Source organism: Theropithecus gelada, chromosome 10 (genome assembly GCF_003255815.1).
Source record: "Theropithecus gelada isolate Dixy chromosome 10, Tgel_1.0, whole genome shotgun sequence".
Lineage (NCBI taxonomy): Eukaryota > Metazoa > Chordata > Mammalia > Primates > Cercopithecidae > Theropithecus > Theropithecus gelada.
In genome coordinates this window covers 8,364,952-8,433,214 of record NC_037678.1, presented here as the reverse complement: position 1 = coordinate 8,433,214, position 68,263 = coordinate 8,364,952, and the positions used below count along the sequence as shown (strand labels likewise).

At 48.5% G+C, this 68,263-nt stretch overlaps 5 protein-coding genes across 8 annotated transcripts in view; 2 read left to right on the top strand and 3 right to left on the bottom strand.

Moving 5' to 3' along the window:
• Nucleotides 1-3,357, top strand: part of SMDT1 (single-pass membrane protein with aspartate rich tail 1) — a 3,684-nt gene extending 327 nt beyond the window's left edge. Inside the window, exons 2-3 of one of the 2 annotated variants that reach the window (XM_025398413.1) lie at nucleotides 1,906-2,046; nucleotides 3,108-3,357. In XM_025398413.1, coding sequence (XP_025254198.1) covers nucleotides 1,906-2,043 — 138 coding nt within the window. In that variant the 3' untranslated portion in view covers nucleotides 2,044-2,046; nucleotides 3,108-3,357. The remainder of the gene's footprint in view (nucleotides 1-1,905; nucleotides 2,047-3,107) is intronic. The other variant, XM_025398415.1, reaches the window with a different exon arrangement.
• Nucleotides 3,358-5,226: 1,869 nt separating this feature from the next.
• On the bottom strand, nucleotides 5,227-14,954 carry NDUFA6 (NADH:ubiquinone oxidoreductase subunit A6). The gene is made up of 3 exons (XM_025398412.1): nucleotides 13,989-14,954; nucleotides 6,766-6,881; nucleotides 5,227-6,023 (listed from the first exon to the last, which is right to left on the bottom strand). Exons 1-3 carry the CDS (start codon nucleotides 14,323-14,325, stop codon nucleotides 5,892-5,894), a joined length of 585 nt encoding a protein of 194 aa, XP_025254197.1. The 5' UTR covers nucleotides 14,326-14,954; the 3' UTR covers nucleotides 5,227-5,891.
• A 27,118-nt stretch (nucleotides 14,955-42,072) lies between these two features.
• Nucleotides 42,073-45,102, top strand: LOC112632626. Of its 2 annotated transcripts, XM_025398411.1 has the most exons (3): nucleotides 42,073-42,853; nucleotides 43,247-43,289; nucleotides 43,639-45,102. In XM_025398411.1, exons 1-3 carry the CDS (start codon nucleotides 42,804-42,806, stop codon nucleotides 44,149-44,151), a joined length of 606 nt encoding a protein of 201 aa, XP_025254196.1. In that variant the 5' UTR covers nucleotides 42,073-42,803; the 3' UTR covers nucleotides 44,152-45,102. The 2 variants fall into 2 exon arrangements, 1 of the variants encoding a protein (XP_025254196.1); XR_003121422.1 differs by lacking the exon at nucleotides 43,247-43,289 and having other exon boundaries at nucleotides 42,073-42,931; nucleotides 43,639-43,793.
• A 131-nt stretch (nucleotides 45,103-45,233) lies between these two features.
• On the bottom strand, nucleotides 45,234-50,088 carry LOC112632623 (cytochrome P450 2D17). Of its 2 annotated transcripts, XM_025398408.1 has the most exons (9): nucleotides 49,265-50,088; nucleotides 48,384-48,555; nucleotides 47,759-47,911; nucleotides 47,510-47,670; nucleotides 46,905-47,081; nucleotides 46,573-46,714; nucleotides 46,185-46,372; nucleotides 45,591-45,732; nucleotides 45,234-45,487 (listed from the first exon to the last, which is right to left on the bottom strand). In XM_025398408.1, the coding sequence occupies exons 1-9, from the start codon at nucleotides 49,442-49,444 to the stop codon at nucleotides 45,309-45,311; spliced, it is 1,494 nt and encodes a 497-aa protein (XP_025254193.1). In that variant the 5' UTR covers nucleotides 49,445-50,088; the 3' UTR covers nucleotides 45,234-45,308. The 2 variants fall into 2 exon arrangements, with proteins under 2 accessions (XP_025254193.1, XP_025254194.1); XM_025398409.1 differs by lacking the exon at nucleotides 47,759-47,911.
• An 11,399-nt stretch (nucleotides 50,089-61,487) lies between these two features.
• On the bottom strand, nucleotides 61,488-66,706 carry LOC112632624 (cytochrome P450 2D17-like). The gene is given in 9 exon segments (XM_025398410.1): nucleotides 61,488-61,666; nucleotides 61,770-61,911; nucleotides 62,367-62,554; nucleotides 62,759-62,900; nucleotides 63,091-63,267; nucleotides 63,714-63,874; nucleotides 63,963-64,115; nucleotides 64,656-64,827; nucleotides 66,443-66,706. Coding segments are annotated over 9 exon segments (1,494 nt in total). The 5' UTR covers nucleotides 66,623-66,706.
• Between the last annotated feature and the right edge of the window lie 1,557 nt (nucleotides 66,707-68,263).

Below are 68,263 nucleotides of genomic sequence, written 5' to 3'. Positions count from 1 at the left end.
GAGTGCGTGAGGGCGGCGCTGATTGACGGGAGCCAAGGCCAATCATAACGACTACCTTAGACTGGAAGGCGGACCAAGAATAAATACGCTAATGAGTTGCTAATTTTGACAGGTGTGTAGAAAATGGTAGGTAGACAGAAGATGGGGGGAAAACGCTGAGGAAGATGGCCTTTCACATTAGCTTGTCCTGAGAGGTGGGGTGCTCTGCACCTCTGGAGTCAGAAGACTAGGCCGTGTGCTTCTAGCTTAGACTAGTCCTGTAATCTCTGCCTTGCCTGTCTCCTAGTTTATGGGATGAAATATGAATTGTGAAAGGATTCCGTAAATAAAGGGTACGTGGGACGGGCCTCATCTTTTTATGAGTTGTCACCTAGTATTCATGTGATTTACAGTCCTGATAGATGTGCAGGGAATTATTAAAATCACGGTTTTTCAAATGAACAATCGGGCTAGAGCGGTGAAGTTAGTATCCAAGGCCATCGCTGAGGCCGCAGCATCCGAGTTTCTTCCTGGTACCGTCCCCATCAGGTTCTATCTTTTTCCAACACTGAACGCTGTCACATGCTTGAGTTTTTCTAGGGAAAACGGAAACAGTCCCTTATATCCAACAAAAGTTTGCTTTAGCACTGCAGGGCTGTGTGGTGTGGGAGTTAAAAAAAACATTCTCTTAAAGCTAGTCTGGCCTATGCTAACTCACACAGTTGACTGCAGGTCCATGTTGGGAAAGACCTGCCTTATCAAAACAGTTGCAAAAAACTTTTTTTTAAATTCTAGGAATACGAGAGAAACGTTGCTGAGATTTTACTGACATTCTCCCAATCCATCTAAATAGTCTTTGAGTGTAAATACATGCCTACTTTCAAATACATCTGTTTGAGGCATCAGGGAACGTGTTACTTAATGAACTGTATAGAATATCCCTTCAGTGTACATCTTTCTGTCATCGGTTTTCGTGTATTTCGTGTTCAGGTAGAGCTCACCGTAGTCTGGCCCTCCTAGTACTGGTGCACCTGTCTGCCTGTAGGGATTTAAAGTAATTAGCAGGCTGTGTCCTAACTTTAGATGTCTAGGGTGCCTTAGACTTTTCTTTCCAGTGGACTTTTCATCCACTTTGATGGCCATAACAGTCACCTTATCCCTTTTTCTTTTTTGTTTTGAGATGGAGTCTCACTCTGTCACCCAGGCTGGAGTACAGTGGCACAGTCTCGGCTCACTGCAACCTCCGCCTCCCAGGTTCAAGTGATTCTTCTGCCTCAGTCTTCTGAGTAGCTGGGACTACAGGCATGTACCACCACACCCGGCTAATTTTTTGTATTTTTAGTAGAGATGGGGTTTCACCATGTTGGCCAGGCTGGTTTCGAACTCCTGACCTCGTGATCTGCTTGCCTTGGCCTCCCAAAGTATGGGATTACAGATATGAGCCACTGCGCCTGGCCTTTTTTCTTTTTTTAAGACAGCCTCACTCTGTTGCCGAGGCTGGAGTGCAATGGTGCAATCTTGGCTCACTGCAACCCCTGTCTCCTGGGTTCAAGCAATTCTCCTGCCTCAGCCTCCCAAGTAGCTGGGATTACAGGCATGCGCCACCATGCTGGGCCAATTTTTTGTATTTTTTGTAGAGACGGGGTTTCACCATGTTGGCTAGGCTGGTCTCAAGCTCCTGACCTCAGGTGGTCCACCCACCTTGGCTTCCCAAAGTGCTGGGATTACAGGTGTGAGCCACCCCACCTGGCCCTCTCCTTTTCTAATTACTTTTCTTGCCCTGAATTTTTCCAAGGATTTAAAAATCAGGTTGCTTATGATGGGTCTGAGGTCCACAGGAGGGTATGTCCGTGAGAGGGCCAGGTCTTCTTTGGTCCTGCCAGAGTGGGCTCTGGAGCTCACAGCTGCCACTCTGACCCTCTGCAGATGTCCTTTGGCCTTCTCCGTGTGTTCTCCATTGTGATCCCCTTTCTCTATGTCGGGACACTCATTAGCAAGAACTTTGCTGCTCTACTTGAGGAACATGACATTTTTGTTCCAGAGGATGACGATGATGATGACTAACAGGTAAGACTTGCTTTACCCTAGATGGACGAGGAAGCAGGGTGGAGCATCTGTCTGTGATGCAGTCTGGCCTGGTAGCAGCATTTGGACAATGAGGGCAGAAGCTTTAATGAATTGACCCACTTGGTGGCTAATGTTTTTTGTTTGTTTTTTGAGACGGAGTTTCGCTCTTGTTACACAGGCTGGAGTGCAATGGCATGATCTCAACTCACTGCAACCTCTGCCTTCCAGGTTCAAGCGATTCTCCTGCCTCAGCCTACTGAGTAGCTTGGATTACAGGCATGTGCCACCATGCCTGGCTAATTTTGTATTTTTAGTAGAGACAGGATTTCTCCATGTTAGTCAGGTTGGTCTCAAACTCCCGACCTCAGGTGATCCACCCACCTTGGCCTCCCAGAGTGCTGCGATTACAGGCGTGAGTCACTGTGCCCAGCTGACTTCATGTGCTCTAATATGTGCTTCATGGCATTACTGTCAGAGATGAGGACACTCCTGACTCCTTAGCCTGGCATTCAAGGCTTGCCATAATCTGGTCACACCTCTTATTCCAGTCTCATCTTCCATATTTCCAGTCACACACCGATTCCCAGTATTCACCATTTCTTGAGTTTTCACACTCATACCCACCCCCAAACATTGGCTCATTGTTCCTCCCACATGGAAGGCTGTTTCTGAGAGCTCTGGGTCTTAATTCCACCCCATTCTACAGTGTCTTTGAAGTCTTCCTTCCTCCCTTCATTTGAAAGTTGACTACTCTTTCCTCTGAGCAACCAGTACCTCCAGTACCTCTCTTCAAATACTCGGTATTATGTGTCTAAACACCCTCAAACCAAAATTTTACTAGACTCTGAGCTTCTTGCTGGCAGGGGACATTTTTTATACATTTGGGCCCCGAGTGCCTGGCCCGTGGTGAATGCCCAGTTAACATATGCATAAACAATCAAACGTGCTCAAAGCTGCCTTTCTCCTGCCATGTTTGATAGAAGCACTTTGTGGAATTCTTTCAGTCTGCGGATGGAAGGCTACTCTGTTGCCCAGTTCACTGCTGCTTTCCTTTCTTCCAGGCATTACAGAAAGGAGGAAGCAGTAACTGAAGAAATGGTGATGCTCTCAGCTTCTCTGCCTTCCCTATCAGCAGAAGGGCTCAGGGAAGGCCCTCAGCCTCCCAGTCTGGTGAAGCTTCCTGTATGGTCCATGACCATATCCTACCCCAGGCTCTGGCAGGCTCCCTGAGATGTGCTGTCCACTAAGCACTGCACAAACAAGCAATCAAATTATGAATAAACATAATAAATATCAGCTGTGTGTGACTGAGTGATTGCTGCAGTTTCTCAGTATGCCTAGGCTCTAGTTGGTGCGGTTGTCTCTGCTGTCCTTTATTCATGAGAGAAACATAGGCCCAGGCTATCCAGGCTGCAGTGGAGCCCGGTGAACTATTCTGGGGGCCTGGGAACGATTTTCATTGTTTACAGAAGCCCAACAGAAACTGCGCATTTTCCCTTAAGAAAGCTACACGGCCTAACTAAAGCCTCACGCCATTCTGTGTTCAGTGCCAGTCATTTTAGTAGTACGCTCTGCTTGTTAGCATACTACTTAAATATAACTAGAATGATTCAAAACTTGGGTTCTGTGATATGAGGATATATATAGGTTTTCATCTATTTCCTGGCTTATAACTCCCAAAGCCCTTGTTTCAGGCTTTTGTTACAATGTTGGGCACTTCGGGCCTCAGAAAACAACAGTCTCTTTCTCAGACCTTCTCCTGACCTCCTTTCACCTGCTGCTTTTTCTCCCCAAGGCAGGCCATAGAAACTAAAAGTATAATCTTCCTTTGCCTGTCTTCCAGTTGGCCATAAAAAGAATTCTCTGACCTACCTTGTCTGATTTTAGGTCATGAGACCCCCGTTTCAGAAGGGATTCTTTCCCTTACCTGGGAGGAAGAAATGTGGACAGGCCTTGTTGGACTTCCCCACTCCATCTGTATTAGATTATGCCTCTTTTGTCTACTCCCATTTTTGCACCGTTGTCCATGCTTCAATCATCCCTATCCAATGAGGTCTCCATAAAAGGCCCAAGAAGACACGTTCAGAGAGCTTTCGGAGAATAGAACACTTGGCTTTGGAAAGTGGCATGCCCGGAGAGAACTTGGAAGCTCCATGCCCCTTCTTCTATACCTCACCCTATGCATCTCTTCATCTGTGTCTTTTGTGATATCCTTTACAATAAACCAGTAAATGGACCTAAGTGTTCCCGAGTTCTGCAAGCTGCTCCAGCAAATTAAAAAGAAGGGGTCATGGGAACTCCAACTTGAAGCTCAGAAGTGCTGGAGGCTTGGACTTGTGAATGTTGTCTAATGGGGGTGGGAGCAGTCTTGTGGGACTGAGCCCCAAACCTGTGGAATCTGATGCTATCTCCAGGTAGATAGTGTTGGAAGAGAATTGGAGGACAGCCAGCTGGTGTCTGCTGCAGAACTGACTGCTTGCTTAGTGTGGGGAGAAACCCTCATACGTTTGATCACAGAAGTCTTATGTGTTTATTGTTACTGAGTGAGAGAACACAAAAACATTTTTGAGTTTTTTCCTCAGGTTCCTAAGGTGAAAATATAAAGGGATCCTTGGTGCCGTAAGTTTTGGGGCCATGCACAATGGCTGAGGCCTGTAGTCCCAACACTTTGGGAGGCTGAGGCAGGAGGATCACTTGAGCCCAAAGTTCAAGACCAGCCTGGGCGCAGTGGCTCACGCCAGCACTTTGGGAGGCCAAGGCGGGTGGATTGCTTGAGGTCAAGAGTTTGAGAGCAGCCTGGCCAACATGGTGAAACTCCGTCTCTTCTAAAAATATAAAACTAGCTGGATGTGGTGGTCCACGCCTGTAATCCCAGCTACTTGGGGGCTGAGGCAGGGAGAATCACTTGAACCGGGAAGCGGAGGGTGCAGTGAGCCAAGATCACGCCACTGCACTCCAGCCTGGGCAACAACAGCGAGACTCCATCTCAAAAAAAAAAAGAAAGAAAGAAAAAGAAAAAAAGACCAGCCTGGGCAATGGAGAGACCCCATCCCTACAAAAAAAAAAAAAAAAAAAAAGTATGGGACTCCTCAGTGATGATACCTATAGATTCCAAACCCCCTTCTCTATCATTTGGATTGCCCTGGGAAGGACGAGAGAAGACCACCATCCAAACAGAGATCAGTTCTTGAACCGGGGTTGATGTTTATTTTCCTGCCACTGAGAGGTACACTAGAGTTTGCAAAGACAGTAGGAATATTTCTGTTCTCTGTGTGTATATTGAATAGCTGTGCACCTAGCAGGGTGCCTGAGTAGGAAGTTAATTTCATTTTAAGGGCTAGAGCTTGTTACAAGTAGTGGAGCCAAGCCTTTGCACATCCATTTTCTTCAGAACCCAAGGAAAACTAGCCCATTTTGACAGCTCTACTTTTGCGCCTGTTAGTGCTGCTCTGATCCCTCTCTGACAGCAAGAGCTGGCTAATTTTGGATAATCTGTGCCCTGACACAAAGGTGTCTAATCATGGGGACTGTAGAAACTACTACATTAACAAGTTATCCAGCCTCATGCCCAGTGTCACAGTTTTTGAACAGATGGCCTCCTTCCTTCCTGTTTACTGACATGCAAGGCTCTGAGAAAAATAATTCAATCCAATTTACAGCAAACACCACATTTCAAGAAAAGGGAAAGAACAGGTGGTGTGTATACCAAAGCCCCACTTGCTCAGGCAAAAACAGGCTTCAGAAAATTGGTTCATCAATGGAATTCTATCACAAAGTGACCATCGTATAGCGAGTTTATTTGTGCTCTAAAATAATATCAACATGCACCTTTCCACTGAGTGACTTCATGGGTCATGGCCAACATAGAACTTGGATAGGAAATCCTTTGGCCTTGGCGCTTCTGTTTCATGGAAGAACCGCATAACATGTGTCTGCTGCTTCCATACTTTAATTGTTTCTTCCAGTTCCATCTTTCCCTGAACAGCGAGGAGAGAGGTCGTCAGTCACAGTGGTCAAGTTGAAGGCATGTGACACTGAAGGCCAGGATTCTATTCTCTGCTCAGCATGGACTTGTTGAATGACCTTGGGCAAGTAACTACTCTGTCTGGGCAAAGTTTCTATGTCTGGACAATGAGATGGTTGGGGTAAATGATTTCTGAGACCTTTAGAGATTCTTTAACTCTGTGGTTAACTGGTACCAAGAGGAGAAACATAGGTTAACAGGCTCTTATCCCATGACCACCTAACCTGACTGGCTTATGTTTCTGCTTATCATTTCTCCTGTTACTGACTGGTCTATGCTGAAGCTCCCATTGATGCTGATGTGACTGGCCAGGGGGACAGAATCAGCCCCAGGATTTGACCCCATTTATACAGGACTCATAACCAGCCTAACTGCCTCTTCCAGCTGTAAACTGGCATTCAGATGAAGTGGTAACTTCTAGGGATGAGGTTTAAGAAGAATTCAAACTTTCTTCCCTATATCTTTTTTTTTTTTTGGTTATAAAATGCTAGTCCCAGTGGATGTTGCCTTGATGAATCTTATCTATTTATCCAGATGATAACCTCCAAGTTCAAGTATTTCTCTGAAATACAGCAATAATCACTGCTGAACCAGTAGCTGCTTTCTAAACTTGGAGACAAAATGTTCATTTGGAAAGACTGAGAAGTAGTGAACAAGTTGGTGATCTTTTAAATTGGTCAGGGAGGGTCAGTTACCTTAATGACCAGAAGATCAACCACCCTGGGGTCTGTGACGTGGGCATTCTTCATAAACATTTCTCGGACTTTATCCCGTCCCATTTTCACAGTGATGTCCAGCTGGAATTGGTGTACTAGAGAGAAAAATATGACTCAGGGTAGAAATTGTATGGTTAAAACATGTTTTTAAAACCTAGAGTCAAAGGATACTCATTGAACACATACAGGTCGCCCATTCATTCCTTCACCAAAAATTAGCCTGACCCTAGGCTAGGTGCCTGAGGATGAGACGTGTGATTCATGGCATTTGCTCTCAAGGAACTTATTTTCTTTGGGGAAAAAGACCACTGAATTTGAAGAGGCAGTAAAGCATTGTTCAAGAGTTTGGACAACCTGGGTTCAAATCCCAACTTTTGTTAGGTATATGATCCTGTGTAAGTTAACTTTCTTGTGCCTGAGTGTATTTTTTTAAAAATTATCTTTTTAGCCGGGTGCGGTGGCTCACGCGTGTAATCCCCAGCACTTTGGGAGGCTGAGGAGGGTGGATCACCTGAGGTCAGGAGTTTAAGACCAGCCTGGCCAACATGGCGAAACCCCATCTCTACTAAAATTACAAACATTAGCCGGGCATGGTGGTGGGCGCCTGTAATCCCAGCTACTCGGGAGGCTGAGGCAGGAGAATCACTTCAACCCAGGAGGTGGAGGTTGCAGTGAGCTGAGATGGTGCCACTGCACTCCAGCCTGGGTGAAAAAGTGAGACTGTGTCTCAAAAAAAAAAAAAATTATTTTTTTGGAGACAGGGTCTTGCTCTGTGTGATCATAGCTACTTGCACCCTTGAACTCCTGGGCCCCCGTGATCCTCCTGCCTCTCAGCCCGGCAAGTTGCTGGGATTACATGCGTGAGCCATTGTCCTGGCTGAGTGTATTTATTTATCAATAAAATGAAGACAATAACAGCACAAATAACTCCAGGGCTCTTGTGGAGATTTCATGAGACAATGCAAAATGCTCACAATAGTGCCTCACATGGAATAAGCTCTCAATAGACATTAGCATTATTTTTATATGGAACAATCGGCAAAAGAAAACAGGATTGAAATTAATGTAAAAGGATGTGGCCTAGGCTGTTAAGTACTACACAAACTTTGAGTTGAGGGAGACTGCTAGGGGTTTATGCAGGTTAGGGAGGCTTCAATCCAACAAGCAATTAATACCATCTTAGGTTACTTAGAGGAAGCAAAGTTTAAGATGTAGCTCCACTTGTCTAGGTGTTAAATTCTGACTGGAGGGACAGCCAGCTATGAATATAAACATAAAATCATAATATTCAACAATCTCTGATTAAGCTCCTAAAATAGTGACAAAGATTCAGTAACCTGGAACTTCAGATGAGACATACGGATATCCTTTGAAAATTAGGTTTTAGTTACATGCATTACCACCCCCTGGGACGCTCAGCCATCAGTGGATTTGTTTTTTTTTTTTTTTTTTTTTGAGACGGAGTCTCGCTCTGCCGCCCAGGCTGGAGTGCAGTGGCCGGATCTCAGCTCACTGCAAGCTCCGCCTCTCGGGTTCACGCCATTCTCCTGCCTCAGCCTCCCGCGTAGTTGGGACTACAGGCGCCCGCCACCTCGCCCGGCTAGTTTTTTGTATTTTTTAGTAGAGACGAGGTTTCACCGTGTTCGCCAGGAAGGTCTCGATCTCCTGACCTCGTGATCCGCCCGTCTCGGCCTCCCAAAGTGCTGGGATTACAGGCTTGAGCCACCGCGCCCGGCGGATTTGTTGATGACAAGGTCATGAACAGGGTCTTGCGTGGTAGGTGGGATACACATAGGGTGACAGAGGCACACTAGGCTGTGGGAACAGCAAAATCAAGGCTCCCAGGCTAGAATGAGCACTGTAGTGAAGGAAACCAGTGTATTCCTTAGGAATACGTTGTCTTGTGGCCATTCCTGTGACATGTTCACCCTGGCCTACAGAACTATCATAACCAGCTCTGAAAACGATGAAGGCCATTTTCTAATTGAATTAGCAATAAAGTTTGAACCTTATTTATTTATTTATTTATTTTTTGTAGAAACAGGGTCTCACTATGTTTCCCAGGCTGGTCTGGAACTCCTGGCTTCCAGCAATCCTTGACCTCCCAAAAGGTGTTGGGATTATGGGCATGAGCCACTGCACCTCACCTGAATCTTTTTACTCCTAACTTAGTGACAGTGACAGAAAAATAAAGCCTCTGCTGAGGGACATATCAGGCCATGCTGCAAAGCAAACAAAGTTTCTGATCCAACCAAGGAAAAAGCAACAGCAGAAATCTACTAGGAGAACTGGCATCCCAGCTTGATAGGTCAATGTTAACACCACAGAGGACAGAGGATCATTCACTAGAAGTAAGTGTCCAGGGTGTGCTGGAGCAGGCTCTCATGGAGAGCCAGCTTTACATATCTCTTCCCAAATCCGTCCACACTGACTTCACTTAAAAATCAATCATAGTGGGAGTATTTATACCATGGAAAATGGCAAACACTATAAATTTGAGTTCTACCTCCCACAGAGCTGTTCACCAAGGTATATTAGGAATTCCAGTAAAGAGCAGACAAAGGGACAATAAGAAGACAGATGCAAAAATAAATGCAAACTAATATGGAACCTGGAATTTTATTATTATTTTTTTAAGACAGGGTCTTGCTCTGTCACCCAGGCTGGAGTGCAATGGCATGATCATGGCTCACTGCAGCCGTGACCTCCTGGCTCAAGCAATTCTCCCACCTCAGCCTCCCAAGTAGCTGAGACTACACGCACGCACCATCACGCCCATACTTTTTTAGTTTTTTGTGGAGACGGGGGTCTCACTACATTGCCTAAGCTAGTCTTGAACTCCTGGGCTTAAGCGATCCTTCTGCCTCTGCCTCCCAAAGTGCTGGGATTACAAGTGTAAGCTACCACACCTGACCAAACCTGTCCTTGGTACACGTGTGCCTAGAATCCAGGGTTTGTTTTTTTTTTTTTACAATCCAGTGCTCTTTTAAGGAAGAGACTATGAGGAATCTTCCCCTACTATCAGTGCTTATCTTTCCTGCATTTTTTATTTTAGATTCCTGACCAACTTTGGGAACAAAAAAACAAGATTTCTCTGGGCATACTTAGGGGAGCTTGTGCCCATCAGCTCCCATTCCTCATGATCTCCTGAACTACTACACAGCAGGGCACTGGGTGATGAATCTTCTCATCAGCAAAATGTTCACATGCATAAATGCAACATTTTACTTACAGTTTCAGGAGGTTACAGATCCTTGAGTGCCCATCCTCAGATTAAGAACCCTTGTCTCTAGAAAGACAAATTCCATATAGGTCTGTCCCAGGCTCCCTCCTCCCATCCCAACACTCTGAATGCACCCCCCAACCAGCGAGAAAGGCTGCAGAAAAGCAAATGGAAATAGCCTAGCCGTAGACTGAATCGTTCCTTGGTCTAAATCTGTGGCAAACCAGCAATGATTTTGCCCCCCAGAACATTTGGTAGTGTCTGGAAGCATTTTTGGTTGTCACACCCATGGGGTGGGTGCTACTGGCATCTTGTGGGTAGAGGCCAGGGATGCTGCTAAACATCCTATGATGCAGGGGACAGCCCTGCACAGCAATCGTCCAGCCCACATGCCACTGTTGAGAAACCCTGATGTAAATCAGTTCCAATTGTTCTTTCTCAACTCACAAATTCCTGGCTTATTCTTTGAATCCTGAATACTTCTATTTCAATTTGAAAAAATCTGAGAGGCTCAAAAGGAAGTACCCCTTTTGGGTGAAGGTGACTTTTCCACAGTCTGTGTGCTTTTCTGAAGTTATTGTTAAGGCTTTCTTGAGTCCAGAAGGCTCTGACAGATTCGGAAGGACAATCCGATACTGCTCTCAGTTATTTGCTCCAATTCATTTTGGTTGCATTCATACAAGGCACAAGGCCTGTATTCTTAGATGGGAAGGCAGCATAGTATAATGGAAAATAATGTGGGATTAGGGGTCAAATAAGCTGGGTAAGGTCTCCAGATCATTATAAATTATGATCTTGCCTGGGGTACAGCCTCCTTAGCCTGTCATCTCATCTAAAAAAAAAATAGGAAAGAAAATAAACTCTAACCTAATTCTTTTACAGGATTATAGTGAAAAATCAAGTGACACCTTGTAAAGCATGATCCAAATGCTGGCTGTTAAAACTGTCACACTTTTTCCCCCATACCTCTATAATACCTTGGGTTTAATTATCTGGTTAAATGCCTATAATAGACTAGACCATAAGACTAGACCATCAGACCCTTGAAGGCAGGGTTGTGTTTTATTCATTTTTGTATCTCTCTAGGCATCTAATACTGACTCTGAAGTACAACAGATACTTAATGAAATGGAAATTAAATGAATGAACTGTTTTTATAGAAAGTCTCCTGTTATCTTACGGCCAGCAAACAGCATGTCATATTTTTTCCAAGGAAGGATTCAAAGGCAGTTCTATCCCTGTGCTCCCATGCAAAACTGGGCCCTGGGAGATTCAGGGAAAACTGCAGTAGAAGCTAAGAGCCGGGTATTAGGGGTTTACAGGTAGGCTCTTCTACTTCCTAACGATGTCATCTGAGACAAATTTATGTGCCTCAGTTTTCTCATCTACAAGGCAGGGAAACTATTAGAGCCCACCCTAAAATAAGGCATAGTGCTGAGTCATATGTAAGCATTTCAATAAACGTTAGTTATCAGCCAGTCACAGTGGCTCATGCCTGTAATCCCAGCACTTTGGCAGGCTGAGGCCAGCGGATCACCTGAGGTCAGAAGTTCGAGACAGCCTGGCCAACATGGTGAAACCTCATCTCTACTGAAAATACAAAAGTTAGCCAGGTGTGGTGGCGCGCACCTATAATCCCAGCTATTTGGGAGGCCGAGGCATGGGGAATCACTTGAACCCGGGAGGCGGAGGTTGCAGTGAGCCGAGATCGCGTCATTGCACTCCAGCCTGGGAGACAGAGCGAGACTGTCTCAAAAAAAAAAAAAAAAAAAAAAAAGGTGAGTTATCAATACTATTTTTTTCATTAAATACTTAAAATTTTACTTTTGTTTATTAATGCTCAGGCGGTTCTAAGTTATTGACACTATTTTCCCCTTCCTTGATTTGATTCTTCAGCTGGAGTCCTGATGATGGATACCATAAAACCCGTGTGGCACAGGTCTGAGTAACTGGCCAGCTGTAGATCACTGATCTTCCCCATAGGGATGCACACTCCTTGACCCCTTCTTTTCTCTCCTCTTCCCTTGATCTTTAGGCTCCTGTAACCCTCTGCCTTCTTTTCCTCCTCTCAAGACCCTTCTGACTTTAGGACTTTCTTCCCAAAACAGAATTTGAGGGAAGGTCTTGGGAGGGGATGGTTTAGAAAGAGCTGGATTCTCAGAGTCAGGATACCTGGGTTCTGTCTTCTACTTGGCCACTGATTTACCCTTCACAAGCCACCCTTTTTCAATGTGGTCCTCCTTCCCCCAGCACCTTCCTCCTGCAACCAGAGAGGGTTCTGGGTACTCCTAGAAGTATTCTGCCAGGTAAACATTATGTTTTCAAACTTCTGAATTTGAATGCACCACCCCAAAACACACACACATACACATACACACTGCTACTGTCACTCCCCACACACATCTTTTATCTGCCTGCCCCTGAAGGCATCTGAATTTGCAGTCCCTGAACCAGCAGATCACTCAAGTTTCTCCTTCTCTAGTAAGGCGTGGGTTTAAGTTCTGGTCAGTAGCAATTTTTCCAAAAGTCAGCTTGAGGACAGGGACTCTGTGGAGCAGAGACGGTTCTCATATGTCAAAGAACCGGGTTCTGCTTGGAAGGTGCTGCTAAGGTAAGCCCTATAAATAACAAAAATAACAACAAAAACAATGGCAGCAGCTAATATTTAATGAGTTAAATATGCACCAAGCCCTGTTCTAAGCACTCTAGATATTTTAACTTAATACAGTAACTTTCTGAAGAAGGAATTATCATTCCCATTTTAAAGATGAAGAAACAGGAACAGATGAAATACCTGGCCCAAAGTCACATAGCTAGTTGAGGGCAGCGCCTGGATAAAAGTCCATGCTCCTAACCACCACATTCTACCGCCTCTTCACACACACACAAGCAGGGACTCGACAGCCCTGAGGAGTGGCACCATGCTCCAGCTCACTCAAAAACACCTCTTTCTCACACTTCGGGAGGCCAAGACGGGCGGATCACGAGGTCAGGACATCGAGACCATCCTGGCTAACACGGTGAAACCCCGTCTCTACTAAAAATACAAAAACATATGCCGGGCGTGGTGGCGGGTGCCTGTAATCCCAGCTACTCGGGAGACTGAGGCAGGAGAATGGCGAGAACCCAGGAGGCGGGGCTTGCAGTGAGCCGAGATGGCACCACTGCGCTCCAGCCTGAGCAACAGAGCGAGACTTCGTCTCAAAACAAAAACAAAAAAAAAAACACCTCTTTCTCCGACTAGCATTACACGCCATGTGAAAACACCGAGTCAGGTCGGGCGCAGTGGCTCACGCCTGTAATCCCAGTACTTTGGGAGGCCAAGGCCAGCGGATCACTTGAGGTCAGGAGTTGGAGACCAGCCTGGCCAACATGGTGAAATCCCGTCTCTACTAAAGATACAAAAATTAGCCAGGCGTGCTAGCGAACCCCTGTAGTCCCAGCTACTCGGGAGGCTGAGGTAGGAGAATCGCTTGAACGCAGGAGGCAGAGGTTGCAGTGAGCCGAGATCGTGCCACTCCACTCCAGGCTGGGCTACACAGCGAGACTCTGTCACAAACAAAACAAAAAATCCAACGGGCATCTAAATTACACTCTGCAACTCTAGACTTTGGGTTCCAGGTACACCAGTGGCTCGGCCTGGGCCCTGGGCACATCACTTCGCCTCTCGGTGCCTCCGCTGCCTCACCCACAAAGTGAGTGTGTCACAGACAGTTCTCGTCCTCCTGCCAATTGCGGGGGACAAAACAGACCAAAGCTCCGAGGGCACCGTACGAATGCTGGGGACGGCCGGTCTGACCACGGCGCCGCCGCCGGATCCGGCTCATGGTAGGCTCCGGTGACGCTCTTCCCCTGAAGCACCCGCAATCGCCTCTGCCCAAATTGGTGACCTCAGCTCGGCCCAAGAGAAACCCCGGCTGGGCCGGCTACGACCTTGAGCGGCGGCCTCCGGGTCCCCACGTAAGCCGCTACCTCTCACCAGTGTTCGGCACCTCCCGATACCAGGCGCGGTAGAGCTCGCGCACCCTCCGCTTGGCCTCGTTCATGTCCCGACTGAAAATGGGCTTCACAAAGGTGCTGGCAGTAGAGGCAGCTTGGCGGACGCCGCTCGCCGCCATCTTGCCAAAGTATCCACTCCACAACCCCACCTCTTTGCAAGCCGCGCGTGCGACCCGCGGGCGAATGTCTTTTCTCATTGGCTGAGGGGGAATGCCCCGCCTGTAGGCTGGGTGGGCGGGAGGATGACTGTAAGGCTCTCCGATTGGCTGGGAAGCCTCTCTCCGGCTGAGCGAACGGTGGGGGCTGCGCATGCTCATCTACAGAAGCGCCGCTTGGCCTTTGGACTAACCTATCTGTCGCGCTAACGGGCCGGCGTCGCCGCTAGGGGACGCTCGGGCAGCAGGGTGGTCGCTGGGTCGTGAGCTGGCGCCGAGGACGCCGAGCGACTGCTGGGCTTCCGTCAGCGTCCTGCTATCCGGCTGCCCGCCGCGCTCCCTGGTAGTGTCCGTGGATGCGCAGGCCTTGAAAAACCTCCTCGCGGCGGGCCCCCGAGGTAACTGCTGAGGCAGATAATGGCGCCTGGACTGCGGTGGCGCTTGCCCTGCCGCCTGGCGGCTTTCTGCAGGGCCAGGGTATACTTTTTTTTCTGTAAACCAACTCTTCCTTAGCGCAGGAGAGGTGTCAAAGCGCCGGCGCGTCTCCAGAGCCCCGGGAGGAAGGCTGCAACGGCAGCCCCATCGTAGACAGGGACATTCGCATCCCGAGCCCTGGATCTCTGAAAAGCAGACCAGAATTTGGAAGCTGGAAGGAACCTTAGATCGTCCATTCTGGGTGTCTCTCTTCGCTGGCGTTTTCCCACGAGAGGAACCTACAAGTGTCAAGGAAAAAAGGACAGCTAACCACAGAGCAGGCCACGGGCAAGATATCTCAGTGTTCTCCGCTCTCAGGTCAGTTAGGTACCGTCGGCATCCCCATTTTACAGATGAGGAAACGCAGGTGGGCCAGAGTCTAGGTCACGTGACAGATCGCCCCCCACCTGCCTGACTCCTGCCTAAGAGTCTCGGTCTTTTTCTGAAGGTGCAGTTGACAGGAGCCTGTGAGTACTGGGGAAGGGCCAGGGGCCAGGACTGAGCTTACCCCTGCATCTAGTCCAAACTTTCCCATTTAGAAGGTTTAAAAGACCAGATATACTTTTTTCTTCCTTATTATCTTCTAAAATGTATATGTATATTCAAGTGAGCTATAAAAAAGGAAGCACGTAGGCCGGGCGCGGTGGCTCAAGCCTGTAATCCCAGCACTTTGGGAGGCCGAGATGGGCGGATCACGAGGTCAGGAGATCGAGACCACCCTGGCTAACACGGTGAAACCCCGTCTCTACTAAAAAATACAAAAAACTAGCCGGGCGAGGTGGCGGGCGCCTGTAGTCCCAGCTACTCGGGAGGCTGAGACAGGAGAATGGCGGGAACCCGGGAGGCGGAGCTTGCAGTGAGCTGAGATCCGGCCACAGCACTCCAGCCTGGGCAACAGAGCCAGACTCCGTCTCAAAAAAAAAAAAAAAAAAAAAGGAAGCACGTAACATACATAAATTATAAAGCATAATAATAAAATGGAAGCTTTTGAACCTCAGTACTGACTTAAGAAGTTGTAACACACTTAAGGTTTATATGAAGTGTCCTTAGATGTCCTTAGTAGCCACTGTTCTCTAGTTTTCTAGGTACATTAACTTAACTAGGCCCCACAACACACCAGTGAGATAGTGTTGATATATCCTTTTTTTTTTTTGAGACAGAGTGAGACTCACCTAGGCTGGACTGCAATGGTGCAGTTAGAATCACACAGGTAGATATCATGGTATAGGTGCTGTGAGAGTCAGAAAACCGACTGTGGCACCAGCTGCCTGGGCTTCAACCCCAATGCTGTAAAGTAACTTAGTCTCTTTGTGCCTCAGTTTTCTCATCTATAAAATGAGTATATCATTTTATAGATGAGGTGGGTGGTGGCTCACACCTGTAATCCCAGCACTTTGGGAGGCCAAGACAGGTGTATCACCTGAGGTCAGGAGTTCGAGACCACCCTGGCCAACATGGTGAAACCCTGTCGCTACTAAAAATACAAAAATTAGCTGGCGTGGTGGTGGGCACCTGTAATCTCAGCTAGTCAGGAGGCTGAGGCAGAATTGCTTGAGCCTGGGAGGCGGAGGTTGCGGTGAGCCAAGATTGCGCCACTGGACTCTAGTCTGGGCGACACAGTGAGACCCTTTCTCAAAAAAAAAAAAAAAAAAAAAAAAAAACAACCTCTAAACAACTCACAAACCGGGAGAAAAATTTTGCAAATCACATGTTCCATAAGGGACTTGTATCTAGCATACATAAAATTCTTACAACTCAATAATGAAAAGACAAATAGCCAAATTTAGAAATGGGCAAGGGTGGCAACACAAGTGCTGGTGGGGATGTGAAGCAACAGGAACTCTCCTTACTGGTAGGAATGCAAAATGATACAGCAACTTTGGAAGACAGTTTGGCTTTCTTACAAAACTAAACATACTCCTATCAGAAGATCCAGCCATTGCACTTCTTAGTGTTTACCCAAATGAGCTGAAAACTTATGTCCACACAGAAACCTGCACATGGATGTTTAGAGCAGCTTTATTTGTAATTGCCAAAACTTGAAAGCAACCTAGATGTCCTTTAGCAGGTGAATGGATAAATAAACTGTGGTATATCCAGACAATGAACTGTATTGAGCACTAGAAAGAAATGAGCTATTAAGCCGTGAAAAGGCGTGGAGAAACCTTAAATGCATATTACTAAGTGAAAGAAGCCAATCTGAAAAAGCTACATACTGTATGATTCCAACTATATTACATCCTGGAAAATGTAAAACTATGGAAACAGTAAAAAGATGGCAGGGGCTGGGAGTGGGGAGAAATGCACAGAGGTGGTGCACAGAGAATGTTTAGGGTCGTGAAATTACTCTGGACGATATAAGGGTGGATACATGTTATTACAAATTTGTCAAACCCTACAGGATGTACAATACCAAGAGTGAAACCGAATGTAAACTATGGGATATGGGTGATACTGGTGTGTCAGTATCTAAGTCAATTAAACCTCTTTTTTTTCCTCTCTCTCTCTTTTTTTTTTTTTGAGGTGGAGTCTTGCTCTGTTGCCCAGGCTGGAGGGTGATGGCACGATCTCAGCTCACTGTAACCTCTGCCTCCTGGGTTCAAGTGATTCTCCTGCTTCAGCCTTCCGAGTAGGTGGGATTATAGGCGCACGCCACCATGCCTGGCTAATTTTTGTATTTTTAGTAGAAGCAAGGTTTCATCATGTTGGTCAGGCTGGTCTCAAACTCCTGACCTCAAGTGATCCACCCACATCAGCCTCCCAATGTGTGGGATTACAGTCATGAGCCACCATGCCCAGCCTAAACCTCTTTTCTCTACGAATCACCCAGCCTCAGGTATTTCTTTATAGCAATGCAAGAAGGGCCTAATACATGTGGTATATCCATGTAATGGATACTGTTCAGCAATGTTGAACCCTGAAAATACACTAAGCGAAAAAAGCTAAACACAAATAGCACATATCATATTATTCTCTTTATATAAAGGATTCAGAAGAGACAAATCTGTAGAGACAGAAGATGAGTGGTTATCAGATGCTGAGAGTGAAAATGGGGACTGAATGTGAAAGGCACAAGGTTTCCTTTTTTCTTGGGCAGGGGGCAGTGGACAGAGGAGTCTCACTGTGTCACCCAGGCTGGAGTGCAGTGGTGCGATCTCGGCTCACTGCAGCCTCCGTCTCCTGGGTTCAAGCGATTCTCTTGCCTCAGCCTCCCAAGTAGCTAGGATTACAGGCGTGCACCATCACACCTGGCTAATTTTTGTATTTTTAGTAGAGACAGGTTTTTGCCATGTTGGCCAGACTGTTTTCGAACTCCTAACCTGTGATCCGCCCATCTCGGCCTACCAAAGTGCTGGGATTACAAGGGTGAGCCACCCTGCCCGGCCTTAAGGTTTCTTTTAAGACTGATGGCAATACTCTAAAATTAGTTTGTGATGACAGTGTACAACTTTTAAAATATACTAAAATTCATTTAGTTTTACACTTAAAATGGGTGAAGGAGATATTTTATAGTATGTAAATTACATCACAGTAAAGCCACTGAGGGGCGAAAATGGCCTTGATCATTTTTTAAATGTGTAGAGTTCAGTGTAATTTAGTGAATGGTGCCTTTTTGCTATCATACCTTAAAAAGGGGAAAAAACCTTATTTATTCTTATTAACAGGAGTGATTTTAGAAAATTGGGAAAGAACAGAACAGTTCTGAAAATAAATATCCTCCATAGTGATAGAGGCAATGTAGTATATAGTAAAAAGAATTTGAACTTTAGAGTCAGACCCTGACATCAGCTACAAGCTGTATGTCAAGTTACCTTTACTCCATGAACTTTGGTTTCTGCATGTATAAAATGGGGATAAGGATGATTACCACACAGTAGGATTAAATGAGACAACGTATATAGTAAGAAGTGCCTAGAAGAGTGTCAGGTGGACACAGGTGTTTGATAAATGTTAGTTTTCTTTTCCTTTGTCTACTAATCAGATTATGAGAATTCTGTTAACTTTCTTTAATCTCAGCCTTCACACCTTTCAGAGTAGACCTTAGTGACTAAGAGCCACTGAAGGGCAGCAGCCTTGTTCAGGGGGATGGTTGGAGAACATCCAGCAGATTGTCTTCAAACTGTGTTTGCATCTTAAGCCTCTTATTTTTTACTTACATTGTAATTATGGATTAATACAAATGGAGATTTCTTTTTTTGTTTTGAGACAGAGTCTGACTCTGTCGCCCAGGCTGGAGTGCAGTGGCGCAATCTTGGCTCACTGCAAGCTCCGCCTCCTGGGTTCACGCCATTATCCTGGCTCAGCCTCCCGAGTAGCTGGTGCTATGAGTAGCTGGGACTATAGGCGCCTGCCACCACGCCCGGCTAATTTTTTTTTTTTTAATTTTTACTAGAGACGGGGTTTCACCGTGTTAGCCAGGATGGTCTCGATCTCCTGACCTTGTGATCTGCCCACCTCGGCCTCCCAAAGTGCTGGGATTACAAGCGAGAGCCACCGCGCCCGGCCCAAATAGAGATTTCTAAAGGTAGGTTCATGTACTTTTTTTTTGAGATGGAGTCTTGCTCTGTGGCCCAGACTGGAGTGCAGTGGCACAATCTCAGCACACTGCAACCTCTGTCTCCCAGGTTCAAGCAATTCTGCCTCAGCCTCCTGAGTAGGTGGGATTACAGGCACCCACCACCACGCCCGGCTAATTTTTGTATTTTTAGTAGAGACGAGGTATTGCCATGTTAGCCAGGCTGATCTCAAACTCCTGACCTGAGGTCATCCACCTGCTTTGACCTCCCAAAGTGCTGGGATTACAGGAGTGAGCCACCACGCCCGGCCCCTTTCATGCACTTTTATCCAAGATTGAGAAATGTCAGTGTCTGTAGCAAATAATACTGCTCTTTTTGGTGATAGGTGTTGACATAGATAGGGATAAGGGTTAACCACCTACCTGGCCTCTTTTCGCCACTGTCCTTAGTGCCCAGAGAATGTTAAATTGGGTTGAATTGAAGCCCTCAGCATTTAAGGGACTTGTGTAGTTGCTAGTAGAGTGAGAACCAGATCCCAGAATTTCTTACCCCAGTTCAGTGTTTTACTGCCTCTCTCCTCACCCCCACCCCTCTTTTGGCTTCAGTTTAAAGATCCCCTGCCTAAGATGGCCAAGCATCTGTTTGTGTCCTTCTTCTCTGAGATCACAATAAAGTCAGTGTTAAGAGCAGAGGGTCTTTTTTATTCCAGTGGCATATGGGCTCATAGGGCTCCAAGATGCAAGCCAAAGCAAGGGGGAGGTATCAGGAACTGGAAACAATTCCTCAGAACCCACATAACAGCCACACATTGCCTCATACTTCTGCTTTTCTTTCTTGTCTCGATAAGGAAGAGAGTGACTTTTATCATTTTTCCTATATTATATGGCACATTTTAAATTAAATGTTTATGTTGAGATGATATAGATTCATTTGTATAATCAGTAATACAGAGCGGTCAGGTGTACCCATTACCCAGTTTCCCCCAATGGTAACATCTTGTAAAACGGTAGTAAAATGTCACGACTAGGATATTGACATTAATATAATCAAGATACAGACTATCTCCATCACTACAAGGATTCTTCATATTGCCTTTCCCTCTCCCCCTCCTTAGTCCCTGACAAAGGAACTTCATTCCTGTAATTTTTGTTTTTTGAGACAGCATCTTACTCTGTGGCCCAGGCTGGAGTGTAGTGATACAATCTTCACTCACTGCAGCCTCCCCTTGAGATCCTTCCACCTCAGCCTCCCAAGTAGCTGGGACTACAGGCACATACCACCATGTACAGCTAAATTGTTTTGTATTTTTTTTGTAGGGACTGGGTCTTACCTTGTTGCCCAGGCTCGTCTCAAACTCCTGGGCTCAAGCAATCCTCCCACCTCAGCCTCCCAAAGTGCTGGGATTACAGGCGTGAGCCACCTTGCTGTACCCATTTCTATAATTTGATCATTTCAAGATTATGATATAAATGAAATCATACACTATATGACCTTTTGGCTAGGCTTTTTTTTTTTTTTTTTCCACTCAGTATCAATTTCTTGAGGTTCATCAAGGTTGTTACATGTATAAATACTTTATTCCTTTTTACATTTGAGTAGTATTCCATGGTATGGAGGCACCACAATTTGTTTAACCATTCACCCTTTGAAGGACATGTGGGTTGTTTTGGTTTTTGGCTATTACAAATCAAATTACTATAAACATTTGTGTATGGCTTTTCTGTCAACGTAAGTCCTCGTTTCTCTGTATAAATGCCCAAGTGCAATGGGTCACATGGTTATTGCATATTTAGTTGTTTAAGAAAATGCCAAATTAGGTTGGGTGCAGTGGCTCACACCTGTAATTCCAGCACTTCGGGAGTCTGAGACAGGTGGATCACAAGGTCTGGAGTTCAAGACCAGCCTGGCCAACATGGTAAAACCTCATCTCTACTAAAAATACAAAAATTGGCCAGGCATGGTGGTGTCTGCCTGTAATCCCAGCTACTTGGGAGGCTGAGGCAAGAGTATTGCTTGAACCCGGGAGGCAGAGGTTGCAGTAAACTGAGATCACACCACTGCATGCCAGCCTGGGTGACAGAGCAAGACTGTCTCAGGAAAAAAAAAAAAAAGAAACTGCCAAATTGTTTTCCAGAATAAGTGTATCATTTTACATTCTCATTGGCAATTTATGAGTGATACAGTTTCTCCACATCCTCTCCTATATTTGGTGTAGCAACTTTTTACATTTAGCCATTTGGATAAGTGTACAGGATATCCCATTGTAGTTTTAGTTTGTATTCCCTTAATGGCTAGTGATATTGAACATCCTTTCCCAAGTTTATTTCCAATCTGTATATTCTCTTTAGTGAAGTGCTTTTTCATGTCTTCTGTACATTTTTTATTTAGATTATTTACTTTTGAGTTTTGGGAGTTCTTTATATATTCTAGATACTAGTCCTTTGTCAGATACATAGTTTGCAAATATGTTATCCCCTCTATGCCTTTTCATCCTCTGAACAGGGTCTTTCACAGAGCAAAAGTGCTTAGTTTTGATGAAATCCAGTTTATTATTTTTCCTGTTATGGATTGTGCTTTTGGTGTCAAGACTAAAAATGCTTTGCGTAGCTCTAGGTCCAGCAGATTTTCTCCTAAATGTTTGATGATTTACATTTGAGTCCATGGTCTATGTGGTCTTTTTTTTTTTTTTTTTTTTTTTTTTGAGACAGAGTCTTACTCCCTCACCTAGGCTGGAGTGCAGTTGCGTGATCTTGGCTTACTGCAACCTCTGCCTCCCAGGTTCAAATGATTCTAGTGCCTCATCCTCTGAAGTAGCTGGAATTACAGGTGCATACCATCACACCCAGCTAATTTTTGTATTTTTAGTAGAGACGGGGTTTCACCATGTTGGCCAGGCTGGTCTTGAACTCCTGACTTCAAGTGATCTACCCGCCATAGCTTCTCAAAATGCTGGAATTATAGGCATGAACCACTACACCTTGTCATAATTTTTGTATATAATGTAAGACTTAGTTCAAGGTTCATTTTCTTGCCTATGAATATCTGATTACTCCAGAACCATTTGTTGAAAGCCATTTTTCCTCTGTTGAATTGCATCAGCACTTTATAAAAAAACCAATTGGGCATATTAGTTGGTGACAAATTCTCTTAGTTTTCCTTCCTTTCAGAATTTTCTGATTTCCCCCAGCATTCTTGAAGGATATTTTCATTGGATATGAGATTCTGAGTTGATAGTTTTTTTTTTTAACAGTTGAAAAATGCTGTGTCACTTCTTTCTGCTTTCTGTTGTCTCTGATGAGAAATCAGCTGTCATTCAAATTATTTTTTCTATATAAGTAACAAATTGTTTTCCTCTGGCTGCTTTCAAAAAATTTTTTTGTTTTGTTTTCAGAAGTTTGACTATAATGTGTCTTGGTGTGAACTTCTTTTTTTATTATTATTATTATTATACTTTAAGTTCTAGGGTACATGTGCACAATGTGCAGGTTTGTTACATATGTATACATGTGCCATGTTGGTGTGCTGCACCCATCAACTCGTCATTTACATCAGGTATAACTCCCAGTGCCATCCCTCCCCCCCGCCACTCCCCACAATAGGCCCCAGTGTGTGATGTTCCCCTTCCCGTGTCCAAGTGATCTCATTGTTCAATTCCCACCTGTGAGTGAGAACGTGCGGTGTTTGGTTTTCTGTTCTTGGCGATAGTTTGCTGAGAATGATGGTTTCCAGCTGCATCCATGTCCCTACAAAGGACACAAACTCATCCTTTTTTTATGGCTGCATAGTATTCCATGGTATGTATGTGCCACATTTTCTTAATCCAGTCTGTCACTGATGAACATTTGGGTTGATTCCAAGTCTTTGCTATTGTAAATAGTGCTGCAATAAACATATGTGTGCATGTGTCTTTATAGCAGCATGATTTATAATCCTTTGGATATATACCCAGTAATGGGATGGCTGGGTCATATGGTATTTCTAGTTCTAGATCCTTGAGGAATCGCCATACTGTTTCCACAATGGTTGAACTAGTTTACAATCCCACCAGCAGTGTAAAAGTGTTCCTATTTCTCCACATCCTCTCCAGCACCTGTTGTTTCCTGACTTTTTAATGATTGCCATTCTAACTGGTGTGAGATGGTATCTCATTGTGGTTTTGATTTGCATTTCTCTGATGGCCAGTGATGATGAGCATTTTTTCATGTGTCTGTTGACTGTATGAATGTCTTCTTTTGAGAAGTGTCTGTTCATATCCTTTGCCCACTTTTTGATGGGGTTGTTTTTTTCTTGTAAATTTGTTTGAGTTCTTTGTAGGTTCTGGATATTAGCCCTTTGTCAGATGAGTAGATTGCAAAAATTTTCTCCCATTCTGTAGGTTTCCTGTTCACTCTGATGGTAGTTTCTTTTGCTGTGCAGAAGCTCTTTAGTTTAATTAGATCCCATTTATCAATTTTGGCTTTTGTTGTCATTGTTTTTGGTGTTTTAGACATGAAGTCCTTGCCCATGCCTATGTCCTGAATGGTATTACCTAGGTTTTCTTCTAGGGTTTTTATGGTATTAGGTCCAACATTTAAGTCTCTAATCCATCTTGAATTAATTTTCGTATAAAGAGTAAGGAAAGGATCCAGTTTCAGCTTTCTACTTATGGCTAGCCAATTTTCCCAGGACCATTTATTAAATAGGGAATCCTTTCCCCATTTCTTGTTTTTGTCAGGTTTGTCAAAGATCAGATGGCTATAGATGTGTGGTATTATTTCTGAGGGCTCTGTTCTGTTCCATTGGTCTATATCTCTGTTTTGGTACTGGTACCATGCTGTTTTGGTTACTGTAGGCTTGTAGGATAGTTTGAAGTCAGGTAGCGTGATGCCTCCAGCTTTGTTCTTTTGACTTAGGATTGTCTTGGCAATGCGGGCTCTTTTTTGGTTCCATGTGAACTTTAAAGCAGTTTTTTCCAATTCTGTGAAGAAAGTCATTGGTAGCTTGATGGGGATGGCATTCAATTTATAAGTTACCTTGGGCAGTATGGCCATTTTCACAATACTGATTTTTCCTATCCATGAGCATGGAATGTTCTTCCATTTGTTTGTGTCCTCTTTTATTTCACTGAGCAGTGGTTTGTAGTTCTCCTTGAAGAGGTCCTTTACATCCCTTGTAAGTTGGATTCCTAGGTATTTTATTCTCTTTGAAGCTATTGTGAATGGGAGTTCATTCATGATTTGGCTCTCTGTTTGTCTGTTACTGGTGTATAAGAATGCTTATGATTTTTGCACATTGATTTTGTATCCTGAGACTTTGCTGAAGTTGCTTCTCAGCTTAAGGAGATTTTGGGCTGAGATGACAGGGTTTTCTAAATATACAATCATGTAATCTGCAAACAGGGACAATTTGACTTCTTCTTTTCCTAATTGAATACCCTTGATTTCTTTCTCTTGCCTAATTGCCGTGGCCAGAACTTCCAACACTGTGTTGAATAGGAGTGGTGAGAGAGGGCATCCCTGTTTTGTGCCAGTTTTCAAAGGGAATGCTTCCAGTTTTTGCCCATTCAGTATGATATTGGCTGTGGGTTTGTCGTAAATAGCTCTTATTATTTTGAGATATGTTCCATCAATACCGAATTTATTGAGAATTTTTAGCATGAAGGGCTGTTGAATTTTGTCTAAGGCCTTTTGTGCACCTATTGAGATAATCATGTGGTTTTTGTCTTTGGTTCTGTTTATATGCTGGATTACGTTTGTTGATTTGCATATGTTGAACCAGCCTTGCATCCCAGGGATGAAGCCCACTTGATCATGGTGGATAAGCTTTTTGATGTGCTGCTGGATTTGGTTTGCCAGTATTTTATTGAAGATTTTTGCATCGACGTTCATCAGGGATATTGGTCTAAAATTCTCTTTTTTTGTTGTGTCTCTGCCAGGCTTTGGTATCAGGATGATGCTGGCCTCATAAAATGAGTTAGGGAGGATTCTCTCTTTTTCTGTTGATTGGAATAGTTTCAGAAGGAATGGTACCAGCTCCTCCTTGTACCTTTGGTAGAATTCGGCTGTGAATCCATCTGGTCCTGGACTTTTTTTGGTTGGTAGGCTATTAATTATTGCCTCAATTTCAGAGCCTGCTATTGGTCTATTCAGGGATTCAACTTCTTCCTGGTTTAGTCTTGGGAGAATGTAAGTGTCCAGGAAATTATCCATTTCTTCTAGGTTTTCTAGTTTATTTGCATAGAGGTGTTTATAGTATTCTCTGATGGTAGTTTGTATTTCTGTGAGGTCGGTGGTGATATCCCCTTTATAATTTTTTATTGCGTCTATTTGATTCTTCTCTCTTTTCTTCTTTTTTAGTCTTGCTAGTGGTCTATCAATTTTGTTGATCTTTTCAAAAAACCAGCTCCTGGATTCATTGATTTTTTGGAGGGTTTTTTGGGTCTCTATCTCCTTCAGTTCTGCTCTGATCTTAGTTATTTCTTGCCTTCTGCTAGCTTTTGAATGTGTTTGCTCTTGCTTCTCTAGTTCTTTTAATTGTGATGTTAGGGTGTCAATTTTAGATCTTTCCCGCTTTCTCTTGTGGGCATTTAGTGCTATAAATTTCCCTCTACACACTGCTTTAAATGTATCCCAGAGATTCTGGTATGTTGTATCTTTGTTCTCATTGGTTTCAAAGAACATCTTTATTTCTGCCTTCATTTCGTGTTGTACCCAGTCGTCATTCAGGAGCAGGTTGTTCAGTTTCCATGTAGTTGAGCGGTTTTGATTGAGTTTCTTAGTCCTGAGTTCTAGTTTGATTGCACTGTGGTCTGAAAGACAGTTTGTTATAATTTCTGTTCTTTTACATTTGCTGAGGAGTGCTTTACTTCCAACTATGTGGTCAGTTTTGGAATAAGTGTGATGTGGTGCTGAGAAGAATGTATATTCTGTTGATTTGGGGTGGAGAGTTCTGTAGATGTCTATTAGGTCCGCTTGGTGCAGAGTTGAGTTCAATTCCTGGATATCCTTGTTAACTTTCTGTCTCGTTGATCTGTCTAATGTTGACAGTGGGGTGTTGAAGTCTCCCATTATTTTTGTATGGGAGTCTAAGTCTCTTTGTAAGTCTCTGAGGACTTGCTTTATGAATCTGGGTGCTCCTGTATTGGGTGCATATATATTTAGGATAGTTAGCTCTTCCTGATTAATTGATCGCTTTACCATTATGTAAGGGCCTTCTTTGTCTCTTTTGATCTTTGATGGTTTAAAGTCTGTTTTATCAGAGACTAGGATTGTAACCCCTGCTTTTTTTTGTTTTCCATTTGCTTGGTAGATCTTCCTCCATCCCTTTATTTTGAGCCTATGTGTGTCTCTGCATGTGAGATGGGTCTCCAGAATACAGCAAACTGATGGGTCTTGACTCTTTATCCAGTTTGCCAGTCTGTGTCTTTTAATTGGACCATTTAGTCCATTTACATTTAAGGTTAATATTGTTATGTGTGAACTTGATCCTGTCATTGTGATATTAGCTGGTTATTTTGCTCGTTAGTTGATGCAGTTTCTACCTAGCATCGATGGTCTTTACATTTTGGCATGTTTTTGCAATGGCTAGTACTGGTTGTTCCTTTCCATATTTAGTGCTTCCTTCAGGGTCTCTTGTAGGACAGGCCTGGTGGTGACAAAATCTCTAACCATTTGCTTGTCTGTAAAGGATTTTATTTCTCCTTCACTTGTGAAACTTAGTTTGACTGGATATGAAAATCTGGGTTGAAAATTCTTTTCTTTAAGAATGTTGAATATTGGCCCCCACTCTCTTCTGGCTTGTAGAATTTCTGCCGAGAGATCTGCTGTTAGTCTGATGGGCTTCCCTTTGTGGGTAACCTGACCTTTCTCTCTGGCTGCCCTTAACATTTTTTCCTTCATTTCAACTTTGGTGAGTATGACAGTTATGTGTCTTGGAGTTGCTCTTCTTGAGGAGTATCTTTGTGGCATTCTCTGTATTTCCTGAATTTGAATGTTGGCCTGCCCTACTAGGTTGGGGAAATTCCCCTGGATGATATCCTGAAGAGTATTTTCCAGCTTGGTTCCATTTTCCCCCTCACTTTCAGGCACACCAATCAGACGTAGATTTGGTCTTTTCACATAATTCCATATTTCTTGGAGGCTTTGTTCATTTCTTTTTCCTCTTTTTCCTCTAGACTTCTCTTCTCGCTTCATTTCATTCATTTGATCTTCAATCATTGATACTCTTTCTTCCAGTTGATCGAGTCGGTTACTGAAGCTTGTGCATTTGTCACGTAATTCTCGTGTCATGGTTTTAATCTCCATCAGTTCGTTTATGGCCTTCTCTGTGTTGATTATTCTAGTTATCCATTCTTCCATTCTTTTTTCAAGATTTTTAGTTTCTTTGCACTGGGTACATAGTTCTTCCTTTAGCTCTGAGAAGTTTGATTGACCGAAGCCTTCTTCTCTCAACTCGTCAAAGTCATTCCCCATCCAGCTTTGATCCGTTGCTGGCGATGAGCTGCGTTCCTTTGGAGGGGGAGATGCGCTCTGATTTTTTGAATTTCCAGCTTTTCTGCCCTGCTTTTTCCCCATCTTTGTGGTTTTATCTGCCTTTGGTCTTTGATGATGGTGACGTACTGATGGTTGGTGTGGGTGTCCTTTCTGTTTGTTAGTTTTCCTTCTAACATTCAGGACCCTCAGCTGCAGGTCTGTTGGAGTTTGCTTGAGGTCCACTCCAGACCCTGTTTGCCTGGGTATTGGCAGCGGAGGCTGCAGAAGATAGAATATTGCTGAACAGTGAGTGTTGCTGTCTGATTCTTGCTCTGGAAACGTCGTCTCAGAGGTGTGCCCAGCCATGTGAGGTGTGAGGTGTTGGTCTGCACCTAGTGGGGGATGTCTCCCAGTTAGGTTACTCAAGGGTCAGGGACCCACTTGAGCATGCAGTCTGTCCGTTCTCAGATCTCAGTCTCCGTGCTGGGAGACCCACTGCTCTCTTCAAAGCTGTCAGACAGGGTCTTTTACATCTGCAGAGGTTTTTGCTGCTTTTTGTTTAGCTATGCCCTGTCCCCAGAGGTGGAGTCTACAGAGGCAGGCAGGCCTCCTTGAGCTGCAGTGAGCTCCACCCAGTTCGAGCTTCCTGGAGGCTTTGTTTACCTGCTTTAGCCTCAGCAATGGCGGGCGCCTGGCCCAGAGGGTCCCACGCCCACGGAGCCTCCCTCATTGCTAGCACAGCAGTCTGAGATCTAACTGCAAGGCGGCAGAGAGGCTGGGGGAAGGGCGCCCGCCATTGCTGAGGCTAAAGCAGGTAAACAAAGCCTCCAGGAAGCTCGAACTGGGTGGAGCTCACTGCAGCTCAAGGAGGCCTGCCTGCCTCTGTAGACTCCACCTCTGGGGACAGGGCATAGCTAAACAAAAAGCTCAGTTCCCCTGTGTGTCTCAGTTCCCCTGGCTAGGAAAAGGGATTCCCTTCCGCCTTGCGCTTCCCAGGTGAGGCAATGCCTCGCCCTGCTTCAGCTCTCGCTGGTCGGGCTGCAGCAGCTGGGATTACAGGCACCCACCACCACGCCCAGCTAATTTTTGTATTTTTGGTAGAGATGGGGTTTCACCAAGTTGGCCAGGATGGTCTTGATCTCTTGACCTTGTGATCCGCCCACCTCGGCCTCCCAAAGTCCTGGAATTACAGGTGTGAGCCACTGTGCCCGGCCCCCACACTCAGTTAATTTTTGTATTTTTTGTAGAGATGGCATCTTACTGTGTTGTCCAGGATGGTCTCAAACTCCTGGGCTCAAGCAATCCTTCTGCCTCTGCCTCCCAAAATGCTGGGATTACTGGGGTGAGCTACCACGCCCCACTCTGATCCTTTATTAATAGCCTCACAGATCCCTGAGGTTGTTTTTATTGTTTGTTTCTTTTCTTCTTCTTCTTTTTTTCTTTTTCTTCTTGAGATGGAATCTCGCTCTGTTGCCCAGGCTGGAGTGCAGTGGTGTGATCTTGGCTTACTGCAAACTCTGCCTCCCGGGTTCACGCCATTCTCTTGCCTCAGCCTCCGAGTGGCTGGGACTACAGGCGCCCACCACCATGCTTGGCTAATTTTGTTTTTGTATTCTTAGTAGAGATGGGGTTTCACCGTGTTAGCCAGGATGGTCTCAATCTCCTGACCTCGTGATCCACCTGCCTTGGCCTCCCAAAGTGCTGGGATTACAGGTGTGAGCCACTGCACCTGGCCTCTTTTCTTTTCTTTCTTGTTTACTTTTTCCAGTCCATTTTCTCTCTGTTGTTCAGATTGGGTAATTTCTGTTGTCCTGTCTTCCAGTTCACTGCTTGTGTTGTCCTCTTTTACACTTTTGAGCCCATTCACTGAGCTTTTTATTTCAGTTGTTATATTTTCTAGTTCTAAAATTTCTATCTGATTCTTCCTTATATCTCCTATTTCTATGCTGAGACTCTATTTTTTATTTTTTGAAGCATGTTCATACCTGTATTTTTTTTTTTTTTTTTTTGAGATGGAGTCTCACTCTGTCACTCAGGCTGAAGTGCAGTGGCACAATCTTGGTGCACTGCAACCTCTGCCTCTCAGGTTCAAGAGATTCTCCTGCCTCAGCCTCCCGGGTAGCTGGAATTACAGGCATGCACCACCACACCCAGCTAATTTTTGTCCTTTTGTAGAGGCGGGGTTTCACCATGTTGCCCAGGCTGGTCTCGAACTCCTGGACTCAAGCAATCCACCTGACTCGGCCTCTTAAAGTGCTGGGATTACAGGCATGAGCCACCGTGCCTGGCCTGCATTGCATTCCTCTGTGAATTTTAGAAACAGCAATCAATTTCAACAAGAAAATTGCTGGAATTTTTATTGTGATTACAGTGATTTGGGAGGAACTGACATATTTAAAATGTTGAGTCTTCTGATTCATGACCATGGTATGGCTCTTCATTTATTTAGATCATCTTTAATTTCTCTCAGGAATGTTTTTTCATTATTAGTATATGATTTTGCATGTAGCTTTTGTTAGATTATTTTCTCTATGTATTTTATATTTTGGATGCTATTATAACTGGGTTTTAAGAAATTTTAATTCTCAATTGTTTATTGCTATTATATAGCAATATAATTGATTTTATTTTTTTGAGACTGAGTCTGGCTCTGTCGCCCAGGCTGGAGTGCAGTGGCCGGATCTCAGCTCACTGCAAGCTCCGCCTCCCGGATTTACGCCATTCTCCTGCCTCAGCCTCCGGAGTAGCTGGGACCACAGGCGCCCGCCACCTCGCCCGGCTAGTTTTTTTTTTTTTTGTATTTTTTTAGTAGAGACGGGGTTTCACCGTGTTAGCCAGGATGGTCTCGATCTCCTGACCTTGTGATCCGCCCGTCTCAGCCTCCCAAAGTGCTGGGATTACAGGCTTGAGCCACCGCGCCCGGCAATATAATTGATTTTAATACAGTGATCTTGCATCCTTCAACCTTGTTAAGCTGTAGTAGTTTTTGGATGATCCCACAGGATTTTACACACAATCCTGATATTTGAAAATACAGTTTTATTTCTTTCTTTCCAACCTTGCATTCCTAGGAGTAAATGCTATGGATAATGTTGTATATATTTACATATTATTTTCAATGTGATAAGATTTTGTTAATAATATTTGCATCTGTGTTTATGAGGGTGTTAAGCTGTGTCATCTTTACCTGTTTTTGTTTGTTTGTTTTTGAGATGGAGTCTTGCTCTGTTGCCCAGGCTAGAGTGCAGTGGCATGATCTTGGCTCACTGCAACCTCTGCCTCCTAGGTTCAAGTGATTTCCCTGCCTCAGCCTCCTGAGTAGCTGGAATTACGGGTGCTTGCCACCACACCCAGATAAGTTTTGTATTTTTAGTAGAGATGGGGTTTAACCATGTTGGCCAGGCTGGACTCGAACTCCCAACCTTAACATTATCCATAGCATTCACTCCCAGGAATGCAAGGTTGGAAAGAAAGAAATAAAACTGTATTTTCAAATAACAGGATTGTGTGTAAAATCCTGTGGGATCATCCAAAAACTACTACAGCTTAACAAGGTTGAAGGATGCAAGATCACTGTATTAAAATCAATTATATTGCTATATAATAGCAATAAACAATTGAGAATTAAAATTTCTTAAAACCCAGTTATGATAGCATCCAAAATATAAAATACATAGAGAAAAGAATCTAACAAAAGCTACATGCCTCAGCCTCTCAAAGTGCTGGGATTACAGGTGTGAGCCATCGTGCCCAGCCCATCTATCTCATTTCTTAGGTCTAGTAATAATTATTTTATACACTGGGAGCTTAAGCATTAAGGTGCATATGTATTTAGAATTGCAATATTTTCCTGTTGGACTGATCTTTTATCCTTATGTAATGTTCCTTTTTGTCTTTTTTAACTGTTGTTGCTTTAAAGTCTGTTTGTGTGATATAGGAATAGCTACTCAGCAAGGCGTGGTGGCTCACGCCTGTAATCCCACCACTTTGGGAGGCCGAGGCAGGCAGATCATGAGGTCAGGAGATCAAGACCATCCTGGCCAACATTATGAAACCCCGTCTCTACTAAAAATACAAAAATTAGCTGGGTGTGGTGGCGCACCTGTATACCAAACCACCTGTCTAGCCATCCTGAAAAAGGGTTATTGACTGCAGAATTTTTAGCCAATTCATTAGATAAAATGGTAAGTCCTTATAAGGCTTTTGTTATACTCCCATCTGGGCCAGTATTGTTCGGGATTAAGGCACAACACTGAGTTTTAATCATAACACAAACTCCACCTTTTTCAGCTAATATCATGCCTAGGCTAAAAAATTAGCCATTCTGTTGGCCATCTGGCTGGTCAGCCCTAACTGCTCAGCTATTCCTTTGACAGCATCCTAGTGTAATTAATAAACTGCTGTTGGTTATAATAGATGTAATTTATCCAGTCTACATTTTTATTAATAGTTACCCATGGAAATATTGATTCAAATCCTGCAGCTATTTGGTCCTGGGCTTTGAATTTATCAGGTACTCCCCATGGGACTCCAATTGCATCTAAATAAACTTGAGAGTCAAAAAAACCATAAGGGCCTTCTCTTATTTTACGGTGTTGTGGTTTTTTTTGGTTGATGAAATGCCAGGGTGAAAGGGATAACCAATTGGACAAGAGCACAAGTACCACTCCAGTTACTTGGCAGAGTGTCCAGTAAGGGTCCACGACAGTACCACCGTACATCTGCTTGAGGATGAGTAAGGGCAGACTGATGGGTAAGCTCTTGGAAAGGCTTAAGCTCACTGCATCCTGTTAAGCTTCCAAGGAATGCCAAGTTTTCCCCTTGTCAGGAGAGACATGAGGTGACATTGATGTTGGGAGACAGAAGCAGGATGGCCCTCTGACTCTTCATTTTGAGGTGCTGGATTGGGTTTTTCCCTAGTTGTCTTTAAGGGAAAGAGGAGGACAGGTCCCTGCCTCCAACGAAGAGCATAGACCTGTTCTTGAGAAACTGGACTTTTATCATTTACATATTGAATTAGAAGTTGGCGGCCGGGCGTGGTGGCTCATGCCTGTAATCCCAGCATTTTGGGAGGCTGAGGCAGGCAGATCACGAGGTCAGGAGATCGAGACCATCCTGGCTAACATGTTGAAACCCTGTCTCTACTAAAAAATACAAAAAATTAGCTGGGTGTGGTGGCGGGTGCCTGTAGTCCCAGCTACTTGGGAGGCTGAGGCAGGAGAATGGCGTGAACCTGGAGGCAGAGCTTGCAGTGAGATGAGATTGTGCCACTGCACTCCAGCCTGGACAACACAGCAAGACTCCGTCTCAAAAAAAAAAAAAAATTGACACATCACAGTTTGAGGATAGGGTCCCTGAGTCCAAATAAAACAGCAGTGTTTTTTAATTTGTTGCTCTTTCTTTTTTCTTTTCTTTTCTTTTTTTTTTTTTTTTTGAGACTGAGTCTTGCTCTGTCACCCAGGCTGGAGTGCAGTGGCGCAGTCTCGGCTCACTGCAAGCTCCACCTCCTGGGTTCATGCCATTCTCCCGCCTCAGCCTCCCATGTAGCTGGGACTACAGGCACCCGCCACAACGTCTGGCTAATTTTTTGTGTTTTTAGTAGAGACAGGGTTTCACCATGTTAACCAGGATGGTCTCGATCTCCTGACCTCATGATCTGCCTGCCTTGGCCTCCCAAAGTGCTGGGATTGCAGGCCTGAGCCACTGCGCCCGGCCTGCTTTTTCTTATGTTTAGTTCTCTCATTATCTTTCCAATATTTTAACATGAGACCTAGGGGACTAACAGCAGGAATATCTTTATTGCTATCTTTATCCTTTTTACTCCCTGTCTTGCTTGGGATATTTCCCATGTTGGGTCCTAGTTAGGCTCAATCCCTTGTACTAGAGATTTATTGCCTATCCTTTTCTGGAGGCTTGCTGAGGCTTAATCCCTTGTATTAGAGATTTCTTGCGTCGTCTTTTCTGGAGGCTTTTTGAGACTCAATCCCTCATACTAGAGATTTATATCCTTTAGCCCCACCTGCTGGAGGCTCCTTGCATCCTTCTTTTGCTTCGTCTACTCTGGTCGCTTCCCGGAGGGGAATTTAGATCCCTCTTAGCATTGGCATGTCAGGATAAACCCCACAGCAGGATCCGTCCTAAGCTGTATGAGATGACCATGGAACCGCAGATAGGACCCACTCACTCCACACAGCAGTAGTACTTAGTACCATTCACACAAGCAGCACCGCAAGCAGTAATGCTTGCGATCATTCACACACACTTTCAACCTCCAGAATATCCTGACCACCAAGGAAATGCTTTGTCGCCCCAGTGATGTTTCTTACCTTGGTCTGTGCACAAAGTTACCTGGTCACTGTGGTGTTGCAAGCCTTTTTTCCCCCACATTGCTGAGAGTCCAGGTTTATTTGTCACACCGGGTGGGTCCCGATCCCTCACCCTGAGGCCACTGCAACGAGGCAGTGGGACACGTCTCTTTATGAGAGGTGACCAGAGACCCCTTCCCCGGAGGAGAATGGGAATCCCAGATAAGCCCCAGATTTGTTGGAGATAAATGCTCGGTACTGCAAAGTGAAACCAGCACTCAGATGAAAGTTTTCTCAGCAAGGCAATTTACTTTTGCAGAAGGGTGCTGCTTGCGTCAATCACGATTGCAAGAGTACACTAAACAAAGGAAAGCAGGGATTTTATTCCTAACGCAATCCCTACCTCTGTGTCACTCCTCCATGGGCTGGGGTTGGACCACACCATCTAATATGACCCGATTGGCTATTTGTGAACACTTTCCCAAATAAGGAAGGGAAGGGAAATGTGAGTTACAGTGGTGGGATGTGCGGTTTCCAAGGGAGGAATGGGTGAAGAGCGGGTAGCCAGGGGAACAGATGTGAGTTATTGATTAGGACTGACAGGGATGTTGTTTACAGTTACAGTACGTAGGGGCAATGAGGCATAGAGAACAAGAAAGTTGAGTTTGAGAACAAAGAACAAAGAAGTTAACAGGCTAAACCTTTGAAGAGGAATTTTACTGTATCCTACATACTTGTTCTAGTCTGTTGTTGACACTTTCCAGTGCATTTTGTATCTCTCTAAGTGTGTCTCCCGTTTCCAGAAATTGTGATTTTTTTTCTTATAATATCTGTTTCTCTGGAGAATTTTTCATCCATAGCCTATATTTTCTGTTTTTCTTTTCTTTTCTCTTTTTTTTTTTTTTTTGAGACAGGGTCTCACTCTGTCGCCCAGAGTGCAGTGGTGCAATCTCAGCTCATTGCAACCTCTGGCTTCTGGGTTCAAGCAATCCTCCTGCCTCAGCCTCCCAAGTAGCCTCCCAAGTAGTGTAGGCACGCACCACCATGCCTGGCTAATTTTTGTATTTTTAGTAGAGATGGGGCTTCACTATGTTGGCTAGGCTGGTCTCAAACTCCTGACCTCAAGTGATCAGCCCACCTCAGCCTTCCAAAGTGCTGGGTTTACAGGTATGAGCCACTGTGCCCTGCCAATCCATAGCCTGTATTGTTTTTAAAATTTCTTTAAGTTTGTTTTCACTTTTCTCTGGTATCTCCTTGAGTAGTTTAATAATCAACCATCTGAATTGTTTATCTGGCAATTCAGAGATGTCTTCTTGATTTCATTCATTTCTGGGGAGCTAGTGTGGTCTTTTGGGGGTATTATAGAACCTTGTTTTGTCATATTACAAGTTTTCTGATTTCTTCTCACTTGGGTAGACTATTTCAGGGGAGAAATCTGGAACTCAGGGGCTACTGTTCAGATTCTTTTGCCCCACAGAGTGACCCCTTGGTGTGATGGGTTCCCACTTCCTCTAGGGATGGAGCTTCCTGGGAGCCAGAATGCAGTGATTGCTATTGCTCTTCTGGGTCCAGCCACCCAGTGGGGCTACCAGGTTCCAGGCTAGTGCTAAGGAATGTCTGCAAAGCGTCCTGTGATGTGATCCGTCTTTAGGTCTCCCAGCCATGGATACCAGCACCTGCTCTGGTGGAGGTGGGAGGGGAGTAAAGTAGACTGTGAGTGTGAGAGTCCTTGCTTGTAGTTTTGTTTACTGTGCTGGCTTTCTCAAATGCTGGTTATGCTAGCAGTGAAGTTGTCACGTGGACAGACTCAGGAGCTCTGGTTAGCCAGGATGTTGCAGACAGTGGAATTAGCTGTTGTTTTCGCCTTCCTTGGGGCAGGGTTATTCTGTTGTGAGTTGATGTAATGTCCTGACTTGGTTGACCTCCAGCCAGGAGGTGGCGCTTTTAAGAGAACACCAGCTGCAATACTAGGAGGGGGATATAAGCTTGCCCTAAGTTGGCCAGGATAAGTATTAGGATTTCTCAGGTGATGGACAGGGCCATAAAGCTCTCAAGAGTTTATGGCTTTTGTGATCAGCTACCAGGGCGGGTAGAGAAATACCGTCAGGTTGGGGCAGGGTTAGGTGAATCTGAGCTCAGACTTTTTCCAGGAATCTTTCTGTTACTGATTTCTAATTTTTAATTCCACAGTGGTTGAAGGACATACTTGAAATAAATTTAAAATCTATTGAGATTTGTTCTGTGGTCCAGAATATGGCCTATCTTGGTGAATGTTTCATGTGTATGTGAAACTGAGGCGTCCATCCCTCAGTTTCAACCACCTGTAGATTTGTAATTATTGTTCCATTTACAGAAATTTGGAGGAAGGTAGAAGTTATTGTCTTGAACCATAAGATGTCTGTTTGAAGTCTTCGAGTTCCTCAGTGGTAGGCTGTATATCCTGTTTACCTTTGACGCTCTCAGCATAGTGCTTGGACCAAAATGGAAGCTCAGTGGACACTGGTTGAATGAATGAATAGATGACATTCAATTGTTAGGCGGTGTTCTTGTTTTTGATTTAGAAAATATGCTTATTGTATTATGCAGTGAGACTGAGTCTTGGCTGGGTGCAGTGGCGGCTTATGCCTGTAATCTCAATACTTTGGGAGGCCGAGGCAGGTAGATCACTTGAGGCCAGGAGTTTGAGACCAGCCTGGCCAACGTGACAAGACCCTGTCTCTACTAAAAATACAAAAAAATTAGCTGGGCATGGTGATGCACACCTGTAATCCCAGCTACTTGGTAACCTGAGGCATGAGAATCTCTTGAATCCGAGAGGCAGAGGTTGCAGTGGGCCATGATCATGCCGCTATACTCCAGCCTGGGCTACAGATCAAGACTCAGTCTTAAAGGAAGAAAAAAGACTGAGTCTTACACACCTTTGCGTCTTTGTGTCTCTATGGGACTTCACACAGAGCTTGGCATATTGTAGCTGCTCAACCAGTACTGTTTGTGCTGAATTGAACCAACGAGATACGTACAAAGGGGCTGTCTCTCACTACTGGGGATTTAAAGCCACCCTGAGGCATTTGACGGCTGTTCTGGCCAAGGTTGAAGAGGTTGTCCTGTCATAAAGTCCCCCTAAGACATGATGTCACACATAGACACCACTCTCCATGCAAAAGGGGGGGCCGGTGCACTGAACTCCCAGAGTTAGCTGGGCCCCAATGCTCCTCTCGGGTTTGGTCATAGAGCCCAAGAGGGGGTAGATAAGCTGCCTAACACTGATATGGTAAAAGGCTTATCTGCACATTTCTAGCATCATCAAGGTTGGCCTCTTTGGTAAGCAGGCCTAAAAGGATGCCCTCAATAAACCACCAAGCAGGTGAAAATTATCTTTTTACCCCAAGCCTACCTTTTCTGCATCCTTTTCTACTTGGTATGCTCCTTCTACTCCTCTTCTCCTCTCCTTTAGGACTCATTCTCTCTCCTTTCCTCCTCTAAACCTCCTCCCAGAAAAAGACCTGATAACTTCACTTACACCGGGTTATAGATGACCAGCAAAGCTTACTATTGAATATATTGCTAGCAGAATTCTGAATAAGATACAGCAACTTTCAACTCTAATCAGGGCTTTAAGCACTAGGATGAACCACAGCCATGTAATCATTCATTTGGTTACTGAGCTCTTGCTGTTTCCCACGCATAAGGGCAGCTACTAGGGGTTTGACAGTGGACGGACCTAAAGTGGTCCCTCAGTCAGGGAGAGTACAGTACCCTAAGAGCCCGGAGGAGGGCCACCCCACCTGAACTCAGGTAGTCAGGGAAGGCTTCCTGAAAGCCATGGAGAAACACATTCTAGGTAGACAACAGCACATGCAAAGGCCTAGAAGTGAGTGTCTGAGGTGGAAGTTCAGAGTCTTTGTCGTCAGCAGCAAGACATGGAGAAAAATGACATTGAGATTTAGGCAGAGAGAGATAGAGAGACAGGGACAGAGATAGAGACAGAGAGAGAGAGAGAGACAGAAACTGAGATATAGAGAGAGTTAGAGATAGATAGAGACAGAGAAACAGAGAGGGAGAGAGGCAGAGACAGAAATAGAGACAGAGAGAGACAGAGACAGAGAGACAGAGAGAGAGAGAGAAAGAGAAAGGAGTGGGAGGCAGGAGGTAAACCAGAGCATGAGAGGTCTACTAGCCAAGAGAAAAGGCTAGGTCGTTAAAGAAAGGGTCAGCTGGGGCCAGGTGCAGTGGCTCACACCTGTAATCCCAGCACTTTGGGAGGTCGAGGGGGGCGGATCACGAGGTCAGGAGATCGAGACCATCCTGGCTAACGTATTGAAACCCCATCTCTACTAGTAAGTAAATAAAAAAAAAAATTAGCCAGGCCTCGTGGCAGGCCACCTGTAGTCCCAGCTACTCGGGAGGCTGAGGCAGGAGAATGGCATGAACCCAGGAGGCGGAGCTTGCAGTGAGCTGAGATCCGGCCACTACACTCCAGCCTGGGTGACAGAGCAAGACTCTGTCTCAAAAAAAAAAAAAAAAAAAAAAAAAGAAAGGAAAGGGTCAGCTGGGTTTGGTGACTAGGAGTGTATTGGTGACCTCAGTGAGGGGGTTTCAGAGGCTTATAGGGACAGATACACGTTGAAGTGGATTGTGGAGTGCGGGAGAGGTAGAAAGCAGTAAATACACCCCCTGCCAACACCACTTTCAGGAGACTGGTGTGAAGGGTAGGGGGTCAGTTAGGACAGTAGCTGGAGAAGGAATATGGATTCAAGGGAGAAGGGCTTTTTTCTTTTTAATGGAAGAGATCAGTAATGTGTTTAGATGCTGATGGAAGGAGCCAGAAAAAAGGAAAAGGAGAATATTGAGGTGAGACAAGAGATCCCCAAATGCCCAGGTGAGAAGACCAGATGAAATGGGGCACAGGAGCAAGGCTAGCTTCGGAGACAGGAGGGCAGCCTCCTCTTCTCCCCGCCTGGAAGAGGAAATGGCCCATGAGAAGCCGGTGAGTGAATGGGTTTGGTGGCAGAAAGTTGAGGAAATGCCCATCTGATGGTGCCTGTGTTCTCTGCTGAATGTGAGGAAGACAGGGTGGAGTTAGAGGTTAAAGAGAGAATCTAAGGGACGGGCACTGTGACTCACTTACACTTTAGGAGGGCAAGGCAGGAGGATTGGTGGAGCCCAGGAGTTCAAGACCAGCCTGGGCAACATAGTGAGACCCTGTCTCTACAAAAAAAAATTAAAAAGTAGCTGGGCGTGGTGGCGTGTGCCTGTGGTCCCAGCTACTCGGGAAGCTGAAGTGAGAGGATCACTTGAGTGTGGGATGTTGAGGCTGCAGTGAGCAGTGATCATCACTCCACTGCACTCCAGCCTGAGTGACACAGCAAGACTCTGTCTTAAAAAAAAAAAAAAAAAAAAAGTGGCTGACCTCGGTGGCTCACGCCTGTAATCCCAGCACTTTGGGAGGCCAAAGCAGGTGGATCACCTAAGGTCAGGAGTTTGAGACCAGCCTGGCCAACATAGTGAAACCCCGTCTCTACTAAAAATACCTTAAACCCAGGAGGTGGATGTTGCAGTGAGCCGAGATTGCGCCAGTACACTCCAGCCTGGGCGACAGAGACTCCGCCTCAAAAAAAAAAAAAAAATCCTCAATAGTCACCTGTAGTCAACCCTTCCTCCTACTCCCACACCCTGGCAATCAGTGAACAGTTTCCTGTTCCTGTAGTTTTCCCTTTGCAAGATTGTCGTATAAATGGAAGATTGTCATATAAATGGAAATGTATGGTAGCCTTTTCAGTCTGGTTTATTTTACTTAGCACAAAGCATTTGAGATTCATCTAGTCATGTGTATCAGTAGTTTGTTCCTTTTATTGTTGAGTGGTGGTCCATTGTTTGGATGTGCCAGAACATTTGGGCTGTTTCTAGTTTGGGGCATAAAATCACTATTAATATTCATGTACACAAATCACTATTAATATTCATGTACAAGTTTTGTGTGAACATAGATTTTCCTTACACTTGAGTAAAGAGCTAGCAGTGGAATTTTTGGGTCATATAGTAAGTTTAATTTTGTAAGAAACTCAAACTTTTTCAAAGTGGCTGTCTCATCAGCAATAACCAAGAGGTTCCAGTTGTTCTACATCCTCTCCAGCATTTGTTATTTTTGAAAGCCATTCTAAAAGGCATATTACGATTTTTATTAGATCAGTATCGAAGATTTATGTTATTAAACTATGTAAACAGGCCAGGCGTGAGAGTTCACGCCTATAATCTCTGCACTTTGAGAGGCCAAGGCAGGAGGATCACTTGAGCTCAGAAGTTCCAGACCAGCCTGGTCAGCATAGTGTGACTCTGTACAAAAAAAAAAAATCGGAAAAATACAGTGGCTCATGCCTGTAATCCTAGCTACTTGAGAGGTCAACGTGGGAGGATCGCTTTAGTCCAGGAGTTTGAGACCAGCCTGGACAACATTGGGAGACACTGTCTATTAAAAAAAATTAGCTGGGTGTGGTGGTGCCCTGTGATCCCAGCTACTAAGGAAGCTGAGGTGGGAGAGTCACTTACTTGAGCACAGGATGTGGATGCTGCAGTGAAACATGATCATGCCACTACACTCCAGCCTGGGTGACAGAGCAAGACTCCATCTCAAAAAAACTCCAATCTGTGCAACAGAGCAAGACTTTCTCAAAACAAAAAATGTAGACAGTAGTCCCAGTTAAGTCATGATTTTGGTTTTTCTTCTCTTTCTTTAGTTTTCTGTGCATCTATTATATAATTAACTCATTCAGATTTTCTGCCAAAAATAGAAATCTCTTTTGCAATACATTTAGACAGATTAGGTCATTTGTCCATATGATCATTTTCATGGAGACATATCTCAGGAGCCCTCCATCTCCCTGATTCCATCTGGATGGGGCACCCTGGAGGTCTGCTGCCTAGCTGTCCTCCTGAGCTCCCCATTCACCCTTATGCTCAGGGGCTCTCCCTGCCTGTTGTGCTGGGTCCCATGTTATCTTCTTTTCCGTTTCTCCTTTTAGTAAAGTACAACCTCCAGTTGCTTCCTGAGGGGTAGTCTTGAGACATGTATCTGAAAAGATCTCAATTCATACTTGCATAGCATTTGGCTAGGTATAGAATTCTAGATTGGAAATATTTTCTCTCAGATTTTGAAGGTCTTCATTATCTTATAGCTTCAAAGGTTGGTGTGGAGAAGTCTGATGAATGTTGAATTCCTAAAGCTCAGACTTTTTTGTTTGTATCTCTGGAAGTGTTTAGGTTCCGCTCTGTCCTCGGTGCTGTGAAATTTCTTGACAACAAAATCAGGGGTGAGTCCCCTTCATTCATTGTCCTGAACACTTGATGTTTCCTTCTCTACTGGAAACTCATGTTCTTCATCTCTGAGAACTTGTCTTGACAAAAAAGAAATGTATTTATTTGACATCTCTCCCTGCCTCCTAGTCTGTTGTCTCTGCTGCCTCTTTCAGAAACATCTAAACAATTTAGCTGTTGGAGCTCCTGACCTCTTCTCTGTTCTTTCTGGAAAATATTTTTTTCAAGTTTAGCTTGTATACTTTGATTAGATTTTGCATTCCTATTATTATGTTATTTTTATTTTAAGGCAAGGTCTCTTTCTGTTGCCCAGGCTGGAGTGCAGTGGCAGGATCATAGTTCACTGCAGCCTTGTTCCCAGACTCAAGTGATCCTCCTGCCTCAACCTCCCAAGCAGCTGGAACTACAGGTGTGTGCCACCACACCCAGCTAGTATTTCAGTTTTTTGTACAGACAGGGTCTTAGGTGGCCCAGACTGATGTTGAACTCCTAGGCTCAAACAGTCCTCCTGCCTTAGCCTACCAAAATGCTGGGATTACAGGCATGAGCTGCGGCATCTAGACTATATTTTTGTCAAGAATTAGTGGTGGTGGGTGTTTGAACATTTTTATTTTAGAGCCTCCTATTCTTATTTCATGAATGGAAAGTTTTATCTTTCTAAAGATATCAATTATAGATTTTTTTAAAAAGACAGTTTCACTCTTGTTGACCAGGCTGGAGTGCAATGGCGTGATCTCACCTCACTGCAACCTCCAATTCCCAGGTTCAAGCAATTCTCCTGCCTTAGCCTCCCAAGTAGCTGGGATTACAGATGCCCGCCACCACGACCAGCTAATTTTTTGTACTTTTAGTAGAGACGGGGTTTTCACCATGTTGGCCGGGCTGGTCTTGAATGCCTGACCTCAGGGGATCCACATGCCTCCGCCTCGCAAAGTGCTGGGATTACAGGCATGAGCCACTGTGGCTGGTTCAATTATAGATTTTTTAGGTTGAGGTGTTGACAGATCTCACCTCAGCCTTTTCTCTCTCCTTGTCATGCAGCCCATAGGGGAGACTGTCAGGCCAGTGTGGGGACTAATGAATAAATGCTACACTGTGCCCACTCAGGTGGGTAAGGGCTGGCACTCCTCTACCCCTGGAGTGCGGTGGCTATGTTGGCCCCCTTGGCAGACACAGTAAGGGGGACTGCACCTGGAGAGGATGGGCCAGTCAGGGAAGGACTGCTCGCCACTCATAGCTGTGTGTCACCCCTCCCACCTCTCTCTGTGGAGACGCAAAGTCAAGAGTAGGAAGAAGCCAGCCTCTGAGGTAAGGCTTCCCCTAGAAGGCTCAGGGCTGGGGCTCTCTCCTATCAGAGCTCAGTTAGACCCAGACACATGGCAGGGAGTCCCAGGGGTAGTGGCGGGCCCCCTCCAGGAAACTCACAAGGTTACCACAGCTCAACTGAAAAGGAAGAACTTCACAGGACTGCGACACCCCAGTGTGAGAACGGGAGGATGAGGTGCTCTGAAGGCCTTTCTGCCCACAGTCTGCCCTCTTATTCCTCCTGCAGGTCGTGATCCCCAGGGGACCTGGAGGACTGAATGATGCTGCCCCCGAGGAGACTGCTGTCTTGTCTTAGGAGGGAGAGCAGGTGAAGTCCCCATGGGAGGAAGCACCTAGCCCCATTCCTGCTGAGCAAGAAGAGGTGGCAGGGACCCCAGACTGGGAGGTAAGGACAGCCCGGGGCTTCAACTGGAATGTCTCCAGCATGGGTCCGACTGAGCAGCCACGGAGCACTGCAGAGTGGGAGGCAGCGGGGCAGGGAGGCAGTACTGGAGGCTGGCTCAACCTTAAGACCAGCAGGCCAAGCTGCTGTCCCAGGGGAGTGAGGACATCTGTGCAGAGCTGAGAGGCAGCAGCCATGTGTGAACAGACTGCGCCTCATCCTGGCCCCACCGACTTCTTGTAGACAGAGCCTGTTTCCCTGTCTGTGTAACACAGAACCTGCCTGATCTCACTGCTGGGTTCCTCTTCCTCCTGCCAGGAAAATAAAAAGGTTCAAAAGGAAATTGCTGGGTATCCATCTGGTAAGACCACCGGCCCAGCGTGCTGCAGGGCGCTGCTTCCACCCTACTTCTCAGCGACTGCTAGGGTCACACATACCCCAGCCCTTTCCCGCCTTCCTGAGCTGTGGAGGGGAGGGAAACAACCCAGGAGTCAGGTACCTGGACCTTCCTAGGAGCCTCCTTGGGTGGGCAGGAACTCCGGGCCACTCCCCTGAGCTGGCTGCATCCCTACCTTTCACCACAGCTGACCTGGCCCCCGGGCATCTCAGAGGGAGGTTTGCTCCCAGCACAGAGGGAGGTTTGCTCCCAGCACAGAGGGAGGTTTGCTCCCAGCAGGGGACTCAAAAGGCTGCCGGTTTCTACTTTGCAGAGGCCTCTGAGGACAGCAAAGAGCATAAGGCCCTGGGACTGGTTCCCCGTGCTCATGACAGAGCTCTGCCTGGACTGGCTCTCAGCCTCCAACACCCTCAAGACTCAGAACTGTGAAGAAAAAGTTTCTAGTAATTCCAAGAGTTGCTGCTGCTATAGGCCCTGCTGCTGCCTTTTGGGGCCTCCGTCTTCAGAGAAACCCAGTGTGGCTTCATCCACACTCCCTGTCCCCACAGCTGCAGGAACAGCACTTCCTGCTACCGAGCCACGTCACCACAATGGATTGTCTCTGGAAGGGACAAGGGGGCCCTGGCCGGCCTTCCGACTGACTCGGTGCCAGGGGATGGACCAACGTCCCTCTCGTGCTGACAGCCGGGCCGCACCCTGGCAAGAGGGCATTTACAGAAATGCTGGCAGGAACTGCTGCCAGGGATGCTGTAGGGTCCTCTGGCAAAAGAGGTCTCAAGTGGCTTCTCAGAGTGTCTGTGGTTCTCTATCCCAGGCTGTTCCCTAAGAGGGTCTGCCCAGGACTCAGGTAAGCAGATGCTCATTAGAAACTTGGGCACTGCCTGTGAGCCCAGCCCATTATGTCGGTGAGGACAGAGGTCCCTGCCTTTGGTGGGCTCCAGGCCAGCAAGGGCTACAGCCCCAGAAGGCAGAGCAGGAAGACAGGACTCAGGGCAGCTGAAGCAGCCTTCTCATTGGCAGAAGGGAAACAGAAGCCCAGGGTCACATGGGGTAATGGCAGAGCCAGGACTAGGGTCAGGGTCTCTGGCTCTCAGCTTGCCCATGCCACCACCTCCTCCTCTGCCCGCCCCAGTGCCTCATAGGCCCAAGGTTGACTCCTGTCCCTAGGGCAGGCCTGTGGCCCACAGGGCTCATGCATGGCCCCTGGCCAAGCCTGTGGGCCCTGCCTGACCCCCTACCGGGAGGATGGCACCTAGGGTTGGAGCCCAGCAAGTATTCTCCAGCTCCAGCCTGGCCCCGAGGGCAAACTTGCCACTGGTCAGGGGTCTGGACAGCGGCATGTCTGAGGACCCAGAGAGGTGGCCAGTCGTGTGGTGAGGTGACAGAGGCTAAGGACGGTGGCTTAGTCCTGGGCTTCCATGGGGCCTTGGGGCCTTCCCAGGGAACGTTCTGGCACCTGCTGACTGAGCTCTGGGAGGTAGCCCTGGCATATAAGTCCCTGATGCCATGATTTGTCTTCCTTTTTGGAGTGTCATATATGAAAGAGGTAACTGTTGTGATGGTGCTGGTGGGACCGCTGCCCCTGATGGAGGGTGGGCTGAGTTAGGCCTGAAATGTGGGCCTCCAGGCTGAGTCCTGCCCTCTCCACCACACTCAGCGCTGACACCTCTAGTCAGCCCATTCTGGCTCCTTCCCCCAGATGCCAGAACAATGTAGTTCTTGTCACCAATCTGGGCAGAGTTGGGTCAGTGGGGGACATGGGATTATGGGCAAGGCTAGCTGACATCTGCTTAACCTCAATATACCCGTCTCAAACGCGGCCAGGTGGTGGGGTAAGCAGGAATGAGGCAGGGGTGGGACTGCCCTGGGGAGGATGTTCCCAACCAGGGCCTGGGCAGGGGACCCAAGTTGGAACTACCACATTGCTTTATTGTACATCAGGGCCCCTGGCTAGGGAGCAGGCTGGGGACTAGGTACCCCATTCTAGCGGGGCACAGCACAAAGCTCGTAGGGGGATGGGGTCACCAGGAAAGCAAAGACACCATGGTGGCTGGGCCGGGGCTGTCCGGCGGGCACCGAGAAGCTGAAGCGCTGCAGCAGGCAGGTGAAGAAGAGGAAGAGCTCCATGCGGGCCAGGGGCTCCCCGAGGCATGCACGGCGGCCTGTGGGGAGGGGAGGGGAGGGGTGTCAGTGAGCCTGCCTCCCGGGCAGGACCCCTGCAAGATTCCACAGAAGGGGACAGGGAGCTGGGCTCCCCACAGGCACCTGCTGAGAAAGGCAGGAAGGCCTCTGGCTTCACAAAGTGGCCCTGAGCATCCAGAAAGTGTTCGGGGTGGAAGCGGAAGGGCTTCTCCCAGACGGCCTCATCCTTCAGCACCGATGACAGGTTGGTGAAGAGCGTCGTCCCCTGGGCAGGAGATGCAGGGTGAGAGTGGGGACTGGGCTCTAAGATGTTGGTACCCCTGCCACCAAACACACGGGGGACACACTGCCTGGCACACAGCTGGACTCTCAACTAGTCCTGCACCTGACAAGCTCCTGGGCACCCTCTCTGACCCCATGGCAGGGCGCAGTCACACCTCTCAGGGGCACCCACGCTGCTCCCTCTCCCTACAGGCACTGGGTCGTCCGACATTCTGGCAGGTCCTGATCTGTCTTCCCTACTAGACTGGGGTTCTGTATGGACAGGCTAGCCCTGCCTCTACTCTGGACCCCACAACCAAGCTGTGACAGTTGATGTGATGGCATTAAGGGACTGGGTGGCCAGGGTTCCTAGACTGGGCCCACCTGGTAGTGGCCATGCTGGGGCTACCACCAGGGACTGGTGTTGAGCTGGGGTGAGGAGGGCTCCAGGCCTACCTTAGGGATGAGGAAGCCCTGTAGTTCGATGTCACGGGATGTCATATGGGTCACACCCAGGGGGACGATGTCCCCAAAGCGCTGCACCTCGTGAATCACGGCAGTGGTGTAGGGCATGCGAGCCTGGTCACCCATCTCAGGTCGCCGCACCTGCCCTATCACGTCGTCGATCTCCTGTTGGACACGGCCTGGACAGACATGCATCCCCACAATGGGTCAGCACCTAGGGGGTAGCCCTGACACTCTGCCTCCTGTGTTGGAGGAGGTCAGGCTTACAGGAGCCTGTTCAAGACGGTGCTGGGAGCCCCGGGTGTCCCAGCTAAGTTCACGGGCCCCCACCTGTACCCTTCCTCCCTCGCCCCCTGCACTCGGCCCCAGCTGGACTCACGCTGCACATCCGGGTGCAGGATCATGAGCAGGAGGCCCCAGGCCAGCGTGGTCGAGGTGGTCACCATCCCAGCAGAGAACAGGTCAGCCACCACTATGCGCAGGTTCTCTTCATTGAAGCTACTCTCAGGGTTCCCCTTGGCCTGAGCAGGGCCAAGAGGGTGCTCAGGGGACATATTGGGGTAGCCCCCTAATGACCTCCCATTCTGTATCTATCAGCCCAGATGCTGCTTGCTGGGATGCCCTGGCCCCACCTTTTGCCCAGCCTCCCCTCATTCCTCCTGGGATGCTCAATCCACCACCCTTGCTCCCCACCGTGGCAGCCGCTCTCACCTTCTCCATCTCTGCCAGGAAGGCCTCAGTCAGGTCTCGGGGTGGCTGGGCTGGATCCCAGGTCATCCTGTGCTCGGTCAGCAGCTCATCTAGCTGGGTCAGGAAAGCCTTTTGGGAGCGTAGGACCTTGCCAGCCAGCGCTGGGATGCGCAGGAGGAGGGGGATGGCATTCAGCACCTACACCAGACACAGAACAGGGTCTCAATCTCTCCTGTACTCTGTGTTCACCTGGACCAGTCTCAGGCCCCAGCTGTCTCCAGGGAAGACCCAGGGCCTGCCTGTCTCCACCACTGACCTCTCCAAGTGCCAGCCTCCACCCTCTCTCCTTGCCCTGGGCTGCCAGAAGAGAAACCCAAAATCGAAATCACCATGGACAGGGGGCACAGTCCTTGGCCTTTCTTGGTGCCCCCTGACCCGGGCACACCTCTCCCATGACCTTGTCTGAGACTTCCCCTTCTCCTCCAGGCCCTTCCTCTAGCAGTGGACTCTCTAGGAATGTCCTTTCCCAAACCCTCTGCAAATCCTGTTCCTCGGAGGCCCTAGTGCAGCCCTGGCACTTCTCAGGAGCTCGCCCTGCAGAGACCCCGGCGTCCATCGCTCTGCACCTCGCGCAGTAAGCCTGACTCCTCCTTCAGTGCCTCATATGTTAGGTCAAACAGCCTGAGGAAGCGAGGGTCGTCGTACTCGAAGCGGCGCCCATAGGTGAGGGAGGCGATCACGTTGCTCACTGCTTTATCCAGGAGGCTGTTTGGGCGAAAGGGTCGTCCTGGGGGCGGGAGATGCGGGTCAGGGGTCACCTTCCCCGTCCCCCGCCTTCCCAGTTCCTGCCTTGTGCCCCTCTGCCCATCACCCACCGGCTTGGTCGGTGAAGGCAGCACAGAGGCAGGCGGCCTCCTCGGTGACCCATTGCTCCAGCGACTTCTTGCCCAGACCCAAGTTGCGCAAGGTAGAAACGGAGAAGCGCCTCTGCTCGCGCCACGCGGGCCCGTAGCGCGCCAGGAACACCCCTAGGGGCAGGACAGGCAGGTGCGAGTGGCCATGAAGTCCTTGGCCCCACTCTCTGCCACCCACTCCAACCCAGCGCTACCCAAGGTCTCCCGCAGTCCCTCGCCTGGTGCAGCTGGGCACAGGGCCCACTCTGCTTACCTGCCTTGCTTCCCTGGCTGGGGCAGGTTTTTGCCCCACCTACACTGAACCCACGCACAGGCGCTGACGCCGTCCCCCTCTTCGACACCTGATTCCAGCTGGGAAAGGCGCCATCCTCACCCACCCGGCTCCTGGCGGGTCTGGGCAGTGGCCCCGCCCTCATCCCCAGGCTCACACCTCCCCAGTGCAGGTGGTTTCCTGGCCCGTTGTCCCCACTGGCTGGCCTTTCTGTTTCACATCCACGACCCCGCGCCCTCTCCGCCCAGCTCGGACTTCGGTCACCGCCCACCCAGGGCCCACGGAAATGAGATCTCTGTGCCCACCGCCACTTGCCTTGGGAGCGCGGCCCAAAACCCAGGACCTGGTTGATGGGCACAGGCGGGCGGTCGGCTGTGTCCTCGCCGTAGGTCACCAGCGCCTCGCGCACGGCCGCCAGCCCGTTGAGCACGACCACCGGCGTCCAGGCCAGCTGCAGGCTAAACACGTCCCCGAAGCGGCGCCGCAACTGCAGAGGGAGGGTCAGGGCCTCCATCAAGCCAGGGTCTCCCCAGACTGCAGGTCCTAGTCCTATTTGAGCCTTGGGCGACCCCCGGGGATACCAGGAGTGAGCAGGTGGAAGGAGGAGACCTGGCCTCATGATCCTGAGGTGGGGGTGGGGTTCACACCTTCTATGATGGAGGAACTCAGTTTGGATGCATCACCCAGCTATGACCTTATAAGGGTCCCCAAAATTGCCGATAGACCCCAGTTAGCATCCCATTTTACAGATGATGGTCCATGCCAGTGAGCAGTGAGGCCTGAGGACCCACAGTGCAAAAGGTTTGAAGCAGGTCACTGCACACCCTTCATCCTTGATTTCCTGATTTAAAGACCTGACTTTAAAAGACCCTGACTTGTCTTCCATTCGTAAGTCCTTTTCTTCTGGTGTCAGCAGAAGGGACTTTGTACTCTATAACATATTGTGCCCAATGGGCTTGCACGCCCACTGCCAAGTCCAGCTCCACCTCCAGGCCCTTGCCCTACTCTTCCTTGGTTTTTGGAAAATCCAGTCCTTCCTGCCATGCACAAATGCCCTCCCCCTGGAAGTCCCCCAAACCTGCTTCCCCTTCTCAGCCTGGCTTCTGGTCCAGCCTGTGGTTTCACCCACCACCCATGTTTGCTGCTGGTGGGGGATCCTTAGGACCTCTGCCACCCTCCAGGACCTCCTCCCTCACCTGGTCGAAGCAGTATGGTGTGTTCTTGAAGTCCACATGCAGCAGGTTGCCCAGCCCCGGCAGTGGCAGGGGACCTGGCGGGTAGCGTGCAGCCCAGCGTTGGCGCCGGTGCATCAGGTCCACCAGGAGCAGGAAGATGGCCACTGTCACAGCCAGGGGCACCAGTGCATCTAGCTCCATAGCTGCCTCACTGCCCCCTGGGCTCCTCTGGACACACCTGGCTCCCCCACCGCACCAGCCACAGAGGACCAGGCAGGACACTCTCAGCACATGAAGTGCATGATCATTCCCTTATAAAGGAAGCTGATCATGGCCTTTGCCCTCTGCTGTAGGCCAACCTGCTGTTTTGATTGTACTGCCAGTGGGTACAGGGTCAGGCCAGGGTGGGTAGGGGCTGCTCCAGAGGTCCTTGCCCCTGCTGCCCGCTCCAGGCCCTTACCCAGGGTAGGGCGGTGGAGGGGCCTGGTCGGAGAAGTCACTCCCTCTCCCCACTCCCAGCTTCTCAAGCCCGCACAGGCTTCTGGGATAACCAAGGTCTCAGTGCACCCTGCCATCCACCTCTCTGCTAGGCTCATACACCCTAATGTGGTCACAACCCCTCCTCCAGAACATGGCCTTCCCCTTTCCTTACCCCACCTACCCGTTCCAGAGTGGCCTTTACCACCCTTATCTGTCACTGGCACTTACCTGGGGCCTTAGGGAGCTCATGATGATCAGAGGCGCCATGGGCCTGGTCCCTTCGCTTCACACTGCACTCTTGACATGCACAGACACTATGCACACCCCTGATGGTGCACAGACCTCTTGTCCACTCCCAGACACTTCTCCACACTTGGAGGGACACGATCACACACCCACAAAATCACCCACACGAAGACAGTACTCACATGCACACAGACTCACACTGACACTCGGCACACGCATTGTCACACACACACATACAGACCCAGCACCAAGTACCGTGCTTCTCAGCTATGTCTGAGATTTCCTGCGTGGGATTTCTCCTGTCCAGAGGCTGCTCCCAGTGAGCCTCAAAGCTGTCACCTGGATCCCAGCCCAGCCTGCATTCCTGGGCTCCAGCCTGGCCATGGCTTCTTGTTTACAACAGGGCTGTTCCCAGAGCTTCCAGTTGGTAACCTGAAGGCCCTTGCCCCAGCCTGTGACAACATCCTTCAGGGCTGCCTGAGGGCCGTCATCTTCCACTGCTTTCTGGCCTCCATGTTTCTGATTAGAAATCTGGTGGGAACGTTATGGAGGATCCTTTGTTCAGGATATGTTGACTTAAAAAAAAAAAAAAGACAGGATCTTACTCTGTTGCCCAGGCTGGAGTGCAGTGGCAGGATCACGGCTCACTGCAGTTGCGACCTCAAGTAGACCTCCTGCCTCCCAAGTAGCTGGGACTACAGGCACCACTGAGCCCAAATTTATTTTGTTTTTGAGACGGAGTTTTGCTCTTGTCACCCAGGCTGGAGTGCAATGACGCAATCTCGGCTCACTGCAACCTCCGCCTCCAGGGTTCAAGTGATTCTCCTGCCTCAGCCTCCAGAGTAGCTGGGGTTACAGGCACCCACCAACCATGCCTGGCTGATTTTTTTGTAGTTTTAGTAGAGACAGGGTTTCTACTAAACCCTGTCTGACCATGTTGGCCAGGCTGGTCTTGAACTCCTGACCTCAGGTGATCCACCTGCCTTGGCCTCCCAAAGTGCTGGGATTACATGCATGCACCATCATGTCTGGCTTGGGAATGAGGTTTTGAAGCTCCAGCTGCCGGGGCTTCCTCAGGTTTCTGTGGGGCCATGCAGACTGTCTTGTTTCAAGTCTGTCCCCTAACTGGGGAGAGGGGGGATATGAACAGAACAAGTTAAAAGACCACACGGCTTGCCATTCTCAGCTTCAGCCACTTTTCTTCTTTTTGTTTTTTGGTAGAAACAGGGTCTTGCTATGTTGCCCAGGCTGGTCTCCAACTCCTGGTCTCAAGAGAACCTTCCACCTCAGTCTCTGAAAGGGCTGGGATTCCAGGTCTGAGCTGCTGTGCCTGGCCCTCCATTTTTCTTGAATAAATGCTCATGGGTATTTATGAGCTTTTAGTTAATTTCCAGACTTCTGAAAAAGTTGAGACTGATGTTTTTGTCAGGTTTTTCATGTCGCATAGCAAATGGTGAATTTCCAATGTGTTATTTCTGCAGATGTCACAGCTCATCTGAGGGTATTTATGAGACGTAAGATGTCTTAAATGTCTGTCTTTATATGTGGCTAACAGTTTGGTTGGGTCTAGAATTCTTTTTTATTTTTTGAGATGGAGTCTTGCTCTATTGCCCAGGCTGGAGTGCTGTGGCACAGTCCTGGTTCATTGCAACCTCCACCTCCCAGGTTCGATTCTCCTGCCCTCAGCCTCCCAAGTAGCTGGGACTACAGGCGCCCACCACACCTGGCTAATTTTTGTGTTTTTAGTAGAGACGGGGTTTCACCATGTTGGCCAGGCTGGTCTTGAACCTCTGACCTCCAGTGATCTGCCTGCCTCAGCCTCCCAAAGTGCTGGGATTACAGATGTAAGCCACCATGCTTGGCCTAGAATTTGACATTGAACATTATTTCCTGCTGAATTTTGTCTACTGTTTTGGGGTATCATATATGAAAAGAGGTCATTGTTGTGATGGTGCTGGTGGGACTGCCGCCTCTGGTGCGTTGGCCTGAGTTGGGCCTGAAATGTGGGCCTCCAGGCTGAGGGAGCCTCTGTGCAGTAAAGGGTCGACTCATCAGCTTGGGGAAGGCAGCATCTCTGTATCTTGAAGAAAAAAGAACAAGACCTCGACCAGTTTTTGGAAGATGAGCTGTGTGCTTTGGTAGTATTCTGCCTGGTAACAGTGTCTTTGAATTCCTGAAGCCTTAGGCCATGCCAGTTTGCCGACAAGGTGATGTATGGTAGAGACCTTGGATCTGCCTGTATCAGTTTGGCCTCTAGAGGGGGCAGGAGACTTCGTACCTAATGTCAGCCACTCAAGTACTCCATACGTACAAGACCAACCCCCCAGAACTCCTCTGAACATGAGGGCTTGGTGGAGGTCCCTTACAGGCAGTGTCCTGTACATGTGTCACACACTGTGGCTGGGAGAATACAGCACTGTCTGTATGACTGCACTGGAAGACAACAGTGGGAATTCTGTGCTGTGTGTGCTGGACACTGTCCTGGGCACCATTGACCTCTGCTGACTTTTATCTGTGTCTTTTCAGTGTAATAAACCATGACAATGAGTATAACAGCATTTCTGAATTCCGTTGAGTTCTTATAGCAAATCACTGAACTGAGAGGGGCAGATCTTGGGGACTCCCGACACAGCTGGCTTCAGAAGTGTGATTCACTAGAATTACCCTCTCTGAAACTTGGTGCAAGCTTAACTTGGAAAAAGGAAGGTAAAGGAGGTGGCTGATGGAGCTTTATTCCTGCATAGTTACTGTGTCACTTATGGCATGACACAGTAGCTGCACTGTGATCAGTTATGAGAGGTAAAGTTAGTTACAGAATTTAGAAATGATGGAACCAACTCCCAAGGAGCTGGCACAGTGGATGTGTAAGGAAATGTAAAATAACAAGAAACAAGCTAAATATACAATCCCTTGGTTATTGTTGTGTGCCATTGGCTACATTGAAGTAAAGGATAGGCTGGATGTGGTGGCTCACACCTGTAATCCCAGCACTTTAGGCCAAGGCAAGAGGATCGCTCGAGTCCAAGAGTTTGAGACTAGCCTGGGCAACATGGCGAGACCCTGTCACTACAAATAATTTTTTTTTTTTTTTTTTTTTTTTTTTGAGACGGAGTCTCGCTCTGTCGCCCAGGCTGGAGTGCAGTGGCCGGATCTCAGCTCACTGCAAGCTCTGCCTCCCGGGTTCCCGCCATTCTCCTGCCTCAGCCTCCCGAGTAGCTGGGACTACAGGCGCCCACAACCGCGCCCGGCTAATTTTTTTTTGTATTTTTAGTAGAGACGAGGTTTCACCGTGGTCTCGATCTCCTGACCTTGTGATCCGCCCGCCTCGGCCTCCCAAAGTGCTGGGATTACAGGCGTGAGCCACCGCACCCGGCTCACTACAAATAATTTAAAAATTAGCCGTGTGCGGTGATGCAGGTCCAAGCTACTTAGGAGCCTCAGGTGGGGGAATTCTTGAACCCAGGCAGTTGAGGCTGCAGTGAGCTGTGATCGCACACTGCACTCCAGTCTGGGCCACAGAAGGAGACCCTGTAACGGGGGAAAAAAAAAAGAAAAAAGAAAGGGGGCAAAGCATTCATCCCACTCCTCACCCCCATGGGAACACCAAATTTTAACAACTATCTGAACACACAAAAGCACCGTCACAAGATCCAAAAATCAGCTGAGCCATCACAGTACCTGGTTTTAACTTCATATCACAGGAAGACGCACTGATGAGGGTGGAAGAGACAGTCCAAAATCGCTGACACCACCCTGCTCCCTCACCTGCTGGCAGAGGCCATGTAGCACTGAGTCTGTGCACTTGTGGGAGGGAGAGAGCAGTGACGGGGGTGCATGACACTGGACTCAGGGCTGCCCTGTCACAGCAGAGAGCAAAGTCATGCTGGGCTCAGTCAGCACCCACACCAGAAGGGAGCATTTGGGCCAGCCCTAGCCAGAGGGGAATCGCCCATTCCAGTGGCCAGAACTTGAGTTTCTGGGCAAGCCTCGCTACCACGGGTCAAAGTACTCAGGGATCCTAGGTAAACTTGCAAGACAGTCTAGGACACAAGGACTGTGGTTCCTCAGCAATTCCTAGTGCTGGGCTCGGCTCAGAGCCAGAGGACTGGCGTGGCACATGACCCAGGGAGCCAGGAGCCAGGGTGGCTCAGAGAGTGCTTGCCACCCCTCCCCCAACCCCGGGGTGCGGAGCTGGCAAAACAATGAAAGTAACTCATTTCTTCTGCTCAAGGAGAGAAGAGTGACGAGTAATGAGGACTTGGTCTCGCATCTTGGATACCAGCTCAGCCACAGTAGAAGAGGACGCTGGGTAGAGGAGTGAGGTGCCCAGTCCAGGCCCTAGCTCACCAGCATTCTAGACACACCCTGGGGCAGAAGGGAACCCGCTGTCTTGGAGACAAGGACCCAGCCCTGGCAGGATTCATCACCCGTGGGCCCCAAATCACCGGCAGCAATACCCAGGGAGTACACCATGGGCCTTGGGCTCTGAGACATGCTGACTTCAGGTGTGGCCTGGCACACTCCCAGCTCTGGTGGCGAAAGTGAAAAAGGGAAGCAGAGAGAAGAGGAAAGGGGACTTTGTCTTGCACCCTAGGTACCAGCCTGGCCACAGTGGGGCAGAGCACGAAGGAGGCTCTTGGGGTCCCTGAGTCCAGGCCTAGGCTCTTGGACAGCATTTCTAGACCTGCCCTTGGCCAGAGGGAAGGCCATGTCCCTGCAGGGTGAGTCCCAGGGCTGGCAGCATTGACGACAAGCTGACTGAGGAGCCCTTGGGCTTTAGTGAACATCAGCTGTGGTCTGCCAGAACCCCCCACCATGGGCTGGCGGGGTGGGGGCCACTGGAAGAGAATCCCCATCTGTGGCAAGTGGAGGGAAGAGCAGGAAGCACTTTGTATTGTATTTTCCATTGCTTAGCTGCAATGGAATAGAAGAAGAGGCAAATTGCTAAGGTTTTTGACAATAATCTCCGGCTCCCAGACAACATTTCTGGACCCACCTAGGGACTGGGGGAACTCATCACCCTGAGGGAAGGACACAGACCGGGATGGCTTCACTACCTGCAGGTCGCAGAGCCCTAGGGCCTTGAGTGAACATAGGTGGTAGCCAGGTAGTGGTTACAGCAGACCTTGGGTGAGACCCAGTGCTATGCTGGCTTCAAGTGTGACCAGTGCAGTCCCAGTGGTGGTGGCCACAGAGGTACCTGTATCACCACACCCCCAGCTCCAGGTGGCTCAGCAGAGAGAGAGAGAGAGACTCCATTTGTTTGGGAAAAAGTAAAGAAAGAGAACAAGAGTCTCTGCCTGCTAATCCAGACAATTCTTCCAGATCTTATCCAAGACCAAGGCGGTACCTCTATGAGGTTTCAAAAACCACAGCGTTGGCCGGGTGGGGTGGCTCACACATGCAATCCCAGCACTTTGGGAGTCTGAGGTGAGCAGATCACCTGAGGTCAGGAGTTCGAGACCAGCCTGGCCAATATGGTGAAACCCCATCTCTACTAAAAATACAAAAAATTAGCTGGATGTGGTGGTGCATGCCTGTAATCCCAGCTACTCGGGAGGCTGAGGCAGAATTGCTTGAATCCGGGAGGTGGAGGATGTAGTGAGCCGAGATCATGCCATTGCACTACAGCCTGGGCAACAACAAGAGTGAGACTCTGTCTCAAAACAAAAACAAAAACACGGCCGGGCGTGGTGGCTCACGCCTGTAATTCCAGCACTCTGGGAGGCCAAGACGGGATCACGGGGTCAGGAGATCGAGACCATCCTGGCTAACACAGTGAAACCCTGTCTCTACTAGAAAATACAAAAAATTAGACAGGCGTGGTGGCGGGTGCCTGTAGTCCCAGCTACTCAGGAGGCTGAGGCAGGAGAATGGCATGAACCCGGGAGGCGGAGCTTGCAGTGAGCCGAGATTGCGCCACTGCACTCCAGCCTGGGCAACAGACTGAGACTCTGTCTCAAAAAAAAAAAAAAACAAAGACAAAAAACAAAAACAAAAAAACAAAAACAAACCCCAAAACCACAGCATTATTGATCGTGGGGCCCAAGTCCCTTCAAATACCTGGAAATCATCCTCAAGAAGGACAGACACAAACAAGCCCGGACAGCAAGAACTACAATAAATACCTTACTCTTCAATGCCCAGACACCAGCAAACATCCACAAGTCTCGAGATCAGCCAGGAAAACATGACCCCACCAAACAAACTAAGGTGCCAGGGACCAATCCCAGAGAAACAGAGACATGTGACCTTACAAAGAATTCAAAATAGCTGTTTTGAGGGACCTCAAGGAAATTCAAGGTAACACAGAGAAGGAATTCAGAATTCTATCAGATACATTTAACAAAAGTAACTGAAATAATTAAAAAGAATCCAGAAGAAATTCTAGAGTTAAAAAATGCAACTGACATACTGAAGAATTCATCAGAGTTTTAAATCTATGGGCAAATCTATTACTAAATCATAATTAAAGTTATTAAAGCATAGGGCAAATCTACGAGTTATTGGCCTTAAAGAGGAGGTAGAGAAAGACAGAGGGGCCCAGGTGCAGTGGCTCACACCTGTAATCCCAGCATGTTGGGAGGCCGAGGCGGGTGGATCACAAGGTCAGGAGATTGAGACCAGCCTGGCCAAGATGGTGAAACCCCATCTCTACTAAAAATATGAAAATTAGCTGGGCGTCATGGCAGGGTCCTGTAATCCCCGCTACTCAGGAGGCTGAGGCAGGGAACTGCTTGAACCCAGGAGGCAGAGGTTGTAGTAAGCCAAGATTGCACCACTGCACTCCAACCTGGGTGACAAAGTGAGACTCCATCTAAAAAAAAAAAAAAAGAAAAAAAAAATAGAAAGACATAGGGGTAGAAAGTTTATTCAAAAGGATAATAACAGAGAACATCCCAAACCTAGAGAAAGATATCAACTTTCAGGTACAAGAAGTTTATAGAACACCAAGCAGATTTAACCCAAAGAAGAAGATGACCTCAAGGCATCTGATAATTAAACTCCCAAAGGTCAAGGATAAAGAAAGGAACCTAAAAGCAGCAAGAGAAAAGAAGCAAATAACATGCAATGGAGCTCCAATACATGACATGGGGTAGTCACCTTTCCAGTGGAAACCTTACAGGCCAGGGGACAGTGGCATGACATATTTAAAGTGCTGAAGGAAAAAAAACTTTTACCCTAGAAAAGCATATCTGGCAAAAATGTCCTTCCAACAGGAAGGAGAAATAAAGACCCTCCTAGACAAACAAAAGCTGCGAGATTTCATCAACGCCAGACCTATCCCACAAGAAATGCTAAAGGGAGTTTTTCAATCTGAAAAAAAAGGATGTGAATGACCAAGAAGAAATCATCTAAAGGTACAAAACTCACTGGTAATAGTAAGCACACAGAAAAACAGAGTATTATAATACTGTAACTGTGGTGTGTAAACTACTCTTATTTTAATTAGAAAGACTAAATGATGAACCAATCAAAAATAATAAGTACTTTTCAAGACATAAACAATACAGTAAGACATAAAGAGGCTGGACCCGGTGGCTCACGCAGGTAATCCCAGCACTTTGGGAGGCCAAGGTAGGTGGATCACCTGAGGGCAGGAGTTCGAGACAAGCCTGGCCAACATGGTGAAACCCCATCTCTATTAAAAATACAAAAAATTTAGCCGGGCATGGTGGTGGGCGCCTGCTACCCAGGAGGCTGAGGCAGGAGAATGGCTTGAACCTGGGAGGTGGAGGTTAAAGTGACCCAAGATCGTGTCACTGCACTCCAGGCTGGGCAATAGAGCAAGACTTTATCTCAAAAACAAAAAAAGACAAAGAGAAACAACAAAAAGTTAAAAAGCGCCGGGATGAAGTTCAAGTGTAGAGTTTTTATTAGTTTTTTTTTTTGCTTTATGTTTGTTTGTGCAATCAGAGTTAAGTTGTCATCAGTTTAAAATAATGAGTTATAAGATAATATTTGCAAGCCTCATGGCAACCTCAAATCAAAAAGCACACAGTACGTGAGACTGTGTCTCAAAAAGAAAAAACACGCAATGGATACACACACACAAGAAAGCAAGGAATTAAATCATACCACCCGAGAAAATCGCCTTCATTAAAAGACAAGAAGGGGGAAAAAAAAAAGAAGACCACAAAACAGTGAGAAAACAAATAACAAAACAGCAGGAGTAAGTCCCTGCTTAGCAATAATAACATTGAATGTAAATGGACTAAACTCTCCAATATAAAGATACAGAGTAGCTGAATGGATGAAAAAGCAAGGCCCGGCCGGGCGCGGTGGCTCAAGCCTGTAATCCCAGCACTTTGGGAGGCCGAGACGGGCGGATCACGAGGTCAGGAGATCGAGACCATCCTGGCTAACATGGTGAAACCCCGTCTCTATTAAGAAATACAAAAAACTAGCCGGGCGAGGTGGCGGGCGTCTGTAGTCCCAGCTACTCAGGAGGCTGAGGCCGGAGAATGGCGTGAACCCGGGAGGCGGAGCTTGCAGTGAGCTGAGATCCGGCCACTGCACTCCAGCCCGGGCGACAGAGCGAGACTCCGTCTCAAAAAAAAAAAAAAAAAAAAAAAGAAAAAGCAAGGCCCAATGCTTTGTTGCCTAGAAGACACACACTTCACCTATAAAGATACACATAGGCTGGGCACAGTGGCTCACGCCTGTAATCTCAGCACTATGGGAGACTGAAGTGGGCAGATCACAAGGTCAGGAGATCAAGACCATCCTGGCTAACACGGTGAAACCCCATCTCTATGAAAAATACAAAAAATTAGCTGGGCATGGTGGCGTGCACCTGTAGTCCCAGCTACTCGGGAGGCTGAGGCAGGAGAATGGCTTGAACCAAGGAGGCAGAGCTTGCAGTGAGCTGAGATCACGCCACTGTACTCCAGCCTGGGCGACAGAGCAAGACTCCATCTCAAAAAAAAAAAAAAAAGATACACATAGACTGAAAATAAAGGGATAGAAAAAGATACTCCACGCCAATGAAAAACAAGAAAGAGCAGGAGTAGCAATACTTAGACAAAATAGATTTTAAGACAAAAACTGTAAGAAGAGGCTGGGCATGGTGGCTCACGCCTATAATCCCAGCACTTTGGGAGGCTGAGGTGGGTGGATCACGGGGTCAGGAGATCGAGACCATCCTGGCTAATATGGTGAAACCCCATCTCTACTAAAAATACAAAAAATTAGCTGGGCGTGGTGGCGTGTGCCTGTAGTTCCAGCTACTCGGGAGGCTGAGGTGGGAGAATGGCTTGAACCTGGGAGGCGGAGCTTGCAGTGAGCCGAGATTGTGCCACTGCACTCCAGCCTGGGTGACAGAGTGAGACTCCCTCTCACAAGCAAAATAAAACAAACAAAAACTGCAAGAGGAGACAAAGAAAGTCATCCAGCAACAGAATATAACAATTGTAAATATATATGCACACAACACTGGAGCACATAAAGCAAATGTTATTAGAGCTAAAGAGATAGACCTTAATGCAATAATAGCTAGGGACTTCAACACCCCACATTCAGCATTGGCCGGACATCCCAGATGAAAGCCCAGCAAGAAAACATTAGACTTAATCTGCACTACAGAACAAATGGACCTACTAGATATTTACAGAACACTTTGTCCAAAGTCAGCAGAATACCCGTTCTTCTCCTCAGCACATGGATCATTCTCAAGGATACATCATATGTTAGGTCACAAAGCAAGTCTTAAAACATTAAAAAAGTTAAAATAATATCAAGCATCTTCTCTGACCACAACAGAATAAAAGTAGAAATCAACAAGAGGAATTCTGGGAACTATACAAACACGTGAAAATTAAACAATATGCTCTGGAATGACCAGTGGTTCAAGGAAGAAATTAGGAAGGAAATTTGGCTGGGCACAGTAGCTCACACCTGTAATCCCAGCACTCTGGGAGGCTGAGGCAGCCAGATGACCTGAGATCAGGAGTTTGAGACCAGTCTGGCCAACATGGTGAAAACCCCGTTTCTACAAAAAATAAAAAATTAGCAGAGCATGGTGGCATGTGCCTGCAGTTCCAGCTACTAGGGAGGCTGAGATGGGAGGATTGCTTGAACCCAGGAAGTCAAGGCTGCAGTAAGCCCTGATGGCATCACTGCACTCCAGCCTCGGTGACAGAGCAAGACCCTGTCTCAAGAAAACAAACAAAAAAACAAAACACACACACACACACAGATGCTTAAACTAGTATCATTTTGCTGTTAGAGCGAAGAGGGGTGGCCTGTGTAGTAAAAACGGGGGAAGTCATTCCTTGCACAATGCAAACCATTGGACCAAGAGTCCAAACTGACTCTTGACAGGCTGTTGGGAGGTATCTGCTAAGGCCTTGGAATGTCCTGCCTGAAATAGTGCCTTTGTACATAGCTGGGGCCTTGGATCATACAACATAGTTTATGCCAACAATGTGACCGGGGGTGGGGCCCTTGGCCTGTATCCATCTGACTTCAGGAGGGGCTAGAGACTGAGTAACTGAGGTCAGCCATGTTGGGGGGCTCAAGCCTAGGTTTTTGTGTCCCAACAAACACCCTGGACACCAAGGCTCAGGTGAGCTTCCATGGCTGGCAGTGCTCTCTACGTCACTTGCTGTTGGGGGAGAATTAAGCACTGCCTGTAGGAGTCCACCAGGAAAGACAGCTGCAGCCTCAGCCTGGTTATTCTGGACTGTGGCCCCTGTGCCTTTCATCTTTGCTGACTTTAATCTGTACCCTTCTCTGTAATAAACTGTAACAGGAAGGATAACAGCTTTTCTAGGTCTGTGAGACCTAGCAAATCACCGAACCTGAGGGTGGTCTGGGGGACCACAACACAGTCTCCCACCCTAGCCAGGGAATGGGCTGATTCCTGGCATATACCTATTCATATCCACCCAGCCAAGACATATGCATGGACTTTGTTGCCAAGCCAGGCAGCCAGTGATGGGTCTCTGGGCGTGACGTGGGGGTAGGCTGTCACCTGCTGAGAATCACTATGCCTGTATCTCAAGTAAAGTCAAGTGTCCAGGTAAGAATGAATGAGGTGAGGCCAGTCTCGGTGGCTCACACCTGTAATCCCAGCACTTTGGGAGGCTGAGGGTGGTGGGTCGCCTGAAGTCAGGAGTTTGAAACCAGACTGGCCAACATGGCAAAACCCATCACTACTAAAAAGACAAAAATTAGCCGGGGGTGGTAACGGGTGCCTGTAATCCCAGCTACTCGGGAAGTTGATGCACGAGAATTGCTTGAACTCGGGAGGTGGAGGTTGCAATGAGCTGAGACTGCACCACTGCACTCCAGCCTGGGTGACAGAGCAGACTCCATCTCAAAAAAAAAAAAAAGAATGAGGTGACAGGGTGACAGGTGAGGGGTGAGCGCTGACATCAGGCAGGTGACTCAACACAACCAGGACCTTGGCAGGGGCCCAGAATGGATTCAGAAACCAAGTGGGAGCCACTAGATTCATTTTCTGTACAACAGGGTCCCAGCTGAGGAGCAAGTTCGGGGGGCTTGATGCCCAACTCTAGCGGGGCACAGCACAAAGCTCGTAGGGGGAAGGGGTCACCAGAAAGCCAACGACATGAGAGTGGCTGGGCCGGGGCTGTCCGGCGGGCACCGAGAAGCTGAAGCGCTGCAGCAGGCAGGTGAAGAAGAGGAAGAGCTCCATGCGGGCCAGGGGCTCCCCGAGGCATGCACGGCGGCCTGTGGGGAGGGGAGGGGAAGGGTGTCAGTGAGCCTGGCTTCCAGGCAATACCCCTGCAAGACTCCATGGAAGCAGGCAGGGAGCTGGGCTCCCCACAGGCACCTGCTGAGAAAGGCAGGAAGGCCTCTGGCTTCACAAAGTGGCCCTGAGCATCCAGAAAGTGTTCGGGGTGGAAGCGGAAGGGCTTCTCCCAGATGGCCTCATCCTTCAGCACCGATGACAGGTTGGTGAAGAGCGTTGTCCCCTGGGCAGGAGATGCAGGGTGAGAGTGGGGACTGGGCTCTAGGATGCTGGGACCCCTGCCACCAAATGCACGGGGGACACACACTGCCTGGCACACAGCTGGACTCTGTCAACTAGTCCGGCACCCGAGAAGCTCCTGAGCACCCTCTCTGACCCCATGGCAGGGCGCAGTCACACCTCCCGGGGCGCCCACGCTTCCCCCTCTCCCTACAGGCACTGGGGTCCTCCAATATTCTGGCAGGTCCTGATCTGTCTTCCCTACTAGACTGGGGCTCTAGATGGACAGGCCAGCCCTGCCTATACTCTGCACCCCACACCCAGGCTGGGACAGTTGATGTGGTGGCATTGAGGACTGGGTGGCCAGGGTTCCCAGAGTGGGCCCACCTGGCAGTGGCCATGCTGGGGCTACCACCAGGGGCTGGTGCTGAGCTGGGGTGAGGAGGGCTCCAGGCCTACCTTAGGGATGAGGAAGCCCTGCACTTCGATGTCACGGGATGTCATGTGGGGCATATTCAGGGGAACAATATCCCCAAAGCGCTGCACCTCATGAATCACGGCAGTGGTATAGGGCATGCGAGCCTGGTCACGCATCTCTGGTCGCCGCACCTGCCCTATCACGTTGTCGATCTCCTGTTGGACACGGCCTGGACAGACATGCAAACCCACAATGGGTCAGCACTCAGGGGACCAGTCCTGACCCTCTCCTGCCTCCTGTGTTGGAGGAGGTCAGGCTTACAGGAGACTGGTCAAGCCTGTGCTGGGAGCCCTGGGTGTCCTAGCTAAGCTCAGGGGCTCCCGCCTGTACCCTTCCTCCCTTGCCCCCTGCACTTGGCCCCAGCTGGACTCACGCTGCACATCCGGGTGCAGGATCATGAGCAGGAGGCCCCAGGCCAGTGTGGTCGAGGTGGTCACCATCCCAGCAAAGAACAGGTCAGCCACCACCATGCGCAGGTTCTCCTCATTGAAGCTGCTCTCGGGGTTCCTCTTGGCCTGAGCAGGGCCGAGAGGGTACTCAGGGACAGAGCGGGAAAGCCCCCAAACGTCCTCCCATTCTGCACCTGTCAGCCCAGGTGCCACTCACCAGGTAATCCAGAGGCCCCACCTTTTGCCTGGCCACTCCTCATTCCTCCCAGGAGCTCAACCCACCACCCTTGGTCCCCACCATGGCAGCCGCTCTCACCTTCTCCATCTCTGCCAGGAAGGCCTCAGTCAGGTCTCAGGGTGGCTGGGCTGGATCCCAGGTCATCCTGTGCTCGGTCAGCAGCTCATCTAGCTGGGTCAGGAAAGCCTTTTGGGAGCGTAGGACCTTGCCAGCCAGCGCTGGGATGCGCAGGAGGAGGGGGACAGCATTCAGCACCTACACCAGACACAGAACAGGGTCTCAATCTCTCCTGTGCTCTGCGTTCACCTGGACCAGTCTCAGGCCCCAGCTGTCTCCAGGGAGACCCAGGGCCGGCCTGTCTCCACCACTGACCTCCCCAAGTTCCTCCTCAAGTACCAGCCTCCACCCTCTCTCCTTGCCTTGGGCTGCCAGAGGAGAAATCTAAAATAAAAATCTCTAATGTGGACAGGAGGCACAGGGTCCTTGGCCTTTCTTGGTGTCCCCTGACCCAGGCACACCTCTCCCCTCACGGTGTCTGAGATTTCCCCTCCTCCTCCAGGCCCTTCCTCTAGCAGTGAGCTCTCCTGGAATGTCCTTTCCCAAACCCTTCTATGCAAACCCACTCCTCTGAGGCCCTGCTGCAGCCCAGGCACCTCTCAGGAGCTCGCCCTGCAGAGACCCTGCGGTCCCTGGCTCCGCACCTCACGCAGGAAGCCCGACTCCTCCTTCAATCCCTCCTGTGCTAGGTTCAGCAGCCTGAGAAAGCGAGGGTCGTCGTACTCAAAGCGGCACCCGCAGGTGAGGGAGGCAATTACGTTGCTCGCAGCTTTGTCCAGGAGGCCATTGGGGCGAAAGGGGCATCCTGGGGGCGGGAGATGCGGGTCAGGGGTCGCTTTCCCCGTCCCCCACCTTCCCAGTTCCCGCCTTGTGCCCCTCTGCCCATCGCCCACCGGCTTGGTCGGCGAAGGCGGCACAGAGGCAGGCGGCCTCCTCGGTCACCCACTGCTCCAGCGACTTCTTGCCCAGGCCCAAGTTGCGCAAGGTAGACACGGAGAAGCGCCTCTGCTCGCGCCACGTGGGGCCATAGCGCGCCAGGAACACCCCTGGGGGTGGGATGGACACGTGGGCGTGGCCATGAAGGCCTTGGCCCCGCCCTCCACCGCCCACTACAACCCTGTGGTTTTCCTGGTCTTCCGTGGTCCCTTGCTGCATCCAGCAGGGCACCGGGCCTGCTCTTTGCTCACCTACCTTGCTTGGGTCTTGGCCCCACCTTGGCTCTTCCGACCCTGACTGCCTTTCCACTCAGGGAAGATCCGGCCCGCCCCGCCCTGCCCATATTGAGCCCGCAGCACAGCTGGGGCACCGGCTTTCAGTTGGGAAAGGCTCGGGCTGCTCTTAACCAGGATCCTGGCAGGTCTGTGCAGTTGCCCCACCCACTCACCACAAGCCCCGCCTCCTCCCGCCCACACACTCGCACCTCCCCAGTGGAAGTGGTTTCCCGGTCCGCTGTCCCCAACCCACTCTCTGGCCTTTTTCTGTGTCCCAACTCCACGACCCCGCGCCCTCTCGGCCCAGCTTGGGCTACGGTCACCGCCCACTCAGGGCCCACGGAAACGAGGTGTCTGTACCCCACCGCCGCTTGCCTTGGGAGCGTGGCCTGATGCCCAGGACCTGGTAGATGGGCACAGGCGGGCGGTCGGCAGTGTCCTCGCCGCAGGTCACCAGCGCCTCGCGCACGGCCGCCAGCCCATTGAGCACGACCACCAGCGTCCAGGCCAGCTGCAGGCTGAACACGTCCCCGAAGCGGCGCCGCAGCTGTAGAGGGAGGGTCAGGGCCTCTGTCAAGCCAGGGTCCCCCCAGACTGCAGGTCCTAGTCCCAAGTGAGCCTTGGGCGACCCCCGGGGCTACCAGGAGTGAGCAGGTGCAAGGGGGAGACCCGGCCTCCTGATCCTGGGGCGTGGGGGTCACACCTTCTACGATGGAGGAACTCAGTTTGAATGCGTCACCCAGCTATGACTTTGCAAGAGTCACCGAAATTGCCAGTAGGCCCCAGTTAGCATCCCATTTTACAGCTGATGGTCCATGCCGGTAAGCAGTGAGGCCTGAAGACCCACAGTGCAAAAGGTTTGAACCTGGTCACTATATCCCTTCATCCTCAATTTCTAACTTATTCATTTCTTTAGACCATGTCTGGCTCTATCACCCAGGTTGGAGTGCAATGGTGTGATCTTGGCTCACTGCAACCTCCACCTCCCGGGTTCAAGCAATTTTCCTGCCTCAGTCTCCCGAGTAGCTGGGATTACAGGTGCCCGCCACCGCACCCGGCTAATTTTTGTATTTTTAGTAGAGACAGGTTTCACCATGTTGGCCAGGCTGGTCTCGAACTCCTGACCTTGTGATTCCCCCGCCTCAGTCTCCCAAGATGCTGGGATTACAGGTGTGAGCCACCGTGCCCAGCCGTTGATTTCTTACTTATTCCTTTATTTAGACATTGTCTGGCTCTGTCACCCAGGTTGCAGTGCAATGGCACAATCTCCGCTCACTACAACCTCTGCCTCCTAGGTTCAAGCAATTCTGCCTTAGCCTCCCGAGTAGCTGGGATTAAAGGCATGTACCACTGTGCCCAGCTACTTTTTTTTTTTTTTTTCTTTTGAGACGGAGTCTCGCTTTGCCGCCCAGGCTGGAGTGCAGTGGCCGGATCTCAGCTCACTGCAAGCTCCGCCTCCCGGGTTCACGCCATTCTCCTGCCTCAGCCTCCCAAGTAGCTGGGACTACAGGCGCCCGCCACCTCGCCCGGCTAGTTTTCTGTATTTTTTAGTAGAGACGGGGTTTCACCGTGTCGGCCAGGATGGTCTCGATCTCCTGACCTCGTGATCCGCCCGTCTCGGCCTCCCAAAGTGCTGGGATTACAGGCTTGAGCCACCGCGCCCGGCCCCAGCTAATTTTTTGTATGTTTAGTAGAGACGGGGTTTCGCCATGTTGGCCAGACTTGTCTGGAACTCCTGACCTCAGGTGATCCATCCACCTTGGCTTCCCTAAGTGCTGGGATTACAGGTGTGAGGCACCACGCGCAGCCTGATTTCCTGATTTAAACGGCACATAGGACCCTCACTTGTCTTCCATTCCCAGGGCCTTTCCTTCTGGTGTCAGCAGAAGGGACTTTGTACTCCATAACATATGCTGCCCAATGGGATTGCACGCCCATTGCCAAGTCCAGCCCCACCTCCAGGCCCTTGCCCCACTTTTTCTTGGCCTTTGGAAAATCTCATCTTTCATGCCATGCATAAATGCCCTCCCCCAGGAAGTCCCTCAAATCTGCTTCCCCTTCTCAGCCTGGCTTCTGGTCCAGACTGTGGCTCTACCCACCATGTTTGCTGCTGGTGGGGGATCCTCAGGACCTCTGCCACCCTCCAGGACCTCCTCCCTCACCTGGTCGAAGCAGTATGGTGTGTTCTTGAAGTCCACATGCAGCAGGTTGCCCAGCCCCGGCAGTGGCAGGGGACCTGGCGGGTAGCGTGCAGCCCAGCGTTGGCGCCGGTGCATCAGGTCCACCAGGAGCAGGAAGATGGCCACTGTCACGGCCAGGGGCACCAGTGCATCTAGCTCCATAGCTGCCTCACTGCCCCCTGGGCTCCTCTGGACACACCTGGCTCCCCCACCGCACCAGCCACAGAGGACCAGGCAGGACACTCTCAGCACATGAAGTGCACGATCATTCCCTTATAAAGGAAACTGATCATGGCCTTTGCCCTCTGCTGTGAGCCAACCTGCTGTGTTGACTGTGCTGCCAGTGGGTGCAGGGTTAGGCCAGGGTGGGTAGGGGCTGCTCCAGAGGTCCTTGCCCCTGCTGCTTGCTCTTGGTGCCTACCCAGGTTAGGGTGATGGGTGAGAAGTGACCTGGCATGAGCTCCACCCAAGCTGGCGATATGGGTTGTACTGGGTGCTGAGCTGTGTACTGGGAGCATGGCGGGAAGGCTGTGAGTGGACCAATGCCCCACCGTAATCACGACCTTGAGGAGCAGGAAGGTAACATAGCTGACATGAGAAGCCAGCGGTACCAGGAGGGTCATGGGGACTCCGCCCCAGGCTGGAACAGGACTTTCTGGGAAGGATTCATGGAGAACTTTGTCTAGCTGACTGAGGGGCTGCCTAGCACTGTAGGCCACAGCACTGGCAGTGGGAAAAAGCCACCCCTGGAATTTCCTGTGCAGGTGGCCTGAGGGGCAGCAGGAGGCCGGCAGCTGGAGCCTAGGTCTTTTCAGGTCTGGATGAAGACTGGATCTGGGGAACAAAAGGCAGGGAGAACAGTTTATTTAAAATTAAAAAAAAAAAAAAATTAAAAAGTTTTTTTGAGAGACAGGGGCTTGCTCTGTTGCCCACGCTGGAGTGCAATGGTGTGATCAAAGCTCACTGCAGCCTCAAACTCCTGTGCTCAGTCAAGAGATCCTCCTATTTTCGCCTCCCAAGTAGCTGGAACTACAGGTGCACACCATTATGCTTGGCTAATTTTTTTGTTGAGATGGGTTCTCACTATGTTGCCCACTCTGGTCTTGAACTCCTGGCTTCAAGTGATCCTCCTGCGTTGGTCTCCCAAAGTGTTGGGATTAGAGGCATGAGCCACCTGGCCCAACAGAAGTTTTGAGGCCACTCAGCTGACAAAGAGAGCAATACCCATGTCCATCTGGGGACTTCTCAGATCTGGCTTGTGGCCTCCCAAATTGGCCTCAACTGAATGAATGTTCCTGTCCTATGTGGCAGCACCCTTCTACCTCGGACTGTGAGAGAATCAAGGTGCAGGGACTGGTGGCCCTGTATACATTACCTGTATGCACTCTTGGCCTTTTGAGGTGTCAGACCCCCCGCTCAAGCAGTCATCATGATGGGGGTATGAATGGCAGGGACAGGCATGCCTGCAACGTAGGCAGTGTCCTTCCGAGTGCCCTCTTTACCAGCCAGAGGCCTGTAATTCAAGATACAGCAGCATGAGGAAAACCTTCGATAATGATGCCTATGGCCTTTTCCAATCATTGTGCACCTGTGGCTTCCATTGATAGGGCACTTATGTGCCAGAAACTGCTGGTCAGACTGTGTGTGCTCCAGCTCATTAATCCTCCCACAGCCCCCTAAGGAGGTGGTTTTATGGTCCCCAAGGCAGAGACCGAGGTTCAGAGATTACATAACAAGGTTCAAGTCACAGAGCGGTGTTAGAGTCCACGTCTAAAGTGTATGCTGAGCTACTACTCTATACTG

Coding starts and splice junctions, on each gene's coding strand:
- NDUFA6 (XM_025398412.1), bottom strand. CDS start 14,325: ATGAGCATGCGCAGCCCCCACCGTTCGCTCAGCCGGAGAGAGGCTTCC. Junction 6,882..13,988: donor TCGGGAGGTGCCGAACACTG/GTGAGAGGTAGC, acceptor TTTTCTCTCTAG/TACACCAATTCCAGCTGGAC. Junction 6,024..6,765: donor TTGATCTTCTGGTCATTAAG/GTAACTGACCCT, acceptor CTCGCTGTTCAG/GGAAAGATGGAACTGGAAGA.
- LOC112632626 (XM_025398411.1), top strand. CDS start 42,804: ATGATGCTGCCCCCGAGGAGACTGCTGTCTTGTCTTAGGAGGGAGAGC. Junction 42,854..43,246: donor TGTCTTAGGAGGGAGAGCAG/GTGAAGTCCCCA, acceptor TCCTCCTGCCAG/GAAAATAAAAAGGTTCAAAA. Junction 43,290..43,638: donor AATTGCTGGGTATCCATCTG/GTAAGACCACCG, acceptor TCTACTTTGCAG/AGGCCTCTGAGGACAGCAAA.
- LOC112632623 (XM_025398408.1), bottom strand. CDS start 49,444: ATGGAGCTAGATGCACTGGTGCCCCTGGCTGTGACAGTGGCCATCTTC. Junction 47,671..47,758: donor TGCCTTCACCGACCAAGCCG/GTGGGTGATGGG, acceptor TCCCGCCCCCAG/GACGACCCTTTCGCCCAAAC. Junction 46,373..46,572: donor CCTGCACCCGGATGTGCAGC/GTGAGTCCAGCT, acceptor ATGTCTGTCCAG/GCCGTGTCCAACAGGAGATC.